This window comes from Hordeum vulgare, chromosome 1H (genome assembly GCF_904849725.1).
Source record: "Hordeum vulgare subsp. vulgare chromosome 1H, MorexV3_pseudomolecules_assembly, whole genome shotgun sequence".
In the NCBI taxonomy this organism is placed as follows: Eukaryota; Viridiplantae; Streptophyta; class Magnoliopsida; order Poales; family Poaceae; genus Hordeum; species Hordeum vulgare.
Window position 1 is genome coordinate 456206117 of NC_058518.1, and position 71353 is coordinate 456277469.

Sequence of the window (71353 nt, forward strand, 5' to 3'; positions counted from 1 at the left end):
CGTTGCATGGCAATCCCTACTCCTCGCATTGATATCTATTGATGGGCATCTCCATAGCCCGTTGATACACCGAGTTGATGCGAGACTTTCTTCTTCACTTTTACCCCTTTGAAACCTACCACCATATTCTATTCCACCTTTATGTTATATCCATAGTTCATGCTCATGTGTTGAGTGAGTAATAAAAAGTTGAAGCGCGTTAAAAAGTATGATTCAATTGCTTGATTTGACATCGGGGTGCTCATGATTTATACCTTATGCTAGGACGACCAAGCATGACAAACTATATGATTTCGTAGGGGTAGCATTCTTCAAGCATTGTTATTTTGAAAGGACATGATTGTTTGCTAGTAAACCTGAGTATGGATGTATTTTTGTCAAATTACAGACCATTGCCTTGAATCACCTATATCTTAATATTCATGCCATGATTAGATATATGATCAAGATTATGCTAGGTAGCATTCCACATCAAAAATTATATTTTTATCATTTACCTACTCGAGGACGAGCACAAATTAAGCATGGGCATGCTGATACGTCTTCGCTGTATCTATAATTTTTGATTGTTTCATGCCAATATTATACTCCCTCCGTACCAAAATAAGTGACGCAGATTTAGTACTAAATTAGTACAAATTTGTACTAGATCAATGACACTTATTTTGGGATGGAGGGAGTACAATTTTCACATATTTTTTGCAACATTTTTCTGATTTATTGGACTAAAATATTGATCCACTGCCAAGTGTCAGTTCGTGCTTGTTGCATGTTTTTTTATTTCACGGAATATCCATATCAAACAAAGTCCAAACACGATAAAAAAATTATGGAAAATTATTTTCGTATATATGTGATTTTTGGGAGGTGGAGTCAACGTAAACGGAGGCCCACGACCTCCACTACCCAACAAGGTGTGGCCCATACCCCTGGCACGCCCTGCCCTCTAGTGCGCACACCGTGAGTCGGTTGGGGTTCTTCTTCGGGTGCAAGAAAGATAATTTATGAAAAAATTCTTTTAAAAATTTCAGCCCGATCGGAGTTATCGATCTTCGGGAATTTAAGAAACGATGAAGGGACAAAAAACAAGAGCGTGAAACACAAGAGAACAGAGAGGGAGATCCAATCTCGGAGGGGCTGCTGCCCCTCCGCCGCGATGGAAGACATGGACCAGAGGGAGAACTCTCCTCCCATCTAGGGGAGGCCAAGGAAGAATAAGAAGGAGGGGGCTCTCTCCCTCTCTCTCCTGGTGGCGCCGGAGTGCTTCCGGGGCAAGGAGCGTGACAGCGATCTACATCAACAATCTTGCCGCCGTAAACACCAACTCTCCCTCCTCTATGAAGATGTGTAACACATCTTTTCCCGCTGTAACTCTCTACTTAAACATGGTGCTCAACACTGCATACTATTTTGCAATGATATGTGGCAATCCTGTGATGTTTGAGTAGATCCGTTTTGTCCTACGGGTTAATTGTGAAATGAGTTGTGTGTTGATATGGTGTCGTTCTAAGGTGCCTTTCGTGAGACACGCACGTGAAGGATACACGCTGGAGGGTATGCAATATGTTCATGATTCACTTATAGTGGGTGGTGACAGTGACAGAAACTTAAACCCGAGTAAGAGAGTTGTGCACGTATGGGAGTAAAGCGGATTTGATATTTAATTCTATGGTTGGGTTTACCTTAATGATTTCTAGTAGTTGCGATGCTTGCTAGAGGTCCAATCATAAGTGCATATGATCCAAGTACGGAAAATGTGTTAGAGTATGCCTCTCCCTCATTACACATTATAAGAATATATCATGTTATATTCGATTGCCTATGTACAATATTTTTCTTGCGTTACATAAAAAGCTTTCTACTAAACAGTCCACAACTTCTATTTCCATGCTCTTTGTTTTCTTGCAAAACATCACCTAACTTTTTTTTACTTGTCCTTTATTATGTTGCAAACTTATCTATTACACCTACTAAGTATTTTTAGTTCTATTCCTTTTTTAGGTAAAGCAAACGTTAAGTGTGCATAGAGTTGTATGAGTGGTCGATAGAAATTATGGAAATATTTGTTCTACCTTTAGCTCCTCGTTGGGTTCGACACTCTTATTTATCGAAAAATGCTACAAATGATCCCCTATAGTTGTGGGTTATCAGTCAGCTCCCCGATGGCCGTCATGCCTAGCTCTGGGTCGTGGCCATTTACACCATGCCTTTTAGACTACTCCCAACCAGCGCTCATCTCATCTTGGTTGCGGCACTCGTCCTGTACACCACCGAGGGACGAACACGAACAACAATGCAGGAACACGACGATGGCGTCGCCGTAGCATATTCATCTGATGGTCAGCAAACGACGATGAGGCCTCGGATGTTAGCTGTTGCCATGAGGCCTCGAAGCCAAACTCGTACTCTTCATTTCTAAGGACACGGCCAACATGCACTAGGATGGCGAGACGATGCAGGCGGAGACAGAGAGAAAGAGCTCGATGACCCGAAGCTGGTCTCCTCCTCCTCTTGCCGGCATGCGGCGATGGCGCATAGGACGAGGGCGGATGGTGTGGTGCAGCCGACCATGATCGTAAAGCACGCATCATGCCGGTCGCCGGCGGCCCGACTCATGCACTGTGTTTTCGTGGATCTCATCTCCGGCCGTTGGATGCTAAAAGAACGGCCTCCACACATCGACGTCCCTCGGCAGTAATTTCTTGTATGTTAGAGGATCTCGTTCCTCAATTTTAAGTATGTTGATCTTGTTCCTCAATTTTAAGTACTCCCCTGTTCCTAAATATAAGATCTTTAAAATATTTCACTAGTGGACTACATATGGAATAAAATGAATGTATGTACACTCTAAAGTGTGTCTATATACATCAGTATGTAGTTTTCTAGTGAAACCTATAAAAAGACTTATATTTAGGAACGGAGGGAGTATGTTGTGACGTAGTTTTTATTTACCTTTCTTTTTCTGCGCGGGAAAGCGGAAAGGTTTTTGGCCATCCAAATATCCTTTCTCATATACCAAAAGAGATTTGGGAATGGAGGGATATCTCCCTACAAGGACCACCCCTGCCATCTACCTGTTGGGGAACGTCGCATGGGAAACAAAAAATTTCCTACGCGCACGAAGACCTATCATGGTGATGTCCATCTACGAGAGGGGATGTGTGATCTACGTAGACCGTACGGCAGAAGCATTAGTGAACGCGGTTGATGTAGTGGAACGTCCTCACGTCCCTCGATCCGCCCCGCGAACCGTCCCGCGATCAGTCCCACGATCTAGTGCCGAACAGACAGCACCTCCGCGTTCAGCACGCGTACAGCCCGACGATGATCTCGGCCTTCTTGATCCAGCAAGAGAGACGGAGAGGTAGAAGAGTTCTCCGGCAGCGTGACGGCGCTCCGGAGGTTGGTGGTGATCTTATCTCAGCAGGGTTCCGCCCGAGCTCCGCAGAAACGCGATCTAGAGGAAAAACCGTGGAGGTATGTGGTCGGGCTGCCATGGAAAAGTCGTCTCTAATCAGCCCTAAAACCTCTGTATATATAGGTGGGAGAGGGGGAGCCTTGCCTTGGGACTCAAGGAGCCCCAAGGGGGTCGGCCGAACCAAGGGGGAAGGTCTCCCCCTCCCAAACCGAGTCCTACTTGGTTTGGAAGGTGGAGTCCTTCTTCCCTTTCCCACCTCCTCCTTTTTTTCATTTTCTCTTTGATTTTTCTTCCAATGCTCATAGGGACCTTTGGGGCTGTCCCACCAGCCCACTAAGGGCTGGTGCGCCACCCTCAAGGCCTATGGGCTTCCCCGGCGTGGGTTGCCCCCCCCCCGGTGAACTCCCGGAACCCATTCGTCATTCCCGGTACATTCCCGGTAACTCCGAAAACCTTCCGGTAATCAAATGAGGTCATCCTATATATCAATCTTCATTTCCGGACCATTTCGGAAACCCTCATGACGTCCGTGATCTCATCCGGGACTCCGAACAACATTCGGTAACCAACCATATAACTCAAATACGCATAAAACAACGTCGAACCTTAAGTGTGCAGACCCTGCGGGTTCGAGAACTATGTAGACATGACCCGAGAGACTCCTCGGTCAATATCCAATAGTGGGACCTGGATGCCCATATTGGATCCTACATATTATACGAAGATCTTTATCGTTTGAACCTCAGTGCCAAGGATTCATATAATCCTGTATGTCATTCCCTTTGTCCTTCGGTATGTTACTTGCCCGAGATTCGATCGTCAGTATCCGCATACCTATTTCAATCTCGTTTACCGGCAAGTCTCTTTACTCGTTCCGTAATACAAGATCCTGCAACTTACACTAAGTCACATTGCTTGCAAGGCTTGTGTGTGATGTTGTATTACCGAGTGGGCCCCGAGATACCTCTCCGTCACACGAAGTGACAAATCCCAGTCTCGATCCATACTAACTCAACTAACACCTTCGGAGATACCTGTAGAGCATCTTTATAGTCACCCAGTTACGTTGCGACATTTGATACACACAAAGCATTCCTCCGGTGTCAGTGAGTTATATGATACACACAAATACTTGACACGCAGAAAACAGTAGCAACAAAATGACACGATCAACATGCTACGTCTCTTAGTTTGGGTCTAGTCCATCACATGATTCTCCTAATGATGTGATCCCGTTATCAAGTAACAACACTTGCCTATGGCCAAGAAACCTTGGCCATCTTTGATCAACGAGCTAGTCAACTAGAGGCTTACTAGGGACAGTGTTTTGTCTATGTATCCACACAAGTATTGTGTTTCCAATCAATACAATTATAGCATGGATAATAAACGATTATCATGAGCAAAGAAATATAATAATAACTAATTTATTATTGCCTCTAGGGCATATTTCCAACAGTCTCCCAGTTGCACTAGAGTCAATAATCTAGTTCACATCACCATGTGATTCCAACGAATCCAACACCCATATAGTCATGGGGTCTAATCACGTCTTGCTCATGAGAGAGGTTTTAGTCAACGGTTCTGAAACTTTCAAATCCGTGTGTTCTTTACAAATCTTTATGTCGTCTTATAGATGCTACTGCTATGTGCTATTCGGAAATACTCCAAATATCTACTCTACTATACGAATCCGTTTCACTACTCATAGTTATTCGGATTAGTATCAAAGCTTGCATCGACGTAACCTTTTACGACGAACTCTTTAACCACCTCCATAATCGAGAAAAATTCCTTAGTCTATTTAGTTACTAAGGATAACTTTGACCGCTGATCAGTGATTCAATCCTGGATCACTCTGTGTACCTCTTAACAGACTTGTTGCAATGCACACATCAGGTGCGGTACTCAGCATGGCATACTTTAGAGTCTACGGCTAAGGCATAGAAGACGACCTTCGTCTATTCTCTTTATTCTGCCGTGGTCGGGTTTTGAGTCTTACTCAAATTCACACCTTGCAACGCAACCAAGAACTCCTTCTTTGCTGATCTATTTTGAACTCCTTCAAAAAACTTGTCAAGGCATGCATCTTGTTGAAACTTCCATTAAGCGCTTTCGATCTATCTCCATAGATCTTTGATGCTCAACGTTCAAGTAGCTCAATCCAGGTATTCCTTTGAAAACTCCTTTCAAACAACCTTGTATGCTTTACAGAAATTCTACATTACTTCTGATCCACAATATGTCAACCACATATACTTATCAGAAATTATATAGTGCTCCCACTCACTTCTTTGGAAATACAAGTTTCTCATAAACCTTGTACAAACCCAAAATCCTTGATCATCTCATCAAAGTGTATATTCCAACTCCGAGATGCTTGCACCAGTCCATTTAAGGATCGCTGGAGCTTGCATACTTGCTAGTATCTTTAGGATCGACAAAACCTCATGGTTGTATCTCATACAATGTTTGCTCAAGGAAACCGTCGAGGAAACAATGTTTTGACATCCTACATGCAATATTTCATAAATAATGCAGCAACTACTAACATAATTCTAACAGACTTTTAGCATCGCTACGAGTGAGAAAGTCCCATCATAGTCAACTGTTTGATCTTGTCGGAAACATCTTTGCGACAAGTCGAGCTTTTCTTAATAGTGACTTATCACTATCATCGTCTGTCTTCCTTTTAAAGATCCATCTTTACTCAATAGTCCTATGACCATCAAGTAGTTCTTCCAAAGTCTACACTTTGTTTTCATACATGGATCCTCTCTCGGATTTCATGGCTTCCAGCCATTTGTCGGAATCTGGGCCCACCATTGCTTTCTCCATAACTCGTAGGTTCACTGTTGCTCAACAACATGACCTCCAAGACAGGGTTACTGTACCACTCTGTAGTAGTATGCGACCTTGTCAACCTACGAGGCTTGTAGTAACTTGATCCGATGCTCGATGATCACCATCATCAGCTTTCACTTCAATTGGTGTAGGCGCCACAGGAACAACTTCCTGCGCCCTTCTACACACTGGTCGAAGTGATGGTTCAATAACCTCATCAAGTTCTACCACCCTCCCACTCAATTCTTTCGAGAGAAACCTTTCCTCGAGAAAGGATCCGTTTCTAGAAACAAACACTTTGCTTTCGGATCTGAGATAGGAGATGTACCCAACTGTTTTGGATATCCTATGAAGATGCATTTATCCGCTTTGGGTTCAAGCTTATCAGACTGAAACTTTTTCACATAAGTGTCGAAACCCCAAACTTTCAAGAAACGATAGTTTAGATTTCTCTAAACCTCAGTCTATACTGTGTCATCTCAACGGAAATACGTGGTGCCCTATTTAAAGTGAAAGTGGTTGTCTCTAATGCTTAACCCATAAACGATAGTGGTAATTCGATAAGAGACATCATAGCATGCACCATACCAAATAGAGTGTGGCTATGACATTCAGACACATCATCACACTATGATGTTCTAGGTGGCATGAACTGCGAAACAATTTCCACATTGTCTTAACTGCGTACCAAAACTCGTAACTCAGATATTCATTTCTATGATCATATCGTAGACAGTTTATCCTCTTATTATGACGAACTTCACTCCGAAACAGAATTGAACTTTTCAATATTTCAGACTTGTGATTCATTAAGCAAATACTCTAGTATCTACTCAAATCGTCATTGAAGTAAGAACATAATGATATCCACTGCGTGCCTCAGCACCCATTGGACTGCATACATCAAAATGTATCACTTCCAACAAGTTACTATCTTATTTCATCTCAATGAAAACAAGGCCTTGCTCATGTGGTATGATTTGCATGTCACTAGTGATTCAAAAACAAGTGAGTATAAAGATCCATCAGCATGGAGCCTCTTCATGCAATTTATACCAACATGACTCAAGCGGCAGTGCCACAAGTAAGTGGTACTATCATCATTACCTCGTATCTTTTGGCACCAATATCATGAACATGTGTAACACCACGATCGAGATTCAATAAACCATTGAAGGTGATTATTCAAGAAAATAGAGTAACCATTATTCTCTTTAAATGAATAATCGTATTGCAATAAACACGATCCAATCATGTTCATGCTTAATGCAAGCACCAAATAACAATTATTTAGGTTTAACACCAATCCCGATGGTAGAGGGAGCGTGCGACCTTTGATCATATCAACCTTGGAAACACTTCCAACACGTATCGTCACCTCGCCTTTAGCTAGTCTCCGTTTATGCCGTAGCTGTCATTTCGTGTTACTAATCACTTAGCAACCAAACCGGTATCCAATACCCTCATGCTACTAGGAGTACTAGTAAAGTACACATCAACATCATGTATATAAAATATACTTCTTTCAACTTTTGCCAGCCTTCTTATCTACCAAGTATCTAGAGTTGCTCCGCCTCAGTGACTGTTCCCCTTATTACAGAAGCACTTAGTCTCGGGTTTGGGTTTAATCTTGGGTCTCTTCATTAGTGCAGCAACTGTTTTGCCATTTCACGAAGTATCCCTTCTAGCCCTTGCCTTTCTTGAAACTTAGTGGTTTTACAAACCATCAACTATTGATGCTCCTTCTTGATTTCTACTTTCGCAGTGTCAAACATCGCGAATCGCTCAAGGATCAGTGTATCTATCCTTGATATGTTATAGTTCATCATGAAGCTCTCACAGCTTGGTGGCAGTGACTTTGGAGAACCATCACTATCTCATATGGAAGATTAACTCCCACTTGATTCAAGTGATTGTCGTACTCAGACAATCTGAGCACACGCTCAACGATTGAGCTTTTCTCCTTTACTTTGTGGACAAAGAATCTTGTGGAGGTCTCGTACCTCTCAACAAGGGCACGAGCATGAAATCACAATTTCATCTCTTTAGAACATCACTTATGTTCCGTGACGTTTCAAAACGTCTTCGGTGCCTTGCTTCTAAGCCATTAAGTATTTTGCAATGAACTATCGTGTAGTCATCAGAAACGTGTATGTCGGATGTTCACAGCATCCACAGACGACGCTCGAGGTGCAGCACACCGAGTGGTGCATTAAGGACATAAGCCTTCTGCGCAGCAACGAGGACAATCCTCTTCAAAGTTTGCTACTATCAACTTTCAACTAAATTTTCTCTAGGAACATATAAAAACAGTAGAGCTATAGCGCAAGCTACATCGTAATTCGCAAAGACCATTAGACTATGTTCATGACAATTAGTTCAATTAATCATATTACTTAAGAACTCCCACTCAAAAAGTACATCTCTCTAGTCATTTGAGTGGTACATGATCCAAATCCACTATCTCAAGTCCGATCATCACGTGAGTCGAGAATAGTTTCAGTGGTAAGCATCTCTATGCTAATCATATCAACTATACGATTCATGCTCGACCTTTCGGTCTCATGTGTTCTGAGGCCATGTCTGCACATGCTAGGCTCGTCAAGCTTAACCCGAGTGTTCTGCGTGTGCAACTGTTTTGCACCCGTTGTATGTGAACGTTGAGTCTATCACACCCGATCATCACGTGGTGTCTCGAAACGAAGAACTGTCGCAACGGTGCACAGTCGGGGAGAACACAATTTCGTCTTGAAATTTTAGTGAGAGATCACCTCATAATGCTACCGTCGTTCTAAGCAAGATAAGGTGCAAAAAAGGATTAACATCACATGCAATTCATAAGTGACATGATATGGCCATCATCATGCGCTTCTTGATCTCCATCACCAAAGCACCAGCACGATCTTCTTGTCATCGGCGTCACACCATGATCTCCATCATCATGATCTCCATCAACATGTCGCCATCGGGGTTGTCGTGCTACTCATGCTATTACTACTAAAGCTACGTCCTAGCAATATAGTAAACGCATCTGCAAGCACAAACGTTAGTTTAAAGACAACCCTATGGCTCCTGCCGGTTGCCGTACCATCGACGTGCAAGTCGATATTATCTATTACAACATGATCATCTCATACATCCAATATATCACATCACATCGTTGGCCATATCACATCACAAGCATACCCTGCAAAAACAAGTTAGACGTCCTCTAATTTTGTTGTTGCATGTTTTATGTGGTGACCATGGGTATCTAGTAGGATCGCATCTTACTTACGTAAACACCACAACGGAGATATATGAATTGCTATTTAACCTCATCCAAGGACCTCCTCGGTCAATTCCATTCAACTAAAGTTGGAGAAACTGACACCCGCCAGTTATCTTTGAGCAACGGAGTTACTCGTAGCGATGAAACCAGTCTCTCGTAAGCGTACGAGTAATGTCGGTCCGAGCCGCTTCGATCCAACAATACCGCGGAATCAAGAAAAGACTAAGGAGAGCAGCAAAACGCACATCACCGCCCACAAAAACTTTTGCGTTCTACTCGAGAAGACATCTACGCATGAACCTAGCTCATGATGCCACTGTTGGGGAACGTCGCATGGGAAACAAAAAATTTCCTACGCACACGAAGACCTATCATGGTGCTGTCCATCTATGAGAGGGGATGTGTGATCTACGTACCCTTGTAGACCGTACAGCAGAAGCGTTAGTGAACGCGGTTGATGTAGTGGAACGTCCTCACGTCCCTCGATCCGCCCCGCGAACCGTCCTGCGATCAGTCCCACGATCTAGTGCCGAACGGACGGCACCTCGCGTTCAGCACACGTACACCTCGACGATGATCTCGGCCTTCTTGATCCAGCAAGAGAGACGGAGAGGTAGAAGAGTTCTCCGGCAGCGTGACGGCGCTCCGGAGGTTGGTAGTGATCTTATCCCAGCAGGGCTCCGCCCGAGCTCCGCAAAAACGCGATCTAGAGGAAAAACCGTGGAGGTATGTGGTCGGGCTGCCGTGGAAAAGTCGTCTCTAATCAGCCCTAAAACCTCCGTATATATAGGTGGGAGAGGGGGAGCCTTGCCTTGGGGCTCAAGGAGCCCCAAGGGGGTCGGTCGAACCAAGGGGGAACGTCTCCCCCTCCCAAACCGAGTCCTACTTGGTTTGGAAGGTGGAGTCCTTCTTCCCTTTCCCACCTCCTCCTTTTTTTCCTTTTCTCTTTGATTTTTCTTCCAATGCGCATAGGGCCCTTTTGGGCTGTCCCACCAGCCCACTAAGGGCTGGTGCGCCACCCTCAAGGCCTATGGGCTTCCCCGGGGTGGGTTGCCCCCCCCCCCCCGGTGAACTCCCGGAACCCATTCGTCATTCCCGGTAACTCCGAAAACCTTCCGGTAATCAAATGAGGTCATCCTATATATCAATCTTCGTTTCCGGCCCATTCCGGAAACCCTCGTGATGTTCGTGATCTCATCCGGGACTCCGAACAACATTCGGTAACCAACCATATAACTCAAATACGCATAAAACAACGTCGAACCTTAAGTGTGCAGACCCTGCGGGTTCGAGAACTATGTAGACATGACCCGAGAGACTCCTCGGTAAATATCCAATAGCGGGACCTGGATGCCCATATTGGATCCTACATATTCTACGAAGATCTTTATCGTTTGAACCTTAGTGCCAAGGATTCATATAATCCTGTATGTCATTCCCTTTGTCCTTCGGTATGTTGCTTGCCCGAGATTCGATCGTCAGTATCCGCATACCTATTTCAATCTCGTTTACCGGCAAGTCTCTTTACTCGTTCCGTAATACAAGATCCCGCAACTTACACTAAGTCACATTGCTTGCAAGGCTTGTGTGTGATGTTGTATTACCGAGTGGGCCCCGAGATACCTCTCCGTCACACGGAGTGACAAATCCCAGTCTCGATCCATACTAACTCAACTAACACCTTCGGAGATACCAGTAGAGCATCTTTATAGTCACCTAGTTACGTTGCGACGTTTGATACACACAAAGCATTCCTCCGGTGTCAGTGAGTTATATGATCTCATGGTCATAGGAACAAATACTTGACACGCAGAAAACAGTAGCAACAAAATGACACGATCAACATGCTACGTCTATTAGTTTGGGTCTAGTCCATCACATGATTCTCCTAATGATGTGATCCCGTTATCAAGTAACAACACTTGCCTATGGCCAGGAAACCTTGGCCATCTTTGATCAACGAGCTAGTCAACTAGAGGCTTAATAGGGACAGTGTTTTGTCTATGTATCCACACATGTATTGTGTTTCCAATCAATACAATTATAGCATGGATAATAAACGATTATCATGAGCAAAGAAATATAATAATAACTATTTATTATTGCCTCTAGGGCATATTTCCAACACTACCCTGCCCTAGGAGCCCGACCCCTTCGACCCCTCCCGTGTCGCCCTCACGCGGCGACCGGTGTGGAACCCTAGCGCCGTCGCGTCCTCGACTCCCTCTCCCACCTCTTAACCCTGCCGCCGTCGGAGCGCGTCGCCGCTCAAAGCCTGGTCGGCATTAACGGCGGCGGGACCTCTCCTCCCCTTAGCTGTAGGACCTCGCGCGGGCGGTGTTCAACGGCTGTTGGCGATGGGGCGCGCCGGCGAGGACTCATGGGGCAGCGTCTGCATCGCGCTCGTGACTCCCCCTAGTGCTCGTGTGGGGGGGCGCTCGGGGGCACTCCTATGGTGGTCAGTGGTCGCTCTGTTCCAGATCTGGCCATTGGTGCCTCGGGCAGCGCGGGGCTACCCTCCGATGGCTGGTGCGTCGCAGTCGCCAGGGACGGCGGTGGTGTGACCAGATTGGTCGGCGGCGGCACGACCGGATCTGGGCCCAGGTGTGGGCCTTGGTCCCTGAATTGCGGTCGGCGCGTTTGCCGGGTGTGACATGTCGGCAGCTAGACGGATCCGAGGGGATTCTCCCCTTGTTTGCTCCATGACAACGCGGACAACTCCGGGGGAAACCCTAGACCTCCTTTGGATGGAGCGATGGCGGTGCTTTTGCGTCGTAGTCCCTCTTCAGGGCATCATTTTGGAGTTTGCTCCGGTTGAAGGGACCAATGACGCCGACGTTGCATGCTTGGTAGCGTAACTACCAATGAAAATCGTGTCAACTACGGTCATGGCAGACGATGGCGGCGTCTATGATGTCGTTCCCTTGTCGAGGCATCGTCGTTGAGGTTGCGTCATCAGGCTCGGGATGCTTCGGGGGAAACCATGGATCTGGGTCTTCCGGATCGGATGATGATGGCATTCACAGTATCGCTTTTCCTCTTGGGGGCATCGTTTTAGAGCAAGTGATGGCTAGAGGGGACAAGAGGAGGAGCAGTGTTGCATCGACCACAGGACCGACGACGGATCACGGCGGCATGGCGCTGCGGAGTTTCGGCGACGGGCGCGTGTGGATGTACACGTGCAGGATGGTGGCGTTGTCTGGCGCCGTGGTGACGTCGATGGCAGGCTAGGCAAGGTCGGTGCGTCAGTTCCTGCTCTGAAGATGGACCGGTGAAAGATGACGGCACGAGCGACAAGGCGTCGGTCCGGTGTGAGACCCAGTCCCGGTATGTGGCTGGGCTGGGGCATCTCGCTATAGATGTTAGGGTTTCGTGCGATGTTTGTTTAGAATTAGGCTCAGATATCGGCACACCTTCATCAACGGGACAAGAGTAGCAACAACTTTTGCCTAGATGGTGGCTTCAGGCTGACTGATGTATTACCTTTTATAATATTTATGAATAATTGATAAAATGGTTGTATGCATCATCGAGATGCACAGGCCGGGGTATATCCTCCTTTTCTAAAAAAAAGAGAAATTTGGGTAGTCAAGATTTAGGAAGAAGGAAGATGCTCTTAGGCCCTGTTTGGAACCACAATAAATTATGATAATCTGGATTGTGAAGATAGATTATATAATCTGATTTATAAAAATAATCTACGTGGGCATGTTTGGACGCCAGATTACATAAACTATAATCCAGATTTTACATTGCATAATGACGTGTCTGTCCTCTGTTTTTTTTTAAAAAAAGAGAAGGACAACGGTGGTAGGAATGTAATTATCTCCAACTTTACAAGGGTAATGGGTCATTAGCAATTCATAATCTGATTTTGGCTGGTGTATAGTAGATTATGAGTTTTTAATAATCTGTTCAATTAGTTTTATAATCTACATCATAATCTGTCACGTTTGGAGATAGAATAGATTATAAAAACTGGATTATATAATCTGAGTGGTTCCAAACAGGGCCTTAATCATGGTCACTGGTTTGTACATACTTGCTGCTTCAGCCTAACAAAAACAGCTACTGCTCCCCTACCATGGTCAGCCAGCCTCCTACGAGTACAACGCAGATGGTAATAACCTCTGGTGTGCCGTCATGCCCAGATTGCGAGCAGGGACATGAGGCCAGCCCCGAGCAGCAGCGACACGTTGAGCGCGAGCTGCAGCCGCGCTCTGCTCTGCACCCTGGGCTTGCTGAAGTCCTCGGCCAGGATGTCCACGAGCGCCATGTAGACCAGTATCCCCGCCGCGGCCGCCTCCAGCAGCCCCTGCACGACCAGCGCCGTCGGGCTGCTCTCGTCATACACCGACGATATCGCGATGCCGACGCCGATCCCCACCGGGGTCGTCATGGAGAAGAGCAGCCCCATCGCCACCACAGACCTGAGCCGAAACTTGGCCTGAACGATGCACCCTCCAAGCCCGACGCCCTCGAAGAGCTGGTGGAACGTCAGCGCCGGCACCAGCGGCCGCACCGTGCTCGGGAAGTCGGACGCGCCCAGCGACATCCCGATGATCAGCGAGTGCACCACCACGCCCAGCTCCAGCACCTTCGCAACAAAGGACCACCAGCCAATCAGATGCTGATACTATTTGATTTGATTGAAGGAAAGGAATCGTGCTGACCTGAGAGATGACACGGTGGCGCACGAGCTCGTCGCCGTCGGGCGGGCCGGCGAGCACCGAAATGCCGTGCGCGTGCGCGTGCGCGTGCCCGTGGTGCCCGTCAGAGGCCGACTCCAGGTCGCCGCGGGCGGGACGGTCATCGGGCGCCGGCTCGTCGGTGACCGCGGCGGCCCGCTTGGCGTTCGTCCGGTGGAAGTACCCCGTGGCGACGGTGTCCACGATGAGCGTGGCGATCGCGGCGAGCATGGCGACAAGCCCGGCGAACGGGAAGCGCTTCCACGGCCCGCCCACGAGGCACGGGGACCGCAGCGCCTCGAAGGCCGCCGGCAGGATGTGCACCAGCGCCGTGGCGAGGATGACGCCGCCCGCGAAGGCCTTGACGGCGAGGAAGAGGTCCGTCTCCGGGCGGAGCGCCGGGAACCGGCGACCCAGGGACGGCAGGCCCGCCCCGACCGCGCTCCCCGCGAGGATGCAGAAGATGGCGATGATCTTGAGCCGCAGGGCCTGCGCCTTGTCGCGCCCCGCCGACTCGGCCTCGCAGCCGTCGTCGTCGCCGCCGGCAGGTACGGCGTGCGCGGGCGCGAGCAGGGCGGAGACGGACACGGCCAGCAGGCAGAGCACGGCGAGCGCTCGCGAGCCCATCGGCTACGCTACGCAGGACGGCACAGTGGTGGTGTTGGACTGCAGCAGAGGTTTCCGGTGGTTGGCACATGCGTTTTTTCCACGGAAGGGTTCTTGTAGGAGTAGAGTAGGAGTAGGGGAGGCCGCCGTTCGGGGTGTCGAGCGGCGGTTCCCAGATGAGATGTGCTCACTATGCCGAGCACGTCTCGATGCACGCCAAGGGCATTCATCCTTCGGTTTGGACGTTTGCTACTGCCTCGCGCGGCCAAATTGATGCCAGCATTTAGCCGTATACTACCGTAGAGTACTATCAATGTGTTTTCTGTTGCTTTACTTACCCTTTTTATTACAGCTACTTATGACCTTCTTAATGCGTGTTGTTTTCGACGGGACAACGACTACCCATTGCCATAACCATGAGTTAAGCAGACAGCTCACATGCTCTGGGTTTATCTTACTTAGTTGTGTAGCATTTTTCTATTATTAAATCTACAGCTACTTATGATCTTCTTGGGTTTTCTTTCGACGGGACAAGGACTAACCATAATAACCATGAGTTAATCATACAGCTCACGTTGTCTGGGTTGAAACGGTATATCAGAGGCCAGTTACCTGCTTCGCGAGACAAAGTGCGCTAGCTATCGCTGGCCGTGCTTATATATTAGACTATCCACAATAAAAATAACATAAATAATAATATAGATGTCAATTAAGCAAGAAATATGACGTACAATTAATTAATAAAAAGAGAGAGAAATTGAGTAACTTATCATGTTACTCAGAGCATCTCCAACAGTTCGTATGTTCAATCGTTAGTATAAGTGTCCACATCACCAACCAACAGCACATCATACAAACTCTTTAATGGAGTGTATGTTAATCGTATGTAAAATACTAAGCGGATCCATTAAATATTGAAGAAATAACCATGCTTGCCTCGGAGCTTGTGCCTGAACCGTTGCTTCAAGTTCATACGATTTCATTCTCTCTCTTCTTTTATTATGTGACATGTCATCAAAATTATCTATGTGGCATTCTTACCAACGATGATCATACGACCATTAAAGATGCCCTCATACTAGGAGTAACAATATCGGATACCAAAGAAAGATGAGTCTATAGGCTAATGAATGAAAGGCTTAATGTTACTATCCATATGTTACTATCCATTGTTGAGGTAGTAATTTAGGCTAATAACATATGTATGTTACTACTTTATGTTACTCCTCATTATGAGTAGTCTTAGTGCAGGCAAGATCGTAGAGCATCTGACTCTTTAAATTGATTGGACGAACGCAGGACCATAGCCAGACGTTGTCCAACCGGACCCTCAAGGACAGTACATAAAATGCTCGGGCTTGTCCAGTTTGTGAAACTGTGTCCGTTATGTAGAATTGGATCCATCACCTCCGTGTGTATATTTAAAAAATACTTTCTTCATCTTAAAGTAAGTGACTCAAAAATAATTCAATTCTATATTAATTTTAGTATAAAGTTAAATCATTTTTAAAAAAAGGAGGGAGTATATAACTACGTGGACGAACAAATAAAAAGTTAAAACGGACACATCCGAATACTACTGGACGCGGGTGAGGGGCGAAATTTGCCCGGCTGAAGATGCCCTTAGGGTGATTAAAGCTAACCCATAAACCAGTAGGTGCACGGGTACAATGTAAATCAATCTACTACTATAGCAACTACAGCATTTATATCTCAATAGAAAAGCAACCACAGCCTAAAGTCGATTTGGGCGGTCGTGGTCGCGTGCACTGTCAGAGAAAATGTTGTCATGTCGCCACAGTGTCGACACCCTGAAGCTATACAACACCCTCAAGCTATACAATACAGGGTCCTCTTCTCTTCTCTTCTTCCCACGGAAAAGGGCAAAGTGAAAGGCCCCCGGTTCCGGACGTTTCAGTGGCGTGCAGCCGAATGAAGGGCGGATGACATCATCTGCCTATTTCTCACAAGTTCGTCTTTTTTAGCAGTCAATCTTTTCATTTGTCGATTCGTGACCCTGACTGCACACACACACACACGTAAAATGGCCTCATTGTACAACTTTTAATCGTTGTGGTGTTGTGTATTGGATGAACGGATGAGAAGAGACGACCAGACCCTCCATGTAGTTTGATGATCTATACATGTATGCTTGCTACGTACATTCTTACAAGCAAGAAATAAACGGGCAAAAGGTACAAAGATGGCAAAAACAGGAACGAAAGAAGTTCTTCAAAACGGGAGTTTTTTCCTTCCGGCTATTAAGGACGACTTCTCTCAGGCCCATACGGCGAGCATTGACATGAGAGCCGTCCCAAGCAGCAAGGAGAGGTTTACGATGACCTGTAGCCTTCCGTTGCTCTGCACCCTAGGGTTCATGAAGTCTTCGGCGAGAAGGTCGACCAGCGCCATGTAGTTGAGGATCCCTGCGGCGGCGGCGCTGAGGATCCCTTGGGTGATGAGGGTGTTGGGGCTGTTCTCGTTGTAAACAGAGGATATCCCGATGCCGATCACGACCCCGACCGGCGTGGTGAGTGAGAAGAAGAGCGCCATCAGCAGCACGGACTTCAGCCGGAACTTGGCCTGTCAGAAGTTCCATTTGCCGCCGGTCAGACTGCAATTTTTACCTCAGTTTACGCACCTGCTGCTGGCTCATGTCGGTCATGTACGTACCTGAACGATGCATCCTCCGAGCCCTATCCCTTCGAAGAACTGATGGAAAGTTAGCGCGACCACCAGTGGTCTGATCGTGCTGGCGCTCTGGGATGCGCCGAGAGACATGCCGATGATCACCGAGTGCACTATGATCCCCAGCTCCAGCACCTTCAGATCAAGCACGCATACATGCATGCACAAACATTAAGCGCAGGTCGATCGATGCAACAGTGTAGTCACCGCGGCGGTATGGTATGGAATGGAGGAATCGATCGGCACCTGCGAGATGACACGCTGGCGGATGAGCTGCGCGCCGCCGTCGTCGGCCGCCGCTGCCGATGACGCGACGACGGCTGACACGCCGTGGGAGTGACCGACAAGGCCGTGATGGGCCGGCGTCGCCTCTACGTCGTCGGCCCCGACGACGGCCGCGGCCTTCTTGGCGTGCGCGGCGCGTTGGAAGTATCCTGTGGCGATGGTGTCGACGACGAGCGTGGCGATGGCCGCGAGCATGGCCACCAGCCCGGCGAACGGAAACTTCTGCCACGGCCCGTCGACGAGGCACGGCGAGCCGAGCCGCTCGAAGGCCTCCGGGAGGATGTGCACGAAGGAGGTGGCGAGGATGACCCCCGCCGCAAACGCCTTAACGCCGAAGAAGAGATCCCTGTCCGGGCTAAGCGCCGGGAACCTCCGGCCGAGCGACGGGATGGCGCAGCCGGCCGCGCTGGCCACGAGGATGCAGAAGATGGCGATGATCCTGAGCCTCAGCGAGCCGGCCTTGTCCTGCTCCTCCTCGCCGCCGGCCTCGCACTCGCACTCGGCGCGGGCGAGCAGAGGGAGCAAGGAGAGGGTGACGACGAGGAGGAGGCACAGGGCGGCGAGCTTGAGACTGGGTGCTGCCATCGTCTAGTCGTCGGGGTGAAACAACGATGAAGATGAGCTGCAGGAGAGACGACGCACACGAGCATATATACGTACCACAGCCCACAGGGCTGCGAGCCAGTGTATGTACCCAATAAAATGAGATATTATTGGTGTGAACTGTGAACGTATCCGATTCGCGTGGAGACTTTCTCAAGAACCAGATGTTACGAACAGCTAGCCGATATATTCCCAATGTCAACAGGGGCAAGACGAGGATAAAGTTGCCATTCACGTCATGCAACTTTTCATCCATCTAGCAGTATATAGGGCATGTGGTGCATGAAGCTGCAGTTATCACTTACCACCTTCACCCTGTTGTCATCGGTGCACTTCCTCTGGTCGATCCCTCGCCATTTCTGCCGCCTCCAAGATACCGGCAGCTGCCCACCATGCATGCAGAACTGCAGACGCAGCACCACCTCTCTTCCGCCACTTTCACACTTTCCTACTGAGGCATGATTGGATGGCTTTGGAACCGCTGATCTGATGGTTGAACGGAAGGAGTAAATAATAATGCTCCAACTTGAGCATGTGGTCAACGCCGCAACATGTACCAATACAGAAGTAGTAATACTCTTTCTCATGAGATCTGATCTGTACAGGAAACAAAAGATTAATTGTTGAGATGTGTTGCAGGGTGTCGACACTATGAGGGCACGGCACGATAAGGTTGACTGTGTTTCGCAAGTTATTCATCTTTAGTCTATTCACGTGTCTCGGCTTTCGAAGGCTCACTTCACACTTTTCCCTACATTGATGAATTTCGAAAGAGATTGAGTAGTAGCTGCGATTCTTCCGCTGGTGCCGTAACGTGGGCAAGAGCCTCGGCATTTGTGTGGAGTAGTGTGTAAAGCCAGCAAAACGGTAATTAAGCTGATGATAGGATTCGTGCAATGCCTTTGTTCTTGGCAACGCGTCTGACTTGAGTATTTAAGCATTGGCCAATTATATTTCGGAAATATATTTGTAACAGACTAACACGTCGGGGAAGTCTTTGTAACCATGACAACATTACACATTTTGGCCTAAATCTTTATTGTCCCACACTAGCGTTGGGCATTTTATACTGACAAATTTGAACTGTATTTTACATCTCCTTTAAAAAACTCTTTTTTTCAATAAATGGGAGCCATTATGTCGGCGGAAATCTTCACCAAGTACCACAAACACCAATGACCATTGAAGATTGGAGAAGCCATCTCCTTGACATCATCCAAGTCTCGGATGAACAAAAATGTCGTCATCTGCATAATATATATGTCTGTTAACTAAACAATAAAATGATTGGAGGGTCAGCGCTAAGATAAGAGCACTTAATTCGTCTTATGCATCCATTTGATCCAATTGTAAACTTTGCATTCCCGGTATTATTATACTCTAAGCGTGGATTCTGGTTTAAACAATACAATCTTAACAAACTCACATACCGAGGGATTTTGGAAGACTTTGATCTTGTTATCCTTGTTTGGAAAACCTATAGCTCATAGATCACAAACTAGTTGCCAACCGCATCTACAGTTGGACTTAATCCTCTTGAAATTTCTCAAATATCTAAAGAAAATAAAGTAACAAGCAACTTGTTCAACAATACTAGGCCCCCACCCACTAAAAATGTTGGCATAATCAGATATGATGAATATAACAACAAAAAATGTAAAACAAGTTATCATATGGTCAGCGCTACGATGGTTTTACTCAATTTGGCATATGCCTTACTTTGATCAAAACACAACTTCAGTAGCAGGTCTAACTTTATTTTTATATGATCACTCTTCGATCTACATCCATGATAAGGAGAATTGTAGAGTGTTTCTATATTTCTTTATGAAGGGAGTATATAATATGGGAGTCCTCATCTTTTAAGGAGAACTTTATGTGATCTTGTACCTTGAACTTCTGCTTGTGTACTCTAGGGCCTATATAGAGCTTATGAAATAACATGACTAGCATTTTCTCGCTTCCCCTAGGAGGCTAGGATAAACTCGTCTCTCCAAGCTTTGTTGACGAGCCCGTGAATTCACACCCCCTCTACCTGACTCATCGATGGTCGATGGCAGGGAGCGTAATCTCAACGACTTTGCTCCGTCTAGTAGATTGGGTCATGTTATTTTTAGTCTTAGGTGTTGCGCTCTCGCGGATGCCAACTCTTTTTTTTTTTTTTTTTTGAGTTTGTTTTTCAGACTCCGACCCTTCTCGAGTTCATCCATTTGATCATAGTCGACGGAGCTTCGGTGTAGATACATGTCGCCTCCTTGGTGTGACGAGGTAAGAATTTCTCGTCATGCGTGTGCGAGGAAAAAATTCATGTGAGTTGCTTCAAATATATTCAAGGGTTAAACAACGATGATTGTGCCTCCAGGGTGTTCGTTCTTAGGGACACGTGCACAATGACTTACCAACTGTTATCGAGAACGTCAAGCTAACTCCAATAGGGGAGCGGTGACAACGCCGCGTCGACCGCTCGTTCTGTTGGCGGTCGAGATACATCAATGTAATTTTTATAATGTTTGAGGTGTTTTGTATTCAGGTGAACTTATCTTCTTCGAGAAAAAAGATACCTTGATTGTTTCCCGTTCATACTCTTTTAGGATTTTAGCTTTGCTTTAAATCAGAATTTTTCGGGATTTTTTGAAAAATACTCCAAAGTGGAAAAGGCCCATTTTTACAAACTTGCAGCCCAACAAGGATCGCTCATGCTGTCACCATGCGGCCGTGTCAGCTTGTCTCAACAAAAAAAGAGGAGAGAGAGAGAAACGTCTAGCGAAGTCGCCAAGAAAACGCCGCCCCGCCGCCGCCGCCTCGCGCCTCCCCAGCCTCGTCCCCCCCCCCCCCCCCCCCCCCCCCCCCGCCTCCACGGCTGCCCTCTCCTTTCCCCAATCCCTCGTCCTCTCAACTGGTCTTCGCCCTCGCTCGGCCGCGGCCCGCGGCGCGCCGGTGCCTGACTTCGTACTTGGCAGATTTCGGTGACAACGCCGAACAGTCTTGCCGTATTTTTCATTACCACCGGCGAGCAGTGACACCCTGAAGACCTGAACGGCTGAACCGGCTTGATCCATCGAGGCATCGAGCTCGAGGTAACTAGTGTTACTAGTGTGATTGGAGAAAATACTCTTTCGGATTTTCAATACCGCTTCACTGTGCAGTCTTCAGAGCTAGCTGGTAGTTGCAAACTTGCAGTAATGTCAGTTTTTTGGTACTTGATTTCTGTTGTTTTGACTTGTTGTAATTTTCTACGCATGTTATCCTTTATTCTTGTATAAGATTATTTCCTCATGTCAGCCAATAATGTTGTAATATTTGCAAAATTCAGCGTATTCTACAATGCCGTGAGACTTGATTAAGCTATTTATGATGCTATTTCGGTCAATTTCGTATTACTCGCGTGATGCCGATATTTTAACCTTTTGAAGGCGGTACACGATTTGTTCCTGGCTCCCCGCCACTGATTTTAGCTTGCTTTAATCTCAGAATCTTGCCTAGGATCAATGTCAACTATTTCTGATCAGAAGAAACGGACCTTAGAAGCCATTCAACAACGGTATGCAGCAGCTAAAGCTAAGAAGCTGCAAGATGAACAGCCCAAGTGCCCGAAGAACAAAGAGAGTACCCCCAAGGCCAAGTTTGATGCACGGAGGAAAGGAAAAACTCCCGAATCCACTCCTTCTCGAACTTCTGGCCAGCTGCCTACGTTTAGAGGTTTTTTGTTTTTGTTCACCATTCTCCGTTCCATTGGCGCAAATTTTATATACGTTCTCAGTTTTTCTTATAGTGCTGCTTTTCAGCTCAAGGAAACTCCGGCCATCAACAAAAACCTTCTGCCTCTTCAGGTAAATCTATGTCTGTGTGTGTGCGTGTGGCTTTGTTCGAAACTAACTGATAGCTTTTTTTGACCTTTTAGGTGGAGAAATCAACCCTATATACTCTGAGATTTCATTTGCTCTTCATGAAAATTTGTCCCAAGATGACTATTCGGTAAGCACCCATGGTATGTGTTATGGGTCTCAAATTTAACTTTATAAGGGTTGAAATGACCTTTGATATTATTTGGGTGAACTTTGGTGTAGGATCTCGACAGCACAGACGTAGTTCACAGTGTCGTATATGATATAATTCAGAAAGGTGGAGAAGCCGGGAAAATTGCTAAGGGATCCAAAAAGTTAAAGCTGGATAGAGGGATTCTTTTGGATAACTATGTTCAAAGAGGTCCTATATTAGTGGATGCACAATCGCGATCTTTGTTGATTCACTCGAAGCGTTCAAAAAGACACATGTCACTGAAGCAACATAAGAAATGTGGGTCATTTGATTTACATGATACATTCCGCAGGTAATTCTTGATCAGGTTTAGTATAAGTTCTCTTCTTCTATCATCACATTTTTTCATGATATGAGTGAAATATTTATATCCTTGCTAAAATCACCACATGTGGTATCTTTGGAGTTTATGCAGTTTTTACATGTGGTTCTTGTTCTTACAGGTTTGACCTCTATAAGCCAATGCATGAAATGTGGAAAGAGTATATGCGAGAGCTTACAAAAAGTACCCCGTATGGATCCCTCACTGTCTTCTCTTTGTGTTACTTTCAGGCCTCATTTCCATCTCCACACTATTTGGTTTTGCTACGAAAGACAAAAGGCTTGTGATTTATTCTTTCTTTTTTACAATTTAATTCAACCCTTGTATCACAAATTAGGAGGGTTTGCAAAAGTTTGTCCAGAGTATCAGATTATGTTTAAAAAATAATGCTTCTTACCTGCGTGGCCAAATATGTGGACGCAGGATCATGTCCCTTTGTCTACACATGTGAACTGATTGACTCATAAATGCGTAATATGTTGGCAAAGTAGGCTGAACTAGTCATAAATAACATGTTTGAGACATTATTAACCCTGGCAAATGTTCTCTTTTGAAACTAACCCCGGTGAATGTTAGTTACATGTCTTTAGAGCACTGTGCTAGTTTCTACTCCCTCTGTACCTAAATAATTTTAGTTGGGAAGAACTAGTCTAGTTCTTCCCAACTATAATTATTTAGGTACAAAGGGAGTATGTGTTATCAGATAACAAGTAAGCTGGGTCACTCCTAAAGGTGGCCCCATACTTGTAAAAGTCACCTTGTACTTACATGGCACGGTGGCGCCCACGAGTGGGTCTGAGGTGTCATGGCAGATTGGGTCAGTAAGAATTAAGGCCATAGTAAGAAGCCCATTTTTTTGGTACATAATCTAGTATAATATGCAAACATTTGTAAGCTCTGATAACGTGCACAATAACTGTTGCATTACAAGGTAACGACTGCAATTTGCAAAAGAAAAGGCATTTCGTCTTTGGATCTTTTGCTGTTATTTGTCTCAAGTTTTAAGTAACCTAATTATTTTTAGATCTTTTGTAATTGGTATCTACTTTTGAAGGATCCTACTACTGATATTTTGAATTGGTATATTGGTACAGTTGTACTACTACTCTTTGATTGCCAGTTTGTTTTGACTAATGATGACAGTACAGCAACACACAGGTTTTATGCTGTTAGTAAGACCGAGCCCACCCAAAAGTGCTATTTGTACGGGAAACTTATTGACTGTAGGGACTAGGTTATTGGTATTCATCTGATTGTATCAAATAATAGCTTAATTAAGCTGTCATTGTATATAATTTATACAGTATTAAATAGAGTTCTGAAAGGTTAACAAATTTGAAAATTTGGACAATCAAATTCAAGAAATGTAATCAGTTTAAACTTTCCCAGACTTGGGCTAGCCCTTTACCTTTTCAGTACAATGTATGAGGTACTCCTATTGATGTTCCCTGTTTTCTGTATAGGAAAAAGCAATTGTCTGAAAATCTCCTTTCAGCAGATCTTCATGGGGCTCTTATAATAGGTGATTCATATACTCGACATAGTTGCATACTTGATTATTGGACTGCCTGTATTAATCCTTTCATTGTTTTTGTGCTTTCTTTTGGTCATTCGCAGTGGCACAATGCAAAGCAGCCTCATATCAAGGTGTAAGTGGCATCATGATCCGGGACACTGCAGAGACTTTTGGAATTATATCAGAGGACAACCGCTTCCGAGGTACTTATTGTTTGCTTGAGAGCAAGTCTTTCACAAAAAAAAACTTGTTCTGGAATATAGGGCTGTTACATTCTTTTGCTGTCTTTCCTTTTCTACTGTTACTACACTACTTCCTTTTCCCGCTGATCATGCTAAGTAGTTTTACTGTATCTCTGCATCCATATGATTGGTGCTCTATGAGACTGTGATGGAACAAATACTTGGTTTTCCTATGAGGTCCACACTTGAACTTTTCATGCAGAAGTTCAAGCAGACAGGGTTGTTCAGCTGATTTCAAAACATTGTATTTTACTCACTCAAGGGAACTGCCCTCCCCATAGCCTGGTTCTTGCCGTTATGCCATGTTCTGTGTAGTCATGAATTCTAGTAGTATTAATTACTGCAGACCTGACGGGATTGCTTTCTAAGAAGCTCACTTTGAAACCTGCAGTTGTGCCGAAAGCTGGATCAGTCTTCGTCCTCCAAGCTGACTGCTGGAAGGTCACACTGATCGGCGACAAACTGTCACCAAAGGAGAAGTTGAAGGAAAGCCAGCGTATGCAGCATGCGCAATCACTGATCAGATAGAGTTTCGAGCCTGTTAGGCTATGTTTTCTGATTTTTTTTGCCCAGAGGAACCCCTGGAGTTTTTCTTGTTTAATCTTTGTTTCTGTTGATTAACATCAGTCTATCCCATCATTGTTTAGCACTTGGCAGTTCGTGTTGCTCCACATTGTTTTTTCGAAACGGAGGCAAAAGGATTGCCTCATCGATTAATTAAGAAGAGAGTCGTCAGTTAATTTATGAAAAAAACAGGCTACAAACGATACTCCTGGCAAGGACACGATGCTGAGAAATTCCTCGGTAAATTCAAACACGCTTCTTGTGCAAGCTGCACCTTGTAGGATAGCCACTAACATACTAGAGCGGGGTTTCGGCTCTCGGGTGCATCTGCACCCGCCCCAATGAAAAAAAATCAAAACAAATACTAAAAAGTTTGAAAAATTCCTTTTTTTTGTGGTAGACAATTTGATGCATAAGATCCGCTTCAAATTTTATCTTATTTAGACATTTGAGCAGCTCTCAGCAAAAAAGATAAAATCTGGGTCTGTGAAAAAGGTTGACTGTGCACGAATTTTCTGACCCGATTTATCTTTTTTGCTGAGAGCTGCTCAGATGTTCAAAGAAGATGAAATTTGGATCGAACCTCACATATTAAATTATATACCTCACAATTTTTATTTTTATTTTAGTATTTGTTTTGATTTTTTTCGTGAACGAAAGCGTCTGAGCGTGTGCTCAGAAGAGGATTTCCGCTAACATACCATGATCAATCATAGGTCTATCAGAACTTTTTTGATCAGTCACACGTGTTGCCTCGCTCCCCAACCAAGAAGGCGGGGCGTGTCGTATTGCAGCGCTGAGGAAACCATAACCTGTGAGTTGTGCCTGGAGCGGGAGCACCAGCACGGGGTGAAGGTGTTGGAGTGGTGGTCATAGTGGATCACTTGCCGTGGGTGTTGGAGCGGTGGTCATAGTGGATCACTTGCCGTGGGAAGGACTCCGGCGTGGACGAAGACGCTGTGCTATTGAATGAGAAACAGTAAAAGACTCGGGGTAACTATGAGCCCTCGCAACAATTTGGACCTCTCAGCCGTTGGATCATGCGAATCAACGCGCAGGATTGCTTGGTCGTCCACGTTCGTCCCGCACCTACAAAGTTATGTCTCGCCGGCCTCTACTCCTCAGATTTAGCTGCAGATTTCTCCCGTAACCGGGCCTTAACATAACACATAGACATAGTAGGCCCAGATCAAGTCTAACAACATACTTACCCAGGCGGATTTCACACATGTTCATTATTTCCTGTTTTACTGGTTTTTTTTTCTTTTCTTTTGCTTTTTCATTTCTATTAGGATTTCTTTGGGTTTTCTTCCCTTTTCTTTTATTTCTTTCTCTGTTTTGGTATTTGTTTTCTCTCCCATTATTATTATTATTTTCGTTTTCTATTTTACAGTTTTTTTATTTTTCTTTTCTTATTTGTTTTTTTACTTTTTTCTCTTCCATTTTTTGTGTTTTCTTTTTTTTAGTTCCATACAACAAACTAATACACATGATCAACATTTTTTCAAATACTAGTTCAAAAAAATTTAAATACTTGTTCAACATTTTTATATACATGATCGACATTATTGTAGATACTTATTCAACATTTTATATACATGATCAACATTTTTTCAAATACATGTTCAATATTTGTTCAACATCATGTTCAATATTTTTTTAACTACTTGTTCAACATTATTTTAAATACTTGTTCAACATTTTTATATACATGATCAACATTTTTTAAAATAATCATCCAAAAACTTTATATACATGATCAATACTTTTTCAAATACATGTTCAATTTTTTAAAATACATCTTCAGAATTTCTCAAATACTTGTTCAACATTTTTCTATACTCCTCCGTTCCAAAATAAGTATCACAAATTTAGTACTAAGTTATTACAAATTTAATACAAAAACAGCAACACTTATTTGGGGCCGAAGAAAGTACATGATAATTTTTTTTTGAAACACTTGTTCACAATTTTTCAAATACTTGTTCAATATTTCTATATATAGATATGATCAACATTTTCTCAAATACTTGTCAACATTTTTATATACATAATCAACATTTAAAAAAAATACTTGTTCAACATTTTTAAAAATAGTTGTTCAACATTTTTATATACATGATCAACATTTTTTTAAATAATCGTTCAACATTTTTATATACATGATCAATATTTTTTCAAATACATGTTATTTTTTTTAAAATACAACTTAGAATTTCTCAAATACTTGTTCAACATTTTTATATACTCCCCCGTCCCAAAATAAGTATCGCAAATTTAGTACTAAGTTATTACAAATTTAATACGAAAACGGCGACACTTATATGGGGTCGAAGGAAGTACATGATAAAAAAAAATTGAAACACTTGTTCACAATTTTTCAAATACTTGTTCAATATTTCTATACATAATCTTGTTCGCATTTTTCAAATACTTGTCAACATTTTTCAAATGATTGTTCAACATTTTTATATACATAGTCAATATTCTTTTAAATATTTTTTACCATTTTCCAAATACTTGTTTAATATTTTTAAATACTTTTTAAATATTTTTCAAAAAAAGGTGAAGAGTCTTTTTATATACATACCCAGAATATTTTAAAGTACAAATAAAAATACAAAAATAAAATTCGAGAAGAAGACAGAAAACGTAAAACGTAAATAAAAGCTGGAAAAAGAGGCTGTGGCCTCCATCACCCGTGGGCCGGCCAGCTCGCTCGCCCTTCAGCGTGTCCGGAGCTAGGACTGGGTTAAGGCGAGACATAGTTGCACCCTATCCAGCTTAGGCCAGGTCATGAGGCATATATCGCGACCGTGTTTGGAAGGGAACTTTTGGTCTATGAGTGTATACTAGCAAAAAATGCCCGTGTGTTGCAACGGGTAAAACAAATACTTATTACACTATTGCACTCCATTTGCATTGCACGCATGTTTTTTGTCATATAATAACCGACGACGGCCACAATATCCTGCAAACGTGATCAATCCTAACCGTGGTCTAGAGTATTTCGACACCACGGCACCACACGTCGACGTCATCCAACACATCACGGTGTAATCGGACCAGAGCAAGTCCACACCCACCCACATGCATTGCCACAGAAGTACTCCATCGATCTAGAAATACTTGTCGAAGGAATGGCGGATGGAGGGAGTACATCGCCATGTCGTCGCTGAGCATGGTGGTAATCAATGCATTCTTGCCGTTCGAGGACACCATCCTAGACCAATTCTCTCGGTGAGAATTCTCGTAACTAAAACCAATAGAAAGGAAAACTGACAAAAATTGTTTCGTTGGAAATCAGAAACTGTTCTAGCTAGAATAGACAGGTCAACTAGTAGCTAGCTTTGTGCATTCGCAAAAAAAAATGCTAGCTTTGTGGTACGTTGCAACTTGCAAGATAGCATACTCAAAAACTGAGCATATTCTGAAATGTGCATCCACGAGGGGGATAAACTCGCTAGCCAGCACAACAACACATAACTTTTTTTGACATCTAAAGGACCAGCAGAGTACGACATCACTGTTATTACCTTAACTATTAAGAGAAGGAACAAATCTCGCTGGGAGACACGAGATACCATGACAACTTTGAACCTGACACAAGTTGTATATCCGATCGACGTGCCTCTTAAGATCAAGTCCAGCAATCAACAACTTGTCAATTTGCTCCATGAAGTTCAGGCAACTATCATGCACTTCCTCGACCGAACTCCCAACTCGCTTGCTACACCATTCAAATTGAACAAATGATTCTAATTCTGGATGACAGTCCCACATCAATTCATATTTAAATTTGCTTTGCGTCCGGCTAGCAACCGCTTCATCCATAAGTTTTAGCACTACCAGCCCATGATCTGAACAAGCTGCTAATATATCTTCCACCTCCGCTCCTGGGAATATGGAGTTCCACTCAGCATCACCAAAAATCGATGAAGTACAACCCTTGTATACGATCCGCCGGCCACCCTTTTTGAAAAACTCCATAGTCTTCCCTTGAAGCCCAGATTCACCAATACACAAACATCTAATACATCCATGAATGCCTGCATCTGCACAATTAGGCACAAAGTTAGCAATCTTCTTCAAGTTCCACCACAAACACACTTAAGGATGACCGAGTTAGGTTGCAGCATGTTGGTCAGGTACTTAGAGACGTTGTTGCCGTTGCTAGCGCTCGGACAAAGAATCATCAAGAAACTTTAGTATCTTAGAGGTATATTCTACAACGGAGTACCGACCTGAAGTTGAGTAGTGGCTTTAGCGTCATAAATCTATATAACTGCTAAGCTCAATAGTTGTTAAGAAACTGTCTTTTAATTAGAGAAAAGGCATGTAAACTTCTTAAGTTAACAGGTGCTATCAGCTAGCATCACGGACATCTCTGGTGTGTCCCTCGAACAGGCTACGATATAGTGCAAAAAAATAAATTTTGATGAATACAGAGTAAATAATGAGTGAGCAGAAGTGCATAATCAATCAAAAGCATAAAGGCCGACAAATACACCAAAGGACAAATCTGTAACCAAGCAAAATTCAATCTCTGAGTCACATTCTTACTGGGTTATATCTGTCGGCTCGGGCCAGGTCTCACCTATGGCCCTGCCTGGGAAGAAGAACTCATCTGCGTCGTTCAGGCCATCCGAGGCTATTGTGGCCGGGACTGCACCTAGGCTTTTAGGAACTGAACATTTTTGGTTGGTAGTACTCACTGATATCTGCTGTCGAGCACCACCATATGATGCAAGACGTCTCGGCGCCTTGTTCAAAGTTGCAGGAGCTGCAGCCCCGCCGCTCGCCGGATCTGCTAAGCCATGCCCGGATCCATGCCGCCCCGACACGTTCCCCCTCCCCCCTCACGCGACGTCGTCGTTCGTCGCCGGGGCTCCGAGCCCCCGCGGCGGATCTCCAGCGCTGTCGGCTGCTGCCGTTCCGCTCGGGAACGAGCGAGCAGGCACGACGCGCCTTGCCAGCGCCACGTGAGCCATGGCCTCACCCCAAGCTTCCAGTGATGCCAGCTGCCACCGTTCCGGTCGGGAACGAGCGAACGGGCACGGCACGCCTCGCCAGCACCACGTGAGCCACGGCCTCGCCCCAAGCCGTGTCGGCTGTCGCTCGGTCCCCAGCCCACACAGCTTCGTAGGACTCCCGCACCGGCGACACGGTCCCGGTCGACGCGGTGTGGGGCGGGCATCGCGGGATGGAGGTGGCGGCGGGATGGAGGTGGAGATGGGATCGAGGAGACAGTGCAAGGCGTTGTTTTTTTCTCTTCTCTGTAACGGTTCTAGGCTGACTTATGATGAGGATTGCGGGTTCAATTATCATAAAATAGGAGGGTTTTTTTGTAAAGATGCTGTGACGGGTTTTCCGACAGAAGCGATAACCTCTTTATTATTAGGTAAAGAATATACACTCTTTTTGGAAGTAAAATTTAGTAACTAAAAAGAAATTCAAAAAGAGCTGAAAATATTTTAATATAAATTTAACCTTCCATTCTAGTTTTAAAAAAATCCACAAAAAGAAAAAGAGACTCCCCCCCCCCCCAAAAAAAAAGACAAAATTTTCGATAAAAATAGTGTAAATAGAGACCTATAACAACATATAATTTTTTCCCCTGAAGTCAAGCGCTGGTTTTCTATTCATGAAGATTTATATAGTGTTAAAGAAAGTCAGGTTTATTGTAAAAGAATTTGCAAACTTTTTGACTTTTTAGTCAATAATATTTTTCTATATGAGGTGTATATACACCCATGAATGAGAGGGTATTTTCCGACGGTGTTTTCTCTATGTCCCGCCTCATAGAAAAACCTACATATGAATACTATGTAGGAGCATCTCGAGACCCCCCACACCCCAAGAGGCCTCCTAAGCGCCTTTCTTATTGCTGGTGCAAAAGAAAATTTTGCCCAGCCACGTTCCGGGAGCCCAAATTTCGCCAGTTAGGACCGAAATTGACGTCGGTGGACCCAGGACGAACCCAGCGCGCTGGGGGGGGTCCGGAGAAAGGAATTTTGCAAGAAAATAAATTGCACCAAATTCCTTCCCTATGGACCTGCCGAGTCAGCGACCATGCGTCGCCGAGCCTTCGTCCTCATCGCCTCGCCTCGGCTCTCGTGCCGATTGAATGCGCCGTTTCCAAGGTCTGGCGGCGCAGTGGTGGCGAGCCGCCGCGCGTCCTGCCCTTTCCCCCCACGCGTACACACCGCTCCTGCCCTCTCCCCGCTGTAAAAGCTGAGCCTCGCCGCCGCTCGCCGCACACTCTCCATCCCCCATCTCGCCATTTGTCTCGCCTCCAATGCCGAAAACTCTCCCGATGCCTTGGCGGAAAGGTTCCCAAGCGACGGAGCGGCTGCCAACGGCTTCGGCCTTATGTGGTTGCACGAGTGGGAGGCACGCCTGCTTTGGGAGGCGAACTACCCGATGCCGCCTAACATGCGCGTACCAGGCGCATGGTGGCACAGCGCCGGTGGCGTCCCCGTGCCCCCGTCGACCTCCACGTGGAGCGTCCCGCCGAGATAGCGCTGATTCGGGCGTCCTTGTCGGAGCACGCGCACGGATAGCATTAAAATAATTACCCTCCAAGAAAATGGGACACTCCTTAACTAGACTTGACTCATCTCCAGTCCCATTATCATCAATATTCAGAGAAGTAAACAAAGATTCAATAGGAGAAGTACCAATCATTTTAAGATCTTCATCATGATTCTGGTAAAAACTGGGTGAAAGAGCTTTTTCTAGGAATTCCCGCTTAGCTTTCAACTTAGCGGTCCTCCCTACATGTTGGAGCGTGAGCTCGTGTGTGCCGAGGCACATGGAGTCGTCGTCCTCCGGCTCCCGCTCCTCACCGCTCGTCACCATCAAGCCCGAGCTGCAGGAGACGCCGCTCCGCTGACGCAGCCGCGACGGCAACATCGTTATAAACGAGGGCCAACGCGACCCTTCCCCTCCCTACGACCACTTTCGCATGGTCAAACCAAAGAAGGAGCCAACGACCATGGTCAAGCAGGAGCACGTGGAGATGGCCGCCGACCTCGACGTCGGCCTCGCCTGGTCGCGCAACGACTATGTCAGGGAGGAGATGGAGCGCCAACGTCGTGCTCTGAAGGAAATCGCCGAGCGACGATGAGGGCGACGTCACATCCTCTCCGACGTCGACGAGGAGGCGACCGTGCCGACCAAGCCCGTCGACAACGGCGATCCAGGTCAGGACTGCAGTAAGGACGACGACGTGGAGGACGAGCTACCGAGCGACGACGACGACGGTGATGGGGGCGACTACACCGTCTTCTACAACCTCCTCGACATGAACCAGGCTCAGCGCGGCAAGGGTGACGTAGTTTTTTAGGATTTTATGTAGGTTTTTTAATTCGCCTAAATATGAATGGAACTGCCTATATTTTGTTCAATATTGAGTGAATTTCATCGAGTTCGGGCGTTTGAACTTTTTTTTGAGTTTGGCTAAGTTATATTCAGGACTGGAAATCGGTTCCTTCCCCCTTCCCCGCTATTTTCGCCCAAAAAACGTCCTTGAAAACCAAACGGCAGAAGATGCTCTAATACTCTGTCTCTACACATGGGGCTGGCCAAAATGAAAAAGGCTACACATATGCCTTAGACAACACAAATCGAGCTAAGTAAAACCAATTTCGCCTATTTTTTATCTTTTTCCACTTGAATCGACAGATTTCTAGCACCCTAATTATGTCGTGCCTCTTTTTTCTCTTATGTTAAAAGTTGTGAGAAGTGTAATTTTCTCCTTTTGTACATAGTTCGAATTTGAATTCCAAATACAAACATGATCATAGTCGAATTCCAACTGACACTAAACACTACTATTGTTTACATAGTATATCTACAACATTTCAACCGTCAAGTGACAACTGGTCGATCCTCCGACCACTAGGCAGGACCCTTGTAATTTTTGTAAGATCGAAGTAGAGAAGTAGAACTAGGTTCGACGAGGCTGTGATCAGAAAGTTGATTCTTAGGGACACGTGTATGAAAATTTTCGAGCTGCCATTGAAACTAGATATTACTCGATTTTTGGGCTGTCATAAAAAAATATATCAAGATTTTGATGAACGGCCATTACGACCGTCAAAACAAGCCTCACGCGTTGATGTCTGATATAATAATAGAGTTGGATCATTTTTCCGTCTATACCTATTAATAATAGAAATAGATATTTTTAATCCGTCTTGCTATTTCATAGAAACCCCTCTGATATTTTTAACATTAAACCCGCAGTACATATTAAATATTTTTTTAAAATATTCATATCTTCTAAACTGTAACTCCATATTTAACATGTTATATATGAAATTTGATTAGAAAAATATGTAGAATTTAAATATGATATTATTTTACATGTTAAGCATTTAATAAAAAATTATCTAGGGTGCAATTTTAATAAATAATTCGTTTTTCGTTTTTCTTTCGTACCGGTACTAATCCGAATTGAGGATGAACACGTCAACAAAATCAGGATTGAAGATGAAATTGAAGGTAATTTACCCGTTTCTTTATATGTATTAAACCTACGTGCAAGACATGTTAAAATAGAAGACGTGAAATCTTAAACTGAACTTTTGCAGGATAAAACCATATCGGTTTGTCCGTAACTACGAAGTCTCACAACCGTTTTTTATAAATTAAGAATGTATGTTTTTTTTTTCTTCTGTTGCAACACACGGACCTTTTTTACTAGTAAAAACAAAAGTAGAGAAGCAGTCGCAGAAAATTGAAACGAACAGGAAGATTTCAAACGGATCTCAAATCTCGATTCCACCACCGGAAAACGACTTGCACCTCCGGCCACCGTCCACGGCGGCCATCGCTGCCGTGGCTGCGACGCTCCACTTCACTCCTTCACCCACCCACCCACCCACCCACCCCACCCAAACCCAGCCCCATCTCACCGCCGATCCCTTCCGCTCCCCAGCCAGGCTACGCCGCGGCGGGGGCAGCAGCCAGCGATCCATGGCCGTCCCCTCCGCCGACCGCAAGCGGCGCCCCTTCCTCCTCTCGCTCTCCCTCTTCCTCCTCCTCTCCGCTCTGCTCGTCCTCCTCGTCCTCTTCCTCGACTCCTCAGCCCAGTCCCTCCCCTTCCTCCCCTCCCGCCTCTCCGCCCCCTCCCCCCATCCCCACCAGCAGCACAGCCCAACCCCAATTCCCACCCCGGCAAGCTCGTCCGACTCGCAACCAGACGGCCCAGCCGCTGCCCTTGTAAAAGCAGAGGAGAACGCCCCCGCCACCGTCGCAGGGGTCAGCGGACCCAGCGACCCGTCACGGCCAGTCGACGACAGCAACGACGCGGCGGCAGTCGATGCGGCTGCCACTGGCGTCGATGCGGCGGGAGTGGATGGCGGCGAGGCCGAGGACGACGGGGCGGTGGCGGAGGTGAGGTGGGAGACGTGCAAGGTGAGAAGGGGGGTGTCGGCGACGGACTACATCCCGTGCTTGGACAACATCAGGGCGATCAAGGCGCTGCGCTCCAGGCGGCACATGGAGCACCGGGAGCGCCACTGCCCTGTACCGCCGCCCAGGTGCCTGGTGCGGACGCCCGCCGGGTACCGTCTCCCCGTGCCGTGGCCGCGCAGCCGTGACATGGTGAGGACATTCGCGCTTGCCTTTGTCGGTAAGACACGGAAGCGGCTCTAGTTGTTCATGTTCTCTGTTTTCTTCGTTTGTATACCCATGCGGTTTTTATTCATGTGATGTGAATATGATTGGGAGGTCAAGTGCCAATGAGGATGCCTATTTCATTTTGTCATGGAACCAATTCATTATTTAGTTTTGGTATCAGAACATAACCAATAAACACTGCAAATTAGGAGCATTCTCCTTTTTAGGAAGCTACTGTGCTTAGGATGTCTAATTTGGTATTGAGTGTAACTAATCTTGGATGTCTGATAGCATCTTGTACAGTTCACCTTGATTCAATCAATGCCTTCTGTATCTACTAATGCTTTGGTAATCTCCGTTCTGAGTTCCAGATTTGGTACAACAATGTTCCTCACCCCAAACTGGTGGAATATAAGAAGGATCAGAACTGGGTCACAAAGTCTGGCGATTATCTTGTTTTCCCCGGAGGCGGAACTCAATTCAAAGATGGTGTTGCAAGATACATACAGTTTGTAGAACAGGTAGATATTACTCTGCCACCTTGATCTTCATTTGAACATATTAACTTTGCAAGAAAGTTCCAAGTACTTTTATTGCCAAGTGAGTTATGTGTACTTGTGAATGGAGATGCTTCTTGTATGTATGTTTGCCAATGTGCAGTATTTCCTTTGGTAACGTTGAGACTTTAGTAGCAAATATAAACACTGTGATCGCTTTCCAACAATATAAACACCAGTAGCAAAATAACACTATTGTATTTGTTTCAGTTGAGATCCTAAACTATATTAATCTGTTATGGCCAGCTTCATGTTGACATCTTTCTGCTTTTTTTCTTGCGGTGAAGTCAAGAGCTTTTCATTTATTATCAAGTTCTGGATACAATCAGCCTTTGGTTAGCTTCGTGTTGTTTAATTTTTACCCTGTTTTAACCAGTAGAACAGGTAATTATGTGCTCTTACAGGTAGAGTAAATCTGTACTGTACTTGTTTGATTCGGCACATACCACTGTGCTTGCATTGCTTAAATAATTACTCCTATTGGGGTATATAGTCATTTAATGATTTCCCAAGAATGCTGCCATCGGTCTTCGTCACAGCTCCTTGTTTTTTATTCTTTGAGGACATATCATGATTTCCTGTCATAAATTTGTTATAGATAATGCCTACCATTCAATGGGGAACACATACAAGAACTGTCCTGGATGTTGGATGTGGTGTTGCCAGCTTTGGTGGATACCTGCTTGACAGGAATGTCATTACTATGTCATTGGCCCCTAAAGATGAGCATGAAGCTCAGATACAGTTTGCATTAGAGCGTGGAATTCCAGCATTTCTAGGAGTAATCGGAACTCAAAAGCTCCCTTTCCCTGATAATGCATTTGATGTGGTCCATTGCGCAAGGTGCAGGGTCCATTGGTATGCGAATGGCAAGTGTTCTATTTGTCCATGACATTCTTAAGCTACCGTAGTATCTATATCTCATCCATTTCAGATAAGTATACCATTTTTCTCCTGCTAATTTGTTTTTAAATATCTATTACTATTGGGATGTGCAGGTGGAAAACCACTACTGGAGCTTAACAGAGTACTAAGGCCTGGAGGATTTTTCGTTTGGTCTGCAACACCTGTCTACCGTAAAGAACAAAGAGATCAAGATGACTGGAATGGTTCGTGACCGTATCATATAAAATTATATTTTCATCCTTAGTTCTCATCCTAGTAATATTATCTTTGAGATTGCCGCAAGTGTTAAGAGGAAGTGAACTGATAGTCATATATGTGAGGATTGCTGACAAAACATGCTATAATACTGACTGGCGCAAAGCTGGAGACTAGAGAGAAGTGTGGTAGCTACTTTCATCTTAGGTCAGTTCTGTAGGAAAAAAAATGATACCCATATCCTTCTATCTGAAACATGCTTGGGAGGTAGAGCAAGTAAATGGTGTCAGTACTAAGCAAAGGACATCATATTTCAGTATTTTACTCAAGTTTCTAAAGATGTCTACAGCAGCGTTTCATTAATATTATGTACAGTTTGCAAGTAACTAGTGTCATTTTTGTTGGCGATTTTGTGCTAACTGGGAATCCTTTACATGTGGCAGCAATGGTTACTCTGACCAAATCAATGTGCTGGAGGACAGTTGTAAAATCTGAAGATATTAATGGAATTGGTGTTGTTATATATCAGAAACCAACCTCAAATTCTTGCTACATTGAGAGGAAAACGAATGAACCCCACCTGTGTTCCAAGAAAGATGGATCGCGTTTTCCTTGGTATGTTATAGTTTGCTTAATTTTTCTCGCTGTTGTTTCACCAAAGTTCAGACTGCTAGTGTGGTCTTCTAGCATCTAGTGGGCTCTTACTGGCTCACGGGCAGGCATCAGTTGTGTGATCGATACCGTTTGCAGCCTATTCTTGTTATTGATATTGTTGATATCGTAGTTTTATTTGTAACTAATACTTCAGTTTCGAATTGGTTTCATCTATACCCACTTGTTTTATCTTTGGTTTTGCAGGTATACTCCTCTTGATGGTTGCATTTTGCCATCTGCTGTTTCCAGTTCAGATGAAACAAGCAACTCTCCCCGTCTGTGGCCTGAAAGACTTGTCAGATACGCAAGTGTGCCTGATGATTCTGCTACTATCGAAAAGTTCGATGCTGATACAAAGTATTGGAAACAAGTCATTTCAGAAGTATATTATAGAGACTTTCCAGTTAATTGGTCAAATGTCCGTAATGTAATGGACATGAATGCTGGTTATGGAGGGTAAGAGAACACCAATTTCTGCTGATTAATTTTATGAAATTCATTTTCTTATGCCACCAGTATTGATCCTAGTAGCTTTTGGTGCTTGTACTTCTGTTTTTTTTTGGTGATGTTGCTTCCTTGAGTTGGGCCTGAGTTTTGGCCATACAAATATGTAGTTCATTAGTACAAGATTGCTTGAACTCACTGATCATCCCTTGGCAATGAAGTAAATGTTTCTCCTTAGTGGTTACTAATTATTTTGGACTGCCAAGTCAGATGTCTGTTTTCTTATGGGGATTACACAAATCGGAAACTTCCTTCAGTGATACGACAGATCCTATTTCTGTAATCAGTTGTGGATCTCCATAAGTATATATATATTTTATTTTTTGGAACTAGGTATAGTTGCTAGCAATCTAACCGATGACTATGTAATGATGGGGATATTAATCAGGCTACTTTTGTTGAACCAGATTTGCAGCAGCACTTGTGGATCAACCATTGTGGGTTATGAATGTTGTGCCTATTGGCCAGTCAGATACCTTGCCAGTTATTTTTAGCAGAGGTTTGATTGGGGTATATCATGATTGGTGTGAATCTTTCAACACATACCCAAGGACCTATGATCTTCTCCACATGAGTGATCTCCTTGGAAGTCTTACAAAGAGGTAAACAGAGAAATTTTCCAAGGCATACTTAGTTACATGTGCTCCTTTTTGTCAGAGTAAAGCCTGATATCAGTGTCTCCCTTTAGGTGTGACATCCTCGAAGTAGCAGCCGAAGTCGACCGGATATTGAGGCCTGGCAGATTGTTCGTGCTGAAAGACACCATGGACATGATAAAAAAGATGCGCCCAGTTCTTCGCTCTCTGCACTATGAAACCGTAGTCGTGAAGCGCCAATATCTTGTCGCCACAAAGACTTTCTGGCGTCCCCGGCGATAAAGCTTCTGGAACAGAATTGCATGGACCAAACTTCCATGGGAGTCAATCGACGCACTAACATCATGTTTATTTTCTTTGGATTCCGGTTGGATATATTCTTTTATATACAGCAGAGATACCATGATTTGGTCAGGTGCAGGTAGGCCCGAAGCTTTTGGTGGTGTATAGATACACACTTGTGCAGTCTCTTGTGCCGTTTCTTTTCTTGTCAAGGCAAAACAATAGAAGAGGATGATATAGTTGTAACCCAGTGCTAACAGATGCGTACACGTACACACAGAGGATACAGGATCATCGTTTGTATACTTGCTCATCGGTTATTTTTCGTACATTGAACAATAAAGATTTTGAAGTTTGTCGAGATATGGACCCCTCATTTTTTTGCTTTGTACATTGTATGAATGTTTCTGAATTTGTTTTTCAAACATGAAAGGTTTACAGAACTTCGGCCTCCCGATATATATACTCCCTCCGCTCTTAATTAGAAGTTCTTTTTAAAGATTTCACTATTGATTACGTACATATATATATAAACATACTTTAGTCTGTGTTCGGTTGAAAGAGAATTGAAGCGGGTTTGGAAAGGATTGAAGAGGATTAAATCCCATATAAGTCAAACCCCTTGGGGCAGGGAGTAACCCCCCTCCAATCCCCGACATGGTGTAACCAAACAAAGCCTGTGTAAATTCATTCATTTTGGTTTGTATGTAGTCTCTCGTAAAATCTCTAAAAGATACTTATATTTATGAGCAGAGGATGTATATAATTGTATTTTTTAAAAGTTTTTTGGAACTTGTAGTGTAACTACCACAGAGCTTTTGCCGTGAAAGATGGATTTTGATGTTTTCCGACCAGTTCCCGCCAGGCGTGGGCACGGGTTACTGTAGTTGCACGCGTAATAAACCGACTGCTGCTTGCTCAGAAGTCAAGCATACATTTTTGTGTCTTCAATTTCTATACCTAATAATAATAAAGAGGCTATATTGCTTTCGCCGGAATATCCATCGTGGCATTTTTATAAAAAAGCCCCTGTAATTTTTGTTATTCAACTCGTGCTTCATCATTTATCTGCAACGTAAAAGGAAAAATCGATTCGCTGCAAAAATTATACCCGTACGCATCGCCTCCTTCCGTCGACCCTGGGCCACCCTGGCCTGTGCCACAACCGCCACCACTCGTCGCCGCGGCCGACCTCAACCGCCACCGCTGCCGATCTCAACCCACCCGCCTCTGCGGCCGTACCTCTCCCCGCTCACTGCCCCCGTTGCGGCGCTCGAGCGCATCGCGTCGACCCTGGTCCACCCTGGCGTGTGCCCAGGCCGCTGCCACACCACTCGCCGCCGCGACCGACCTCAACCACCACTGTTGTCGATCTCAACCCACCCGCCTCCGCGGCCGTACCTCTGCCCACTTGCTGCCCCCGTTTCGGCGCTCGAGCGCAGCTTCTGGATCAAATCAACGCGACAGCTACAGTGACTGGGGATGATGCGTCTGCTCGATGCAGAACGGCGGCGGCGCGGCGGAGCGAAGTACTTGCAGGTGGAGGCGGGCCTCCATGGTTCACACGGGGAACTCCGAGGTTATGGCGCGGCAACGACGACTCCTTATGACCTCAACCACCACTGTTGTCGATCTCAACCCACCCGCCTCCGCGGTCGTACCTCTGCCCGCTTGCTGCCCCCGTTTTGGCGCTCGAGCACAGCTTCTGGATCAAATCAATGCGACCGCTACAGTGACTGGGGATGATGCGTCTGCTCGATGCAGAACGGCGGCGACGTGGCGGAGCGAAGTACTTGCAGGTGGAGGCGGGCCTCCATGGCTCACACGGGGAACTACGAGGTTATGGCGCGGCAACGGCGACTCCTTATGGCCAGATAGAGGCGCCTAACCCTTGCTCCCCTCATCGTATCCCCTCCTCCGGCAGGAACTCATCATCCGGTGAGATCCCCTCCCCATGCCTCCAATCGTGTGCCAAGCACCGACAAGAAATTTTGTTTTGTGGGGATTTGTTTGCTGATGAATGAATGTATTGAATGTAAGATTGTATTGTTGTAGAGACAGAGAATGGAACACCACCTTCAGTTTGTCATCTGATCCCACATTCTCTACCCCATGAGTGAAATAAGATAACAGTCCATTGATCAATTCACGTAGCCTCTTTGTTTTGCTTTGCTTGTCCCGCTCAATTTCTCATCATGGTGGAATTAACAATGGATGGGTTGATTTCTCAACAAAATAGGATAGGACTGACTACATTAGTTAGTTAGCTTATTATTTTAATAAATCAAAATGATTATAAAAAGATTAAAATCGTGTGGTATTTTTTTCCCGTTGCAACGCACGGGCCCTTTTGCTAGTGATTAGAAAAACATGTAGGATTATACTCCTTTGAAAGCATAATCTTACGTGTTAAAATATTACTTCCTCCGTCTCATAATATAAGAGCGTTTTAGTATTTTATAAAAATAAAAAGATTTGCAGTCAAATGAAGTTTCGAACCATATAATTTTTGTGACATATTACAACTTTTTTATTGGTCAAATTAAAATAAAAGACCTAAAATATATGCCCGACTTGTAAACCCAACTGATGGGAGTACTCCCGGATTAACCTGTAGTACTAGTTTAATTAGGCCGTTGTTGCGCTAGCGTAGCTTGTTCTGGTACTATATTACCCAAATTATAAGCTAGCTAACTCAAAATCATCTGTCTCCCACAATTTCACAATAGCTTGAGCATCTGTCTCCACCACAACTTTGTGAAATCCTCTCTCAGTGGCCATTCTAACCCCATAACCTTAAATTGCTTCTGCTTCCATTGACCATGAACTTGCAGCAAAGCGCACAGAGATAGCTGGGGTTCTTCTTGAGATCAGGGAGCTAAGTGCTGACTTTCAGAGTTTTAAGCTGAAATTCGTACCAAGAGAAGCTAATGAAGCGGCTCATTTATGTGCTGTGGCAGGCCACGAGTGTTAGCGGGAGGTGTTTAGAGCATCTACATCCGGACCCTTCAAACCCTCCTCATACGTTCGGGCAAACAGTCCGGTCACTGACCGGTCACGAAGGGAGGAGCTTTTCAAACGGGCCTCAGACGTACGAGTTAACCGGCACCCCTCATATCCGGACGAAATATGAGGAGGATATGGGGAGCCCGAGCGCACGTCCGACACGCCGGACCCGATATCCCGATCCCACCATAAATTGCCTCCAAATTCTTCAAATCCTTTCTCCTCCTCCCGCGGCCCTTCAACGTTTCCCGCGTCCAAGCCCTCGCCGTCCGGCACCCTTGCTCCCTATCCTCACCACCAGTTCCGATCCGTTGTCGTGATGTCTTCCAGCCCGTCCCCGATCACCGTAACGAAAACGCAGTCCGCCTCGTCCGTCGGCGTCCCTTCCTCCACTTTGTCTTGCAAGCTGGAGAACCTCGTCCGAAAGATGCAGCGTCGTCGACAGCGAGAGAGGGAGGCAGAGGAGGCGACGACAGCAGCTTCGGACATCGTCGAGGAGATGTCTCCCCTGGCGCACCGGGCTCCCCGTACCCCACCCAGGCGGAGCAGGACAAGCTGGACGAGCAAGACGCATGGTTGGACGCGTCTGGCCAGTGATCCGACAAGTATCCCTTCTCGCTCGAACATTGATTTCATTTTAGCATGTCCGGTTTGTTGAACTATGCTTTGATTTGCTTTGTTTTGAATTGTTGAATTCGAATAATTTGTATCGGATGATCGACGTGCATAGATTGCATGAATTCGAGGATTTCATTTAAGATATGTGAATATGCGACGTAACATATGAGGGGTCGACGGATGCTATTTGCGGACGTGTTCGGACACGTCCGCAGACGTATAAGGGGTTGGATTTGCTAAGTCCGACCATAAATGCTCTTATGGCTGAATTAGACTCCATTTTTTCCCAGGAACACGTTGTATCGTGATTGTATGCATGTTTAAGCAAGCAATAAAGCTCTTTTACTTGCAAAAAAAGAAAGAAAAACTAGCTAGCTAGCTAGCCATGATTCAGGTGGAGAAGCTATGGCCCTCCTTGATATATCCCCTATGTGCATGGCATCAATATATCTAAACTACTACTGCTCCGATCCTAGCTTCCAGTAATTAACTAGCCCAGCAAAGCAATGCATGCGTACGCCTACTCGCCCAGTAGCAGTTTGTTTTCGAGTGATCAACGCATATATGCAGCGAAACTCATTTATTTTGCTTTCGCTTATCACTTCTCCTTTCTCTTCTTATGTTTTCCCTGTGAGCTCCATGGGTGCCTAAAGTTTTCTTTTCCTTCTTCTTTTCATTTGTCAAAAGAGATGCATGCTAACGTTGTTGATACATATATTCTCCAATATATCAGCTCTCTTCTCATAAGGCACCCATCCCACTATTTCTTTTAACACAACACAAACGCACAAAGCTTATATAGACGCATATACGTACACCATACCTCTATAAGCATCATCGAGAGACCGGTCCGGCACATCGTATTGAGATTGCAGAAGTTATGATAGATACATCGTAGTCGACATAAACGTTTTCTTTCATTAAACGCATGTAAACATGAAATATATTTAAAAATATGCAAGCATTAGTGAGTTTAGGACTTAAAACCTGACGGACTGGTTTCACCACAAGCACGCTCGGTTCACTCCTATACTAATGTATCATTTTCTTCTTCTCGTAAAGCCCCCGTCCGTACATGCTATCATGCATAGCGCATAATTCTGTGCGGAGAAACATAAGCATAAGCAGAGTTGATTTCGATCAGACCCCACTAATTCTCGTTCTTGATCAAATGTTGAGTGCTCGCTGCACTCGACAAAGAATCATTCTATCTTACGTTTGCTCAACTTTGGCCACATATCGTTATTATTCTGTACCTATAAATGCATAGCTACGGCCATCTACAATTAAAAAAACGCGAGATAGTACGAGATTATGCATGCATTCGGGTCCAAGTAGATCGCGCGGGCACCAAACTGTACTATTGTGCACCCACTGCCACTAACACACAAAGGGATTAAGTAGGCCCGATATTGTACAAAACAGGAACATCATTCGATTTTCCTTTTTTTTTCTCTAACATACTCCTAGAAAGGACAATCTGATAAGCTTCAATGCGCTAATAATTTATTGTATCTCACGTCACAATTGAAATAAATAAGAGCCACTAGCTTGAAGTGGAAATTCCGGGCGACCAGAAATTCCCTCTTGTCCCAAGAACATGCCAGTTGGATTCGTATATGTTTGTTGTGGGAGGGAAACAAATGGACCACCACACCTTATTTATCTCAAAAGATGACAAATGACCTCAAAGTTAAGTTTACTGTTTATTCAAATTGTATTAGTTTGAATAACCAGGGCTTTTTTAGAAGGAAAAAAAAACAGCCAGCTTATTAAAGTCCTAGCTACAGTGTTGTTCTACAATAACATATCCCCCCCTCTCCCCCCAAAAAAGATCTCTTAACTATTCTACCAGTCCAATGCCAGAACATTTTGGTCGTTAAGTGCGAAATCATCTAGATTTTTGGTCACTTAATACACTACAAGTGGATGTTACAGACATGTGGCACCTAGCCACCAAAAAGCAACAATAGGAAAGGGGAAATCACAAATTCAGGTAGAACAAAATGTAGTTATAAGAACTTTAATAATTCATAGCAATCAATATTTTGTAGAAACCCACAAAACTTGGTAAAATTACAATTATTTAAAAAACACTCATATATTCAACAACAGTTTAGTCACCCACCTCAGCATGCAACATGTATGAGAGAAGACCCACCAAAAAACACTCATATATTCAACAACAGTTTAGTCACCCACCTCAGCATGCAACATGTATGAGAGAAGACCCACCACAACACGCAACCATGCATAGAAAAAACTCATCTTAACATGTAAAAATGTAGTTAATTGGACGTAGCTCACATGGTTACATTTACTCTGTAGAACCAACCAACGAGTGTTCAAGTCCTAGACTTGACACCGGTTGTCACATTTGGGAGGAGAGGGGGAGGGGGGGGGCTTAGGGTGTGCATTCATAGAGGTAATGATCATCTGTATTTATAGTGTGTTAAAATACATGTAAACATGCATGAAATTTCTATTCTACTATCTAATAAGCTTCAATGCCGACGGAGCAACCAGGAAGTTTACTCTGGACGGTGTGTCGCATTGAAGCTGATTGCCCGCCCATTCGTGTGGCTGCACCTATTCACGGTTCCAGCACCGTCCACACTATATCGCACATGTTCTCCTCTCCCCTCGTCGTCTCTCTGATCCTCTCTGCCTCTGCTCACCACCTTTGACGATGTCGAAGTCATGGTTCTGTCAATGTTGGAAGGTGGCACTTCCGAATCCGGATCTTGGTGTTGCAGTTGTCGCTTTCTGGGCCCATCGACCTTCATGGCAACCAGCTCCTTCTAGAAGATTGAGATCAACATCTCCACCGACGATGAGGATGAGCAGGAGCCATAATTTCTTCCTCTATCGTGCCTCCTCGCAAAGGCGGCGACGACAAGAAAGGAGTATCAACGCCAGATGGAGATCATGTTGGAGCGGTCTCTTATTTACCGTGGCTCGGCGTCACCCTTGTCATTGATCCACTGTGTCAAAGTGGAGCCGGCATCCCAACCTTTCCAGTGCGTCAAGGTGGATCCTCCCTCCCTTGGGGAAACCATGGCGTCCAAATTAGATGCCTTTTGAAGGAGTCAGTGTCGTCGTCGTGCATGTCTGGTGTGCCAAGGCTGTGAAGGCGGAGGTACCCCCGGTGATCGCAAAGGCGCGCGAGCGCATCCTCCACTACATCAGTGGTCGAAGCGGCGGGCACGGCCTCGTTGTGAAGCATCATCTCGACGGAGGGAGCGGTGTCATGCAATGTGTCGAGCGACATTCGCAAAGTGTGACACCACACCAGCATGGATCCTTGCGGAGGTCTGGGCCTGTGACTGGTCGATGACCACCGAGGAGACGTCCGCCCGATGACTGCGCTGCCTTGATGTTGAGTGGCTGATCAGCGACACCTCCATTGTCGGCGACATGGGCAAGGCAGGGCTCCCCGGCTAGGGTCAGTGTTAGCCATAGCGGGCCTCCACACGACACTATAGTCAGTAATACGTCTCCAACATATCTACTTTTCCAAACACTTTTGCTCTGGTTTGACCTCTAATTTGCATGATCTAAATGAAACTAACCCGGATTGATGCTATTTTCAGCAGAACTACCTTGGTGTTATTTTTGTGCATAAATAGTAGTTCTCGGAATTGGACGAAACTTTTTGTGAATTATTTCTGGTATTTATAAGAAAATTATGGAGCAAAGACCTGCCGAAGAAACGCTACTAGGGGCACAAGCTAATAGGGCGCCCCCAGGTCGTGCCCCGATGGCTTGTGGGGCCCACGTGGCTCCTCCGACCCTAATTCCAATCCTATAAAATCACGTCTTGGAGAAAAAAAATCAGAGATCAACGTAGCAGAGCAAGGAGTATCAGCGCCAGATGACGACGAGCAAGGAGTATCAAGGGATGCCTACATTATATTGATGAATTGAGCTAGTTCTTTATCACCCTTGTGTGTAACTATTACATGATCAATGTCATCTAAATCATTATCCATCACCGATCCATGTGACTATGCTTTACATATACTGAATCCTGCTAAGTTACTACTGTTGCTACTCCTGTCACACCTGCTACTCAACTGCTATTATTACTACTGTTACCAAAATTGCTGCTATCACTGTTACTGTTGCTACTACCATTTGCTTTGCTACTAAATCCTTGTTGGAGAGAGATATCCCAAGTGATGTTGAGTTGCCAACTCAATTGTTACAGTTAATAAATATTCTTTGGCTCCCCTTGTATCGAATCAATAAATTAGGGTGAAATACTACCCATGAAGATTGTTGCGATCCCCTATACTTGTGGGTTATCAAGACCTTTTTCTAGCGCCATTGCTGGGATCATATCTCTATTAATTGTGTTGACTTGAGGATATCCAATTGCCACTATGAAGAATCTGAAAGAAAATCGAACTAAGATCATCCCATCTCGCACGAGAGGAGGTAAGGAACAACCATCTAGTGCTTTTGATTCACCTACTGTTTTGAATCAACTTGTTACACCACCACCTATTGATCATCCTGATATATCACATGAACTTGATGATGCTACTTCTGAAATTAATCATGATAATATTGCTACACATGTTGAAACCGAAACTGTGCCATCGAGAGAATTACTTGATGCTCATATTGCTAGAGCTAGCGAACTTGAAAATGCTAAAACTGATGAAGATCTTGAATCACCTGTTACACCTCGTCCTCCTAATAGATATGGTTTACCTTATGTACCCGAATGTTATGTTATGTATGGTGAGGTAGCTAGGGACTTTCTTGCTTGCAAAGATAGAGATGATTTGAAAAAGTTATTATGCAAACTAAAAGAAAAATATATGATGGAGAAAATGAAACATGATCCTAAATTGGCTACTTCTCCTATATTTGTCACTGATAAGGATTATGAATTTGCTATAGACCCTGAATTAATTTCTATAGTAGGGTTTGCTCCTTTTCATGGTTATGAAAATGAAACTCTGGTCAAACACCTTATGAAACGGAATGATATTGCTGCTTTGTTCACCAATGATGAAAAGATGCACTACTATTATATCTTTAAGCTATTTTCCTTTCTCGCTGAAAGGCGAGGCCAAGGAATGGTTTCTTTCTCTTGCTCCTCATTGTATGCGTAGTCCCCGGTATATGCTTTATTACCTCTCTAAAAAATACTTTCTTGCTCATAAGGAAAAAGCTGCTTTACAGGAAATATTTAATTTTGTGCAAATTAAAGAAGAGAATCTCCCTCGAGTTTGGGGGAGGCTTCTCCAGCTACTTAGAGCTTTAACTGATTGTCCTCTTGAAAAGAATGAAATTATGAGGAAGTCAGCCTAGCTCACTGTTGGGGACGTAGCATAAATTCAAAATTTTCCTACGCATATTCAGATCTTCCTATGAAGAGACCAGCAACGAGAGAGGGGTAAGAGCGTCTTCATACCTTTGAAGATCTCTAAGCGAAAGCGTTGCTAGAACGCGGTTGATGGAGTCGTACTCGCAGCGGTTCCGATCTAGTGCCGAACTACGACACCTCCGCGTTCAACACACGTGCAGCCCGATGACGTCTCCCGCACCTTGATCCAGCAAGGAGGAGGGAGAGGTTGGGGAAGAATTCCAGTAGCACGACGGCTTGGTGTCGATGGAGAAACGAGGTCCCCCGGCAGGGCTTCGCCAAGCACCGGCAGAGAGGAGGAGGAAGAAGGGCAGGGCTGCGTCGAGGGAGAGGGAGAAGTTATCTCCCAAGGGCCAAAACCCCTCTCTATTTATAGGAGGAGGGGGAGGGGGTGCACCACCCCTAGGGTTCCCCCCTAGGTGGTGCGGCAGCCACCAGATGGGAAAGTGGGGCGGCGGCTAGGGTGGGAGGGGGTGGCGCACCACCTGGTGGGCCTAAGGCCCACCTGTGCCTAGGGTTGCCCCCTCTCCCCACCACTTGCGCATTGGGCTGGGTGTGGGAGGCGCTCCAACCCACCTAGGGGCTGGTTCCCTCCCGCACTAGGCCCATCTAGCCTTTTGGGGTCGTTGCCCCCCCCCCTTCGGTAGACCCCCGGGGCCACCTCCGGTGGTTCCGGTGGTCCCGGTACGTTACCGGTGACGCCCGAAACACTTCCGGTGTCCAAAACCATTCGTCCTATATATCAATCTTTACCTCCGGACCATTCCGGAGCTCCTCGTGACGTCCGGGATCTCATCCGGGACTCCGAACAACTTTCGGTAACCTCGTATAACAATTCCCTATAACCCTAGCGTCATCGAACCTTAAGTGTGTAGACCCTACGGGTTCGGGAGACAGGCAAACATGACCGAGACGCCTCTCCGGCCAATAACCATTAGCGGGGTCTGGATACCCATGGTGGCTCCCACTTGCTCCACGATGATCTCACCGGATGAACCACGATGTCAAGGATTCAATCAATCCCGTATACGATTCCCTTTGTCTATCGGTATAGAACTTGCCCGAGATTCGATCGTCGGTATACCTATACCTTGTACAGTCTCGTTACCGGTAAGTCTCTTTACTCGTTCCGTAGCACGTCATCATGTGAATAACTCCTTAGTCACATTGAGCTCATGATGATGTTCTACCGAGTGGGCCTGGAGATACCTCTCCGTCACACGGAGTGACAAATCCCGATCTCGATTCGTACCAACCCAACAGACATTTTCAGAGATACCCGTAGTGCACCTTTATAGTCACCCAGTTATGTTGTGACGTTTGATACACCCAAAGCACTCCTACGATATCCGGGAGTTGCACAATCTCACGGTCGAAGGAAAAGACACTTGACATTAGAAAAGCTTTAGCATACGAACAATACGATCTAGTGCTATGCTTAGGATTGGGTCTTGTCCATCACATCATTCTCCAATGATGTGATCCCGTCATCAATGATATCTAATGCCCATGATCAGGAAACCATGATCATCTATTGACTAACGAGCTAGCTAACTAGAGGCTTGCTAGGGACACATTGTGATCTATTTATTCACACATGTATTACTGTTTCCTGTTAATACAATTATAGCATGAACAATAGACGATTATCATGAACAAGGAAATATGATAATAACCATTTTATTATTGCCTCTAGGGCATATTTCCAACAGTCTCCCACTTGCACTAGAGTCAATAATCTAGTTATATTGTGATGTATAGAACACCCATAGCAGTATGGTGTTGATCATGTTTTGCTCGTGGAAGAGGTTTAGTCAACGGGTCTACAATATTCAGATCCGTGTGTACTTTACAAATATCTATTACTCCACTCTGGACATGGTCCTGGATGGAGTTGTAGCGGCGTTTGATGTGCTTCGTCTTCCGGTGAAACATGGGCTCCTTGGCTATGGCAATGGCCCCAGTGTTATCACAGAAGAGTGTCATTGGACCCGACGCGCTTGGAACCACTCCAAGGTCGGTGATGAGCTCCTTCATCCAAATTCCTTCATGAACCGCTTCTGAAGCAGCTATGTACTCCGCTTCACATGTAGATGCTACCACGACTTCTTGCTTGCTGCTGCACCAACTCACTGCCCCACCATTCAAAACATATACATATCCGGTCTGTGACTTAGAGTCATCCGGATCTGTGTCGAAGCTAGCGTCGGCGTAACCCTTTACGACGAGCTCTTCGTCACCTCCATAAACGAGAAACATTTCCTTAGTCCTTTTCAGGTACTTAAGGATATTTTTGACCACTGTCCAGTGTTCCATACCGGGATCACTTTGGTACCTCCCTACCAAACTTATGGCAAGGTTTATATCAGGTCTGCTACACAGCATGACATACATTATAGAGCCTACGGCTGAAGCATAGGGGACATAACTCATCTTCTCTCTATCTGCTGCCGTGGTCGGCGACTGAGTCTTACTCAATCTCATACCTTGCAAAACTGGCAAGAACCCTTTCTTTGAGTTTTCCATATTGAACTTCTTCAATATCTTGTCAAGGTATGTACTTTGCGAAAGACCTATGAGGCGTCTTGATCTATCTCTATAGACCTTGATGCCTAATATGTATGCAGCTTCTCCAAGGTCCTTCATTGAAAAACTCTTGTTCAAATAGGCCTTTATGCTCTCCAACATCTCTATATTATTCCCCATCAATAATATGTCATCCACATACAGTATGAGGAAAGCTACAGAGCTCCCACTCACTTTCTTGTACAGACAGGCTTCTCCGTAAACCTGTATGAACCCAAACGCTTTAATCACCTCAGTAAAGCGAATGTTCCAACTCCGAGATGCTTGCACCAGCCCATAAATGTAGCGCTGGAGCTTGCACACTTTGTTAGCACCCTTAGGGTCGACAAAACCTTCTGGTTGCATCATATACAACTCTTCCTTAAGGTTTCCGTTAAGGAACGCTGTTTTAACATCCATTTGCCAAATTTCATAATCATAAAAGGCGGCAATTGCTAACATGATTCGTACTGATTTCAGCCTCGCTACGGGAGAGAAAGTCTCTTCGTAGTCAACTCCTTGAATTTGTCGAAAACCCTTTGCGACAAGTCGAGCTTTATAAACGGTTACATTACCGTTTGCATCAGTCTTCTTCTTGAAGATCCATTTATTTTCTATGGCTCGCCGGTCATCGGGTAAGTCCACCAAAGTCCATACTTTGTTCTCATACATGGATCCTATCTCGGATTTCATAGCTTCAAGCCATTTGTTGGAATCCGGGCCCGCCATCGCTTCTTCATAGTTCGAAGGTTCACCGTTGTCTAACAACATGATTTCCATCACAGGGTTGCCGTACCACTCTGGTGCGGAGCGTGCCCTCGTGGACCTTCCCGGTTCAGTAGTAACTTGATCCAAACCTTCATGATCATTATCAATAACTTCCTCTTCAGTTGGTGTAGGCGCCACAAGAACAACTTCCCGCGCTGCGCTACTATCCTGTTCGAGAGGGGGTGTAATTACCTCATCAAGTTCTACCTTCCTCCCACTTACTTCTTTCGAGAGAAACTCTTTCTCTAGAAATGATCCGTTCTTGGCAACAAAGATTTTACCTTCGGATCTAAGATAGAAGGTATACCCAATAGTTTCCTTAGGGTATCCTATGAATACGCATTTCTCTGCTTTGGGTTCGAGCTTTTCTGGTTGAAGTTTCTTCACATAAGCATCGTAGACCCAAACTTTAAGAAACGAAAACTTAGGTTTCTTGCCAAACCATAGTTCATACGATGTCGTCTCTACGGATTTAGACGGTGCCCTATTTAAAGTGAATGCTGCAGTTTCTAATGCGTATCCCCAAAATGATAGCGGTAAGTCGGTAAGAGACATCATAGATCGTACCATATCTAATAAAGTGCGATTACGACGTTCAGACACTCCGTTGCGTTGCGGTGTGCCAGGCGCGTCAGTTGTGAAACGATTCCACACTTCCTTAGGTGTGTGCCAAACTCGTGACTCAAATATTCTCCTCCACGATCAGATCGTAGACACTTGATTTTTCTGTCACGTTGATTCTCGACCTCACTCTGAAATTCCTTGAACTTTTCAAATGTCTCAGATTTGTGCTTCATCAAGTAGATATACCCATACCTACTCAAATCATCGGTGAGAGTGAGAACATAACGATAGCCACCGCGAGCTTCAACGTTCATTGGACCACACGCATCAGTATGTATTATTTCCAATTAGTCGGTTGCTCTATCCATTATTCCTGAGAATGGAGTCTTAGTCATCTTGCCCATGAGGCACGGTTCGCATGTGTCAGATGATTCAAAGTCAAGAGACTCTAATAGTCCATCAGTATGGAGCTTCTTCATGCGCTTAACGCCGATATGACCAAGGCGGCAGTGCCACAAGTATGTGGGACTATCATTATGAACTTTACATCTTTTGGTACTCACACTATGAATATGTGCAACATCACGATCGAGATTCATCAAGAATAAACCATTCACCAGCGAAGCATGACCATAAAACATATCACTCATATAAATAGAACAACCATTATTCTCTGACTTAAATGAGTAGCCGTCTCGCATTAAGCAAGACCCTGATACAATGTTCATGCTTAAAGTTGGTACTAAATAATAATTATTAAGGGTTAAGACTAATCCCGACGGTAGATGTAGAGGTAGCGTGCCGACGGCGATCACATCGACCTTTGAAGCATTCCCGACGCGCATCGTCACCTCGTCCTTGGCCAGTCTCCGCTTATTCCGTAGTTCCTGCTTTGAGTTGCAAATGTGAGCAACAACACCGGTATCAAATACCCAGGAGCTACTACGAGCGCTGGTAAGGTACACATCAATAACATGTATATCACATATACCTTTAACGTTGCCGGCCTTCTTGTCCGATAAGTATTTTGGGCAGTTCCGCTTCCAGTGACCCTTTCCCTTGCAATAGAAGCACTCAGTCTGAGGCTTGGGTCCATTCTTTTTCTTCTTCCCGGCATCTGGCTTACCGGGCGTGGCAACAACTTTGTTGTCTTTCTTGAAGTTCTTCTTACCCTTGCACTTCTTGAAACTAGTGGTCTTGTTGACCATCAACACTTGATGCTCTTTCTTGATTTCTACTTCTGCAGACTTGAGCATCGAGTACAACTCGGGAATGGTCTTCTCCATCCCTTGCATGTTGTAGTTAAGCACAAAACCTTTGTAGCTTGGTGGGAGAGACTGGAGGATTCTGTCAATTATAGCATCATCCGGAAGTTCGACTCCAAGTGAAGTGAGACGACCGTGTAACCCAGACATTTTGAGTATTTGCTCACTAACAGAACTGTTCTCCTCCATCTTACAACTAAAGAACTTGTCGGAGACTTCATATCTCTCGACATGGGCATGAGCTTGAAAAACTAGCTTCATCTCTTGGAACATCTCATATGCTCCGTGTTGCTCAAAACGCCTTTGGAGCCCCGTTTCTAAACTGTATAACATGCCACACCTAACCAGAGAGTAGTCACCACTCCGCGTTTGCCAGGCGTTCAGAATGTCCTGGGCTGCTGCGGGAGCGGGAGGGTCACCTAGCGGCGCATCTAGGACATAAGCCTTTTTAGCTGCTTCAAGGATGAGCTTCAAGTTGCGAACCCAGTCCGCATAGTTGCTACCATCATCTTTCAGCTTGTTTTTCTCTAGGAATGCGTTGAAATTGAGGTTGACGTTGGCCATCTACAATATTTATAAAGACAAACCTTTTAGACTAAGTTCATGACAATTAAGTTCATCTAATCATATTAAGTATGAACTCCCACTTAAATCGACATCCCTCTAGTCATCTAAATGATACATGATCCATGTTGACTAACCCGTGTCCGATCATCACGTGAGACGGACTAGTCACCATGGTGAGCAACTTTATGATGATCGTATTCAACCATACGACTCATGTTCGACCTTTCAGTCTCTTGTATTAGAGGTCATGTCTATACATGCTAAGCTCGTTGAGTCAACCTAGGTGTTTCGCGTGTGTAATTCTGGCTTACACCCGTTGTATGCGAACGTTAGAATCTATCACACCCGATCATCACGTGGTGCTTTGAGACAACGAACCTTCGCAACGGTGCACACATAAGGGAATACGTTCTCGAAATATTAAGAGGGATCATCTTATTATGCTACCGTCGTTCTAAGCAATAAGATGAAAAACATGATAAACATCACAATGCAATCATATAGTGACATGATGTGGCCATTATCATCTTCGCCCTTTCGATCTCCATCTTCAGGCATCGCATGATCATCATCGTCACCGGCGTGACACCATGATCTCCATCATCATGATATCCATTATCGTGTCTCCGTGAAGTCGTCACGCCAACTACTACTATCACTACTACTATAGCTAACCGTTAGCAATGAAGTAAAAGTAGTAAGCACATGGCGTTGCATCTCATACAATAAATTAAGACAACTCCTATTGCTCCTGCCGGTTGTCATACTCATCGACATGCAAGTCGTGAAACCTATTACAATAACATCATCATCTCATACATCATACATGCAACATCACAACTTTGGCCATATCACATCACATGTCAAGCCCTGCAAAAACAAGTTAGACGTCCTCTAATTGTTGTTGCAAGTTTTACGTGGCTGATTTGGATTTCTAGCAAGAACGCATTCTTACCTACGTGACAGCCACAACGATGATATGCCAAAGCTATTTACCCTTCATAAGGACCCTTTTCATCAAATCCAATCCGACTAGAGTAGGAGAGACAGACACCCGCTAGCCACCTTTATGCACGGTGTGCATGTCTGTCGGTGGAACCAGTCTCACGTAAGCGTACGTGTAAAGTCGGTCCGGGCCGCTTCATCCCACAATACCGCCGGAAAAGAATAAGACTAGTAGCGGCAAGCAAATTGACAAATCATCGCCCACAACTTTTGGGTTCTACTGGTGCATAGAATCTACGCATAGAAAACCTGGCTCGGATGCCACTGTTGGGGACGTAGCATAAATTCAAAATTTTCCTACGCATATTCATATCTTCCTATGAAGAGAACAACAACGAGAGAGGGGTAAGAGCATCTTCATACCTTTGAAGATCGCTAAGCGGAAGCGTTGCTAGAACGCGGTTGATGGAGTCATACTCGCAGCGATTCCGATCTAGTGCCGAACTACGGCACCTCCGCGTTCAACACACGTGCAGCCCGGTGACGTCTCCCGCACCTTGATCCAGCAAGGAGGAGGGAGAGGTTGGGGAATAATTCCAGCAGTACAACGGCGTGGTGTCGATGGAGAGACGAGGTCTCCCGGCAGGGCTTCGCCAAGCACCGCATAGAGGAGGAGGAAGAAGGGCAGGGCTGCGCCGAGGGAGAGGGAGAAGTCTATCTCCCAAGGGACAAAACCCCTCTCTATTTATAGGAGGAGGGCGAGGGGGTGCACCACCCCTAGGGTTCCCCCCTAGGTGGTGCGGCAACCACCAGATGGGAAAGGGGGGCGGCGGCTAGGGTGGGAGGGGGTGGCGCACCACCTGGTGGGCCTAAGGCCCACCTGTGCCTAGGGTTGCCCCCTCTCCCCACCACTTGCGCATTGGGCTGGGTGTGGGAGGCGCACCAGCCCACCTAGGGGCTGGTTCCCTCCCGCACTAGGCCCATCTAGCCTTTTGGGGTCGTTGCCCCCCCTTCGGTGGACCCCCGGGGCCACCTTCGGTGGTCCCGGTACGTTACCGGTGACGCCCGAAACACTTCCGGTGTCCAAAACCATCCGTCCTATATATCAATCTTTACCTGCGGACCATTCCGGAGCTCCTCGTGACGTCCGGGATCTCATCTGGGACTCCGAACAACTTTCGGTAACCTCGTATAACAATTCCCTATAACCGTAGCGTCATCGAACCTTAAGTGTGTAGACCCTACGGGTTCGGGAGACAGGCAGACATGACCGAGACGTCTCTCCGGCCAATAGAACTTGCCCGAGATTCGATCGTCGGTATACCTATACCTTGTTCAATCTCGTTACCGGTAAGTCTCTTTACTCGGTCCGTAGCATGTCATCGTGTGACTAACTCCTTAGTCACATTGAGCTCATGATGATGTTCTACCGAGTGGGCCCAGAGATACCTCTCCGTCACACGGAGTGACAAATCCCGATCTTGATTCGTACCAACCCAACAGACACTTTCAGAGATACCCGTAGTGCACCTTTATAGTCACCCGGTTACGTTGTGACGTTTGATACACCCCAAGCACTCCTACGGTATCCGGGAGTTGCACAATCTCACGGTCGAAGGAAAAGACACTTGACATTAGAAAAGCTTTAGCATACGAACAATACGATCTAGTGCTATGCTTAGGATTGGGTCTTGTCCATCACATCATTCTCCAATGATGTGATCCCGTCATCAATGACATCTAATGCCCATGATCAGGAAACCATGATCATGTATTGACTAACGAGCTAGCTAACTAGAGGCTTGTTAGGGACACATTGTGATCTATTTATTCACACATGTATTACTGTTTCCTGTTAATACAATTATAGCATGAACAATAGACGATTATCATGAACAAGGAAATATGATAATAACCATTTTATTATTGCCTCTAGGGCATATTTCCAACACTCACTTGGCTAGTGGAGTGGATGTACAACCCAGCCACCCAGGTTCAAGTCCCCACGGGCGCGAATTTGGGTTCTTATTATTTCAAAAAAAACTCGCTGTGGGGGGTTTCCCTTACAGTTTTCCTTCAAAAAAAAGAATGAAATTGTTGATATCTTTTATAATGGATTAACCGATGCTTCTAGGGACTTTCTAGATAGTTGTGCTGGTTGTGTTTTAAGGGAAAGAACAGTTGCACAAGCAGAAGAGTTACTGAATAATACATTGCAAAATACCGATATTTGGACACTCCGTGAACCACCACCGGAACCTATTAAAAAGAAGAGAGGTATTATATTCCTCGACCCTGAAGATATGCAAGAAGCAAAAAGATCTATGAAAGAGAAATGTATTACAATTGAGGGTGTCAAGAAATTACCAGTGATTGAAGAAATACATGGACTTGATACCCCGACACAGGTAGTGGAGGTAAACTCTCTCCATTCCTTTACTAAAAATGATATACCTTATGCTAAGACCCCTGATCATTGCATGGATGAATTTGATAATTACATTGTTGAACAAGAACACTTCAATAACTATGTTAAAGATCAACTGAATAATAAAGCCATGATGATAGATCGCTTAAGTGACTTGATGTTTAAAATTTCTGATGATATGAAAGGTATAGGTAAACATGCTTCTATGGTTCACACTCAACTAGATGAAGTAGCTAAGTCACAAAATGATTTTCTTGCTGAGATGTATAATATTAATGATCATGTTGTTAGAGTAATGACTAAAGGAGGTAGAATGACTCAGGAACCTCTTTATGCTAAAGGTCATCCGAAAAGAAGAACAAGATTCTCAGAGAATTAATGATGATACTCCTAGTCCCACTAATAAGAAAAAGAAAAGGAAAAATGATAGGATTTTGCATGCATCTAGTGAACCTGATATTGAGAAACCCGGTGAGAATCATAATGATGTTTCTATTTCTGATGCTGAGACACAATCTAGTAGTGAATATGAACTTGATGATAATGATAACGATAATGTTAATAATGATGTTCATGTATAAGATCCACCAGGTAGTAATAATGAACCTAATAATGATGTTGAGATAGAACCTACTAAGGGTCGTGATAACCCACCTCCTAAAAATAAACGTTATGATAAGAGATACGTTGTCGCTAGAAAACATGGAAGGGAAAGAGAGCCATGGGTTTGAAAACCCATGCCATTCCCTCAAAAGTCTTCTAAAACTAGGGACACTGAAGGTTTTGAAAGCTTTGCTGAAAAGATTAGACCTGTCTTCTTGCGCACTCGCTTGACTGATATATTGAAAATGCCTCCATATGCTAAGTACACGAGGGATATTATTATCAATAAAACAAAGATACCCGAAACTGAAATTGCTACTATGCTTGCTAATTACTCTTTTGATGGTGGGATACCTAAGAAGTTGGGAGATCCCGGTATACCCACAATATCTTGCTCTATTAAAAGAAATTATGTTAAAACTGCTTTATGTGATTTGGGAGCTAGTGTTAATGTTATGTCTTTCTCCCTTTATAAAAGACTTGAATTGGATAATCTTACACCCACTAAGATATCTTTGCAAATGCTCACTACAAGAAATATGCTAACTTGCGACCTTCAATATTGGTCACCGAATGGTCGTTGATTTCCATTTACGACCTTTTTACGACCAAACACAGACGGTCAAAAGCTGAGGGTCTCTAATGAACTATAACGATCTTTTTTCTAGAATGGTCGAATACATTTACGACCAAATGAAAGGTCGTTGGTTCTACGACCAATTGTTTTGGTCATTGGTTGTTTGCCCAAGCCACATCGGATCCAATGTGGCAAGCTGATGTGGAAAATTTTGACCAAATGAATTGGTCGTAGATTAGAATCAGCCCGATCCAGTTCGATGTTTTAGATGGACCAAGCCCATTAATTCAGCCTTTTAAGTCATTGTTATCAACTACATGGGCCAAGCCCAACAGTTTAGTTTTTTTTGGGTCGTGGCCTTCTTACAATCAATTGATTTTTATTTCCATCCATTATATTTTGGAGTTGGTCCCACTAGTCAAATGGGTCCCACTTGTCATAATTTCAAATTTCAAATTGCTCAAATTATTTTCAGTGGTTCCCACTAGTCAAGCTTTTGTTTCACATTTTTTTAACATACATAATCAATATTTCAAATAGACCAGAAAAATAATAATTCATCAAATAACCTTAAATTAATGTATTACAATCTGTTACAACATTACAATTTACAGTCTACTATAGTCAAACTGATCAAATAAATCTTTGTTGACTAGGGCTTCACTGCTTTGCACTTGGTTTCATGGCTTCAAACTTCAAATTTCATAGGCCTGGAGCTCTTGTAAAAGAGTGAACATAAATGCTTCCAGCATTACATTTTACTGAAATGGCAACACTAATGTAAGTGATGGGGTTATAGTCCTAGGGTAGGGTCATAGGCCTGCCCTGTAGGTCCTACCCAAGGACTACCCCTCATAAGGGACAAGGACCTTAGTCAGTTCCGACTGAACTAAGGAGTTCCCATCGTCTAGTCGGTAACAGGTCCTCGACCATCCAGTCGGAGACTAGCATTCGGAGCGACTCAAACTAACCGACTGGATTCCACTCTGTGCATCGTAACCCCCCTGGAGGGAAACGGTCATACGTTTCCATGTGCCTTTATTAGCATTTAAGACGTACGTTACCTGTAACGTAGGCATTTAATCGCCACTCCTCCACCCCTGTACACCGGACCGTTGTGGAGGGCAGCGCACTCTATATAAGCCACCCTCACCCACTGATGCAGGGGTTAGAAATTCATTGTATTCTATATTCCACTCGACAACAAGCTCCCAGAGCACTGAGACGTAGGGCTATTACCTCCACCGCAGAGGGGCCTGAACTCATACAACCTCGCCGTAGCTAAGGCTCTGCCCATCCTTTCGTACCCTACACATCTACTGTCAGACTTATACCCACGACAGTTGGTGCCCACCGTGGGGCAGGCGTCTAAGCGACTTCCGGCGAGTTTGCGACTACATCATTTCGTCATGTCGTCCGGTGGAGATTCGAGCATGGGTCACGAGATCTTATTCGACGCTCTCTCCTTCATCGTCGACGATTCGGCATGGCTTCGAGACGCCCCTCTCGACGTCGAGGTGCTTCCCCGCCGCGGGGCTACGCACTTCCGTGCCGGCGCCCGCGACATTCTTCTTCTCCAGCAGTTGGCTCCGGTGTCGACCTACACCGCCGTCACGCGCCGCAACAATCGGTCCCGCCGTCCGCGGATCCAGCGTTGGGTGCAACATGCCCAGGCGCGCCAGAACGTGTCTTCACAAGTGGCGGTTCTAGAGTTGGTTGTTGTTGCCCCGCTGTCCCAGCGCTCGGACTTGGTTCCGACTGAGTTTCCTTCCGAGTACGTGGGTCGCGGGCCTGCAGCAGAAGTACAAATGGCCAACTCCCATGAAGATCCCCGTCAAGCTGGCCGGAACGAGCACGAGATAGGCGAAACGTCCGGCGCGCGTCGTCCGCCTCGCCGTTCTGCCAGTCGGCACACTCGGCGGAGCAACGTGGAGTTGTCCCGCACACCCCTCCTCAACTTGGCTGCGGCTGCCAAGATAGCCGATTCCCTTCAGCCGACTGATTCAGAAGCTGGCAGGGGGGTCGAGCAAATCCACGCCCTGTTGCACACGACGCAACAGCAAAATTCGGTTGTCTCCCAGTCGCACAACGGGATCCACAATAGTTCTGTTCATGCGAATATGCATCGGTCAGTTCACAACCCTGGTTCTCGTCAGCGACACAGGGGAGGCAGCCGTTCCATAAATCCCGAAGATCGTCGCCGTTCACGCACCCCTCCGCGGTGTGGGCCCTACGGGCCCCGACATCATGATGATCGACGTTCAGTCGGTGACACTTACGACCCAAGGCCCGACGCGAGAGGGCATATCGCCCAGCGGAGGGTCGACAGGGGCCGAGCCCACCATGATGGTTACGATATTGACCGTCCGAGTGGAAGCAGGATCATCGTTTCTAGTCCCGAGTGTTTCAGTCAAGCCATCCGTTCGGCTGACATCCCTCCCAACTTCCGATTGGCGACGGGAATTAGCAAGTTTACAGGAGAGTCCAAGCCAGAAACGTGGCTGGATGATTACCGAGTGGCAGTCCAGATCGGAGGAGGAGACGACCATGTCGCCATGAAGCACCTCCCTCTGATGCTCAACGGCTCGGTGCGAGCGTGGCTGAACCAGTTGGCCCCCTCAAGCATCTACAGCTGGGAAGATCTGGCCCGAGTGTTCATCAGGACCTTCGAAGGGACGTGCAAGCGCCCTGGTGGCCTCGTGGAGCTCCAGCACTGCGTCCAGAAGCAGAATGAGCCCCTGTGTGATTTCATTCAGCGTTGGACAACTCTCTACCACACGGTGGAGAACGTCACAGAGCATCAAGCAGTCTGCGCCTTCAAGGCACGCGTGCGGTACAGGGATCTGTACCTGCAGTTCGGCCGAATAGGCGACATCTCCATGAGCAAGATGATGGAGATAGCAACACGCTATGCAAATGGCGAAGAAGAGGACCGCATCCGAAGCGGCAAGCATAAAACAGTCGCTGATGGAGATGGGAGCAACACTCGGAAGCAGAAGCAGAAAGCTCCATCCACTTCGCAGGCAGAAGCTGTAGCCGTAACCAATGCCAAGTTCAAGGGCAAAGGGAAGACCCAGTTCACCCCCAAGAAGAAGCAGTTCAATAACCCCATCCTGGACCAGCCATGTACGGTTCATACGAAGATGGATGAAGAGGGCAACCCCATATATGCGAAGCATACCACTCGACAGTGTCGCCTCCTGATCCAGGGGTTCAACGAAGGGCAACTGAGTGAAAAGGACAATGAACAGGATGAGGAGGAGGAGGAGGATCCGTTTCCCCAAGTCCATGCAACACTGATGATTTTTGCTGACGTTGAGAGCAAGAGCCGGCTGAAGCTGGTGAACAGGGAGGTGAACATGGCGACCCCTACCAACCCCAAGTTCCTCAAATGGTCTCAGACTGCGATCACCTTTGACCAGTCAGATCATCCAGCACACGTACCCACCCCAGGGAGACAGGCTCTGGTCGTCGACCCGGTGGTGGAGGGAGTCCGACTGCGCAAAGTCCTCATGGACGGCGGCAGTGGCTTGAACATCATGTACACCGACACTCTCAAGGGGATGGACATTCCGATGTCCAAACTCAGCGAGAGCAGCATGCAGTTCCATGGAGTCGTCCCTGGATGAAAGGCCAAGTCACTCGGCCAGATCGCGTTGGACGTCGTTTTCGGCTCCGACAAGAACTTCCGCAAGGAAAAGTTGACGTTCAAAGTGGTGGACTTCCAGAGCGCTTACCACGCAATTTTGGGCCGCCCAGCGTATGTGCGTTTCATGGCCCGTCCGTGTTACCTATACCTGAAGCTGAAGATGCCAGGCCCGAAAGGTGTGGTCACCATCACGGGCAATCGACAGCGGGACGAAGAGTGTCTGCAGCAGGGATCAAGAATCGCCGACCAGCAGATGGCCGTCCTCGAGCTTGACGAGTACAAGAAAACAGTCGACCCCGCTGACTTGATGCGTTCGAAGAAGCCATCTTCGGAGTCTGCATTCCAGTCGGCGGGAGAGACGAAGAAGGTCAGCATCCACCCGACGGACGACACTGCTGCCCCGACGAACATCTCCACCACCCTCGATCCTAAATAGGAAGCCGAGCTCACCCAATTCCTCCATGAGAACTGGGACATCTTCGCATGGAAACCCTCTGACATGCCAGGTGTACCCAGGGAGTTGGCTGAGCACCAACTGCATGTGGATCCCACCGCTCGGCCTGTCCGAGAACGCCTGCGTCGGTCCATCGCGCATAAGAGGAAGGCAATCGGAGAAGAGGTGGCCAAGCTGTTGGCAGCCAACTTCATTCGCGAGGTTCACCACTCCGAGTGGCTCGCCAATGTTATCATGGTGCCCAAGAAGGACAAGTTGCTCCGAATGTGCATCGACTTCAAGCACCTCAATAAGGTCTGCCCGAAAGACCATTTTCCGCTCCCCCGCATCGATCAAATCGTCGATTCGACTGCGGGTTGCGAGCATTTGTCATTTCTTGATGCCTACTCGGGCTATCATCAGATCCGTCTGTATGGCCCCAATGAATTAAAAACAACCTTCATCACCCCATTCGGGTGCTTCTCCTACATCACTATGCCATTCGGTTTGAAGAATGCAGGAGCTACCTTTATGCGCATGATCCAAAAATGCCTCCTCGACCAGATCAGGCGGAATGTGGAGGCGTATATGGATGATATCGTAGTCAAGTCACGCAAAGGTTCCGACCTGCTGACTGACTTGGCAGAAACATTCGCCAACCTTCGTAGGTACGATATCAAGCTCAACCCCGCCAAATGTTCATTCGGCGTTCCGTGCGGAAAGTTACTCGGTTTCTTCGTTTGCGAACGAGGGATCGATGTCAACCCCGAAAAGATCGGGACCATCGTCCGAATGGAGAGGCCGGTCAGAATACACGGTGTTCAACAGCTCACAGATTGCCTAGCGGCTTTGAGCAGGTTCATCAGTCGACTCGGCGAGAAAGCACTTCCTCTGTACCGACTCATGAAGAAATCAGATACTTTCGAGTGTTCAGACGAAGCCCAAGTCGCATTCGACGACCTCAAAATCCTACTTTCCACCCAGCCGGTTCTTACTGCTCCGCTCAGTAAAGAGCCCCTTCTTCTGTATATCGCGGCTACAAATCAAGTCGTCAACACTGTTCTTACAGTCGAACGAGAAGAAGAAGGCAAAGCATACAAAGTTCAGCGGCCAGTGTATTACATCTCCGAAGTCCTGACTCCTTCCAAGCAGAGGTATCCCCACTATCAAAAACTTATCTACGGGATTTACATGACTGCGAAGAAGGTGGCCCATTATTTCCAAGACCACTCGGTGTCTGTCGTTTCTGATGCTCCGTTGTCGGAAATCCTCCACAATCGAGACGCATCAGGCCGAGTGGCGAAGTGGGCAATGGAGATGTTGTACTGCGATATCAAGTTCGAGGCCAAGAAAGCTATTAAGTCTCAAGCTCTGGCTGACTTCATAGCAGAATGGGTAGAACAACAGCAACCGACCCACATCTACTCGGCTCATTGGACAATGTTCTTCAATGGGTCCAAGATGTTGAATGGCTCCGGCGCTGGCGTTGTGATCGTATCGCCAAAGGGTGACAAACTCAAATATGTGCTGCAGATACACTTTGATTCCTCGAACAATGAGGCAGAGTATGAAGCTCTCCTTTATGGACTGCGTATGGCCATCGCACTCGGCGTCCGTCGCCTGATGGTCTATGGCGATTTGGATTTGGTGGTTAATCAAGTGATGAAAGAGTGGGACATCAGGAACCCCACCATGACCACATACTGCAATGCAGTGAGGAAGCTCGAGAAGAAGTTTGAAGGTCTAGAACTCCACCATGTTCCGCGACTGAAGAACCAAGCAGCTGATGAGTTGGCAAAACTCGGATCCACTCGGAAACCAGTCCCGAGTGACGTCTGCCTCGAGCATCTCCACCTTCCCTCAGTCAAAGAAGATCCTTTCACAGAGGAACCAGTACAACCAAAGAGTTCGACAGATCTGACAGAAGTCGACGTACCTGCTGTGGTTGATCTGATCATGGAGATTCTTGCTGTCATCCCCGATTGGACTGTGCCGATCATTGCATATATCCTGAGGCAAGAATTACCAGAAGACGAAGTCCAGGCCAGCCAGATAGTCCGCAAGTCGAAGTCGTTCACTATCATTGATGACCAGTTATACAAGGAAAGCGTTTCAGGCGTTCTTCAACGACACATCTCCCCAGAGGAGGGGCAGTTAATCCTGGAAGATATTCACTCGGGAACCTGCGGTCATCACGCCTCGTCGAGAGCGATCGTCGCCAAAGCATTCAGAGCTGGTTTCTTCTGGTTTCAGGCAAACGAAATGGCTAAAGATATGGTCGACCGATGTGAAGGCTGTCAGTTCTACTCCAACAAATCCCACAAGCCAACATCTGCGTCGAAGACAATCCCTCTTGTGTGGCCGTTTGCAGTATGGGGATTAGATACAGTCGGTCCATTCAGGACAGGCCAAGCAGGATACACACATTTGTTGGTGGCAGTCGACAAGTTCACAAAATGGATTGAAGCCAAGCCCATCAAGAAGCTCGATGCCCTAACAACCATCAAGTTTGTCAGGGACATCATCTCCAGATTCGGTGTACCTCACAGCATAATCACAGACAACGGGACAAACTTTGACTCGGACAGATTCAAAGGTTTCTGTGCAAGCCAAGGTATCCGAGTGGATTTTGCATCCGTGGTGCATCCTCAATCCAATGGACAAGCAGAGCGGGCGAATGGACTTATTCTGCAAGGTTTGAAGCCCCGACTCCTGCGAGAGGTGGGACATGCCGGTGGCGCATGGGTCACCGAGCTACCTTCATTGCTTTGGGGTCTTCGCACAACCCCGAACAGATCTACAGGGCGATCACTGTTCTTCCTTGTTTACGGAGCAGAAGCAGTCCTTCCGAGTGACTTGCTTCACAATGCTCCACGAGTCGAACTCTTCTCCGAAGCTGAAGCAGAACAAGCAAGGCAAGACGGAATGGACCTTCTAGAGGAGGAGCGCGAGATGGCACTGACTCGCTCAACCATTTATCACAAGATCTACGGCGTTTTCATGCACGACACGTCAGGAGTCGCACGTTCCAAGCAGGCGACCTGGTGCTTCGAGTGGATCAGCAAAGACCTCACAAGCTGGCTCCTGCCTGGGAAGGACCATTCATCATCTCCAAGGTGCTGAACAACAGAGCATACATACTCTACAACATTGACAGGGAGACAGACGAGCCGCGAGCATGGAACAGAGATCTCCTGAAGCGCTTCTACACGTGACCGTCGACTGAAGCAATGTAAAGAACAAGTATTGGGGAAATAATATAAAGCAGATTGAGCTTTTGAAGATCCAAAATTCTTCCGCGGTCGCAGACTCCGGTCTCAAAAAAAACTTAGCTGCGATCCAGAATCGCCTAAGTACTCACTTTCTCCGAGTGTGCACTAAACGTCGCACTCGAGGACTTAGCTGCGATCAAGAATCGCCTAAGTACTCACTTTCTCCGAGTGTGCACTAAACGTCGCACTCGGGGACTTAGCTGCGATCAAGAATCGCCTAAGTACTAACTTTCTCCGAGTGTGCACTAAACGTCGCACTCGGGGACTTAGCTGCGATCAAGAATCGCCTAAGTACTCACTTTCTCCGAGTGTGCACTAAACGTCGCACTCGGAGACTTAGCTGCGATCCAGAATCACCTAAGTATTAACTTTCTTCGAGTGTGCACTTAACGTCGCACTCGGGGACTTAGCTGCGATCAAGAATCGCCTAAGTACTCACTTTCTCCGAGTGTGCACTAAACGTCGCACTCGGGGACTTAGCTGCGATCAAGAATCGCCTAAGTAATACCTTTCTCCGAGTGTGCACTAAACGTCGCACTCGGGGACTTAGCTGCGATCCAGAATCGCCTAAGTATTAACTTTCTTTGAGTGTGCACTTAACGTCGCACTCGGGGACTTAAGAATCGCCGAAGTACTCACTTTCTTCGTGTGTGCACTTAACGTCGCACTCGGGGACTTAGCTGCGATCCAGAATCGCCTAAGTATTAACTTTCTTCGTGTGTGCACTTAACGTCGCACTCGGGGACTTAGCTGCGATCAAGAATCGCCTAAGTACCCACTTTCTCCGAGTGTGCACTAAACGTCGCACTCGGGGACTTAGCTGCGATCAAGAATCGCATAAGTAATACCTTTCTCCGAGTGTGCACTAAACGTCGCACTCGGGGACTTAGCTGCGATCCAGAATCGCCTAAGTATTAACTTTCTTCGAGTGTGCACTTAACGTCGCACTCGGGGACTTAGCTGCGATCAAGAATCGCCTAAGTACTCAGTTTCTCCGAGTGTGCACTAAACGTCGCACTCGGGGACTTAGCTGCGATCAAGAATCGCCTAAGTAATAACTTTCTCCAAGTGTGCACTAAACGTCGCACTCGGGGACTTAGCTGCGATCAAGAATCGCCTAAGTAATAACTTTCTCCGAGCGTGCACTACTCGTCACACTCGAAGACTTAACTGCGATCTAGAGTCGCTGAAATGGGAAAGCTTCCCGCGACTGTATCCTACAGATACACTGGGGGACTCAGCAGACCCTCATTGAGGCTCATGTGGATGTCAGGACCACTGCCAATTACATGAGTAGCAGACCCTCATTGAGGCTCATGTGGATGTCAAGACAACAGACAATTACATGAGTAACAACTCGCTCCGAGTGCGGCATATCCGTCGCACTCGAAGACTTAGCCGCGATCATGAATCGCCTAAGTACTCTATTACCCTCGAGTGTATCCTACAGATCCACTCAGCGACTTGGCAGACCCTCAGAGAGGCTCACACAGATGTCAAGGAAACTGACAATTACATGCTCCGCATGTTTGCCATTGGCTTCAACAAGAAAAGCCAAACAAAAACTCGAGCCAAAATGGTGTCAACAACTCTTTGGCAACAGGAGAGCAAAAGATTTGATTTAAATTCGAAGTTCACCTAAGGATAGTAGACTCGGTGCGGATCAAGCTTACCCGCACCGAACAAAGAATGTGACGGCCAACAGAAGTGGCCAAGGTTTCTTACAACCAACACTCGGCATACCAAGGTAAAAGTTTTCTTAACCGTCGTCCGGATTGGCGCCAGGACTGGAGGGCTCCACGAATCTGTCCAAGTCGATCCCGTCGGCGATGCGGGTGGCACTCTCAAGGAAGGTTTCCATGAAGTCTTCGAATCAAAGTTTCTTCGTGTTGGCGACCTTCAACGCTTTCAGCTTCTCTTCGCGCACCTCCTTGCAATGCACTCGGACCAGGGACATCGCAACGTCTGCACCACAGTGAGCCGCATATTTCTTCCATGACTGCACTCGGTTTGGGCCCTCCTCCAGCCGAGTCATCAAGCCTTCCATCTCATACCGAGACTCGTCTTCAAGCCAAAGCTCCTTGTCGATCCGGCCGATGATTTCTCTCAATCGACCGATGAAAGGCCCAACTTTGCCCAGGCGAATGTGCGCTCGGAGCAGATCTCGATTGGCGTCCTCGCCGAGTGGAATATTCTCGCGAATCGACCGCTCCACGTCAGCTGCTTCAGCCTCAGCGTCAATGCAAAAATCTGCAAACACAGGACAAGCAAACAATAAGCGCCGAGTGTAACACACATACCACAAGCACTCAGAAAAACAGGACTTACCACCCAGACGCGTTATCATCTGCTGGGCCCAATCACTGACGTATTTTTCCTGCGCTATACACCGCTTGTTCAACACATTCATTTGCCCCATCAGCTCAGCCCTATGCGCCTTCATCCTCTCCACTTCAGCAGTCAATACCTTGTTTGCTTCGCGGGCCTGCTCCAACGACTTCTCTCATTCCGCCAGCACATCCTTCATTCCAGCCATGGCAACCATCGCTTCATCCAGCTCACCAGCAAACTGAACCTTTTTAGCTCTAAGAGTCTCGTACGCTGTCCCCATCTTGCAAGTTTTCTGCCAGCCAGCGCCAAGAGACGATCAGACAAATCCAACAATAAAAAGTCTAAGTTCTTCAGACCCCTGCCGACGCAAGCAGTCGACAGCGGTCTCGGGGACTACACCCAGTGGGTTCACTGAGAGTGACCCCACTGGCATGAAACTCAAACAGCTCCGCCCTATTGAGCTACATGACAACACCTACGCCTATGAGGCTAATATTACCCGACCTGAGTAAACTTACTCTCGGGGACTCATACAGTCGAGGTACTCCGAGTGCCTCAACTGTTAGCATTCGAACAGATTAATTTTGGATCTCCTCAAGTCAAAGACAATGTATATAAAGACAACTGCCGGTGCAAGCACTCGACAGAAGTCTCGGGGACTACACCCACTGGGTTCACTAAGAGTGAACCCATTGCAAAAATCATACGGTATCCGAGCACACCCAGTGGGTTACAAGAGAAAACTAAATAGTTACTAGCCCACTTACTCGGATATCGTCCCGCAGCTCCAAGCTCCGCTGGTACAGGGATGCGATGAAGTCGTACGCCTTCTTGGCTTCTCCCGCCATCAGCTCCGCCTGCACCATGGCCCCCTTGGCCGCTCCCACCTGATCCTCTGGGAGGCGCTGGACGTTATACTCGACATTCGACGGGCCTCGCATCGTTGGAGGCTCCTTGGGCATCCCAAGGCTTGCTCCAGTCGGTTCAGTAGCAACGAGCGCCGCTACAGTCGACGACATCGCTTCAGTCGGCGGCACGTCCGCGGCGAGAGCAGTAACTGGCGGAGCAGCCTCAAGGACAGGCACCGCAGCTTGCTCAGACCTTCCCTGGTCACCCTCATCCACATAAATCGCCCCTGAGAGAAACCCGACCGAACGGCGTGAGATCACAGAAAAAAGGCAAGGCCGAAGACAGAATTCATGATGCAATAATGTAAACTCTCGGGATCGCTATGACAGACCTGGTTGGGACGAGACAACATTGTCCGTGTCCATGGGATCATCCCCCTGGCGCGCCGGAGAGGTGGCAGAGGTGGCAACTCTGTCGAGTGAAATTCATTCGACCATCAAACAGGAGTTCAATCGAGTATCAGAAGAAGTTAGAAGAACAATATACTTACGTCGAAGTGACGGGAATGGTGACCCTCATCCGCGGCAAAGCCTTCCGAGGTTTAGATCCGCTCGGTTTGGCCACCTTGGAAGGCTGAACCGCAAGCTCGGCAGCAGCGTCCCTGGTCCTTTTGGTGCTCCGGGCAATCGGGACCACGGGAACAATCGGCGGGGCACTCGAGGATGCTGGAGGAGCCGAGGGAGCTGCAGGTTCATGTCGACGCTTGGTTCGATGCTCTGGCAGCGGGGGTGGCGAGTTCTGCTCTTCATCTTCCTCCCCCTCTTCACTAGATTCCTCCTCCGTCTCTCCACTGTCGGAGACGTACACGACGCTTTCCACACTACCCTCCTGGCTGCCCTCCTCTTCCTCCTCGGACGGGTTCCCGTTCGAGACGGGGGAGAACCAGTTGGTCCACTTCTGCATAAAATACAGTCGATGACATCAGACGTCAGACAGTGATTCAAGACAGCGATAAATCTAAGACAGTTATGTGCACGCGACAAGTTGTACTCACCTCGTTCGGAGGAGGGTTGTCCGCGCGGAAAGCCTTCACTCGCCGGGACCCTCTGGGGTTCTCGCAGGCACCTGTGATCTGGAGCACCCATGACGCCACCGTCTCCCCAGTCACGCACTCGGGGTTGGTCCGAGTGGAGTCTTCGGGTCCCGTGTAATGCCAAATGGCGTGGTCGCGAGCCTGCAGTGGTTGGATGCGCCGACCGAGGAAAACCTCCAGCAAATCTATGCCGATGACTCCCCTTCTGACAACATCTATGAGTGCGTCGACCAGAGGCTGGATGTCGGTCTTCTCCGCCTTCGTGAGCGCAAGCTGCTTGGGCGGAGCAGGTCGATCTAAGCTAAAAGGAGGCAACCCAATCGTGGCATTCGGGCAAGCGTCTTCCTGGCAGTAGAACCATGTCGACTGCCAGTTCTTAACCGATTCACTCAGCTGAAGAGCGGGATAACTACTTTTGCTCTTCTTTTGGAAGCCTAAACCCCCACAGAGCTGGAGAAGGTGAGTCTTATCATCCGACTGATTAAGTCGTTTGATAGTTTGGGACCTAGCAGAGAAGATATGTTTGAAAATCCCCCAATGGGGGGGACAACCGATGAAGCACTCGCACAAGACTACGAAAGCAGAGAGATGGGCAATGGCATTCGGGGGAAAGTGGTGGATCTGCGCCCCAAAGTGGTTCATTATGCCTTTGAAGAAAGGGTGCGGGGGCAGGGAGAAACCTCGATGCACGTGGCTGAGCAGCAGGACGCGCTCCCCTCCTGGGGTGCCGGCTCGGTTTCCCCCTCCGTCGGCAACCTCCATGATTTGTGCGCGATCATCCCGTGCTCCACCAGCTCCAGCAGGTCCTCCTCCGTCACCGTAGAGGGGAGGAAGTCCCCCTGGATCCACCCCACCGGAAGCGTTCGTTGCTTCCGCGCAGGAGCCGCTGCCTTCCCCCTCTTCTTCCGCGCCTCTAGCTTGTTGGTCTGCCCCTTTGTCATGACGGGAGCTGCGGATTCGCAAGGGAGATGGAGAAGGAAGAAGCTTGGGGTGCGCAGAGGATGGCGAAGGAAGCGGAGCAAAGGCGAGATGTCTGGCGAGCGTAACGAAAAACCCTCGCCGTTGGGATTTAAGTAAGGTTCCGACTGGGCCACTGGCAAGTGCCCCGAAATCTTATCCACCGACCGACCGCGGCGATATCAGTGGAGAAGATGAAGGCATGGGAATCGAGGCGTCAGGCGCTACTCGAGCGCGATGTCGTCATCCCCGCTGAGCGCGCGGTAACCGAAATTTGAGGATCCCGGGAAATCCGCCGCTGTCAGTTGACTGGTCACGTCAGAAGATGCCACGGAAGCACTCGGTTTCTGACAGTTTGTTTCGCAACTACTTCCACTCGGATCATTGGTCAGAAAAGATAAAATGGATCGAGGCAAGCAACACCAAAGTTACATCCGTATCAGTCGGATCCAAACTTCAAGCATCGCTTCGTCGTTCCAACCCCAATCCATTCGGGGACTAATGATGGGGTTATAGTCCTAGGGTAGGGTCATAGGCCTGCCCTGTAGGTCCTACCCAAGGACTACCCTTCATAAGGGACAAGGCCCTTAGTCAGTTCCGACTGAACTAAGGAGTTCCCATCGTCCAGTCGGTAACAGGTCCTCGACCATCCAGTCGGAGACAAGCATTCGAAGCGACTCAAACTAACCGACTGGATTCCACTCTGTGCATCGTAACCCCCCTGGAGGGAAACGGTCATACGTTTCCATGTGCCTTTATTAGCATTTAAGACGTACGTTACCTGTAACGTAGGCATTTAATCGCCACTCCTCCACCCCTGTACACCGGACCGTTGTGGAGGGCAGCGCACTCTATATAAGCCACCCTCCCCCACTGATGCAGGGGTTAGCAATTCACTGTATTCTATATTCCACTCGACAACAAGCTCCCAGAGCACTGAGACGTAGGGCTATTACCTCCACCGCAGAGGGGCCTGAACTCATACAACCTCGCCGTAGCTAAGGCTCTGCCCATCCTTTCGTACCCTACACATCTACTGTCAGACTTATACCCACGACAGTAAGCATCAAAGCAGAT

At 46.3% G+C, this 71353-nt stretch overlaps 4 protein-coding genes and 1 pseudogene across 7 annotated transcripts; 3 read left to right on the forward strand and 2 right to left on the reverse strand.

Moving 5' to 3' along the window:
• Positions 1 to 11985: 11985 nt before the first annotated feature.
• LOC123400592 lies at positions 11986 to 12478 on the forward strand (annotated as a pseudogene).
• A 1022-nt stretch (positions 12479 to 13500) lies between these two features.
• LOC123414198 (zinc transporter 5-like) lies at positions 13501 to 15070 on the reverse strand. The gene is made up of 2 exons (XM_045106644.1): positions 14207 to 15070; positions 13501 to 14130 (listed from the first exon to the last, which is right to left on the reverse strand). The coding sequence occupies exons 1-2, from the start codon at positions 14846 to 14848 to the stop codon at positions 13675 to 13677; spliced, it is 1098 nt and encodes a 365-aa protein (XP_044962579.1). The 5' UTR covers positions 14849 to 15070; the 3' UTR covers positions 13501 to 13674.
• A 1802-nt stretch (positions 15071 to 16872) lies between these two features.
• LOC123414214 (zinc transporter 9-like) lies at positions 16873 to 18953 on the reverse strand. The gene is made up of 3 exons (XM_045106645.1): positions 17762 to 18953; positions 17501 to 17650; positions 16873 to 17410 (listed from the first exon to the last, which is right to left on the reverse strand). The coding sequence occupies exons 1-3, from the start codon at positions 18383 to 18385 to the stop codon at positions 17105 to 17107; spliced, it is 1080 nt and encodes a 359-aa protein (XP_044962580.1). The 5' UTR covers positions 18386 to 18953; the 3' UTR covers positions 16873 to 17104.
• A 2317-nt stretch (positions 18954 to 21270) lies between these two features.
• On the forward strand, positions 21271 to 25192 carry LOC123444863 (ribonuclease P protein subunit p29-like). 4 transcript variants are annotated; one of them, XM_045121748.1, is made up of 9 exons: positions 21271 to 21480; positions 21875 to 22102; positions 22176 to 22233; positions 22305 to 22378; positions 22471 to 22733; positions 22885 to 22953; positions 24227 to 24285; positions 24381 to 24482; positions 24913 to 25192. In XM_045121748.1, exons 2-9 carry the CDS (start codon positions 21947 to 21949, stop codon positions 25047 to 25049), a joined length of 918 nt encoding a protein of 305 aa, XP_044977683.1. In that variant the 5' UTR covers positions 21271 to 21480; positions 21875 to 21946; the 3' UTR covers positions 25050 to 25192. The 4 variants fall into 4 exon arrangements, with proteins under 4 accessions (XP_044977683.1, XP_044977666.1, XP_044977692.1 ...); XM_045121731.1 differs by having other exon boundaries at positions 22189 to 22233; XM_045121757.1 differs by having other exon boundaries at positions 21887 to 22102.
• Positions 25193 to 33906: 8714 nt separating this feature from the next.
• Positions 33907 to 38767, forward strand: LOC123444884 (probable methyltransferase PMT23). Its single transcript, XM_045121766.1, has 8 exons — positions 33907 to 34697; positions 35084 to 35233; positions 35868 to 36138; positions 36268 to 36378; positions 36814 to 36985; positions 37229 to 37480; positions 37936 to 38130; positions 38217 to 38767. The coding sequence occupies exons 1-8, from the start codon at positions 34068 to 34070 to the stop codon at positions 38404 to 38406; spliced, it is 1971 nt and encodes a 656-aa protein (XP_044977701.1). The 5' UTR covers positions 33907 to 34067; the 3' UTR covers positions 38407 to 38767.
• The last annotated feature ends 32586 nt before the right edge of the window (positions 38768 to 71353 follow it).

What these genes read in the sequence shown, in the direction of transcription:
- LOC123444884 (XM_045121766.1), top strand. Translation starts at nt 34,068, where the DNA reads ATGGCCGTCCCCTCCGCCGACCGCAAGCGGCGCCCCTTCCTCCTCTCG. An exon ending in GGCCGCGCAGCCGTGACATG is followed by an intron (nt 34,698 to 35,083) that starts GTGAGGACATTC and finishes TCTGAGTTCCAG; the next exon opens with ATTTGGTACAACAATGTTCC. An exon ending in GGTCCATTGGTATGCGAATG is followed by an intron (nt 36,139 to 36,267) that starts GCAAGTGTTCTA and finishes TGGGATGTGCAG; the next exon opens with GTGGAAAACCACTACTGGAG.
- LOC123414198 (XM_045106644.1), bottom strand. Translation starts at nt 14,848, where the DNA reads ATGGGCTCGCGAGCGCTCGCCGTGCTCTGCCTGCTGGCCGTGTCCGTC. An exon ending in GCCACCGTGTCATCTCTCAG is followed by an intron (nt 14,131 to 14,206) that starts GTCAGCACGATT and finishes TTTGTTGCGAAG; the next exon opens with GTGCTGGAGCTGGGCGTGGT.
- LOC123444863 (XM_045121731.1), top strand. Translation starts at nt 21,892, where the DNA reads ATGTCAACTATTTCTGATCAGAAGAAACGGACCTTAGAAGCCATTCAA. An exon ending in GAGCTTACAAAAAGTACCCC is followed by an intron (nt 22,954 to 24,226) that starts GTATGGATCCCT and finishes TTTTCTGTATAG; the next exon opens with GAAAAAGCAATTGTCTGAAA. An exon ending in AGAGGACAACCGCTTCCGAG is followed by an intron (nt 24,483 to 24,912) that starts GTACTTATTGTT and finishes TGAAACCTGCAG; the next exon opens with TTGTGCCGAAAGCTGGATCA.
- LOC123414214 (XM_045106645.1), bottom strand. Translation starts at nt 18,385, where the DNA reads ATGGCAGCACCCAGTCTCAAGCTCGCCGCCCTGTGCCTCCTCCTCGTC. An exon ending in GCCAGCGTGTCATCTCGCAG is followed by an intron (nt 17,651 to 17,761) that starts GTGCCGATCGAT and finishes CTTGATCTGAAG; the next exon opens with GTGCTGGAGCTGGGGATCAT. An exon ending in TCGGAGGATGCATCGTTCAG is followed by an intron (nt 17,411 to 17,500) that starts GTACGTACATGA and finishes AACTTCTGACAG; the next exon opens with GCCAAGTTCCGGCTGAAGTC.